General features: G+C 49.1%; 2 protein-coding genes across 2 annotated transcripts; one reads left to right on the top strand and one right to left on the bottom strand.

Moving 5' to 3' along the window:
- The first annotated feature begins 14,685 nt into the window (after positions 1-14,685).
- On the top strand, positions 14,686-35,580 carry LTF (lactotransferrin). Its single transcript, XM_055136088.1, has 17 exons — positions 14,686-14,783; positions 17,366-17,529; positions 19,170-19,278; positions 19,591-19,773; positions 20,105-20,252; positions 21,171-21,226; positions 22,588-22,766; positions 23,212-23,406; positions 24,218-24,352; positions 25,803-25,893; positions 27,073-27,117; positions 27,462-27,617; positions 28,766-28,907; positions 30,544-30,611; positions 31,992-32,176; positions 33,765-33,954; positions 35,451-35,580. Exons 1-17 carry the CDS (start codon positions 14,741-14,743, stop codon positions 35,483-35,485), a joined length of 2,124 nt encoding a protein of 707 aa, XP_054992063.1. The 5' UTR covers positions 14,686-14,740; the 3' UTR covers positions 35,486-35,580.
- A 10,493-nt stretch (positions 35,581-46,073) lies between these two features.
- CCRL2 (C-C motif chemokine receptor like 2) lies at positions 46,074-47,565 on the bottom strand. Its single transcript, XM_004614593.2, has 2 exons — positions 47,382-47,565; positions 46,074-47,129 (listed from the first exon to the last, which is right to left on the bottom strand). Exon 2 carries the CDS (start codon positions 47,115-47,117, stop codon positions 46,074-46,076), a length of 1,044 nt encoding a protein of 347 aa, XP_004614650.2. The 5' UTR covers positions 47,118-47,129; positions 47,382-47,565.
- Positions 47,566-70,740: the final 23,175 nt, after the last annotated feature.

Raw genomic sequence — 70,740 nt, 5'->3', positions numbered from 1 at the left:
GGAAAACCCTGTTTGAGTATAGAACACATAATAAATAAAAGTGGAGTGAAAGATTAAAATAAGTGGAAAGTACACACAGACCCTTTCTGAAGCTTGTGAGTGAGCCCATTGTTCCTTCTATTTGCAGGAGAGGTACTTCCTGCTCCTTCTAGCGGAACTCATGGTGTGGTCAACAAGCCATCGCAAGAAGTCTGAGCGGTGAAATGTGCAGAGCCAAGCTCTGTGCCCCTGGCTGCACTGTGCAGGGTAAAGTGTGGTTTCCCGGAAGTTCTCAAACAGGCAGGAGCAGTACAAAAGAGCCAAGGGGTGGAGTCTGGCTTCTCCACCACTGCAGCAAGGAGGATGCAGAAAGATTGAGTGGGGGCTTGAAAAACAGTTAGGAAAGTTGGAAAGTCCTAGATTCCTGAAATGTGAGAGTGATGTCTGGACCTGATTCGCAATGTCTCATGAGAAAAATGCACCATTTAGCTTGTCTCAAAATGGGAATGACCTGAAGATAAAAAAACAAACCATGCTCAAGGCCACTCTCCACGCATTCAGATGAGCCTCACGTGTGAAGGGACTGGCAAAGGAACCCAGGTGTGCAGGACCTGGGGCTGAGATCTCCAAGCCTGCTCGGACTGGGACTGGGCCTTCTCCACCCAGACCCCCCATTTTCCAGTAGTTTGGCAGCCACACCCACAAACTGCCCCCGGCGTCGTGTAATCCCACCAACAGTAAACATCCAGAGAATATAAGACCAAGTTTCCGGAAGCTAATAGCCTTGTTCTCCCTCTTGGAGAACCTGACAAGCTACCAAGAGTCTATTGCCTGCACTGGAGAGGCTTGCAAGCACCCGATGGCGTATTCATATTCCAAATATAGTAAAAGATATATACATACCTCTCGGAGAGCCCGGCAAGCTACTGAGAATATGCCGCATGCACGGCAGAGCCTGGCAAGCTACTCGTGGCGTATTTGATATGCCAAAAACAGTAATGATAGGTCTCATTCCCTTGACCCTGAAAGAGCCTTCAATTGTTGGGAAAAACGAGTACGGAGAGGCTGCTAAAATCTCAGGACTGAGTGTAATAGAGACGTTACTGGTGCCTGCTCGAGTAAATTGATGAACAACAGGATGACAGTGATACAGTGATGGTCTGAAAAACACATTTGAATAAAACTCCAGACCTCTGCCTTTGTTCTGTTTTGGTTTAGCTTTTAGGTCACAGCCAACAGTGTATGGGAGCTACTCTAGCTCAGTGCTCAGGGGGACATTTAGTGGAACTTAGGGCACCATGCAGTGCCAGGGGTTGAATGTGAGACATGAGCTCCAGCCCTGACAGCCATCAACCATCCCCATGCCTCTGCCTTTAACTCCCGTAGTGTTTCACCATCCTGAGTGGCTTGACACAGGGAGCTTCCTCCCTCACAACACACCTGGAGGCCAGAAGATCTGTCATGCTGATGTGTCCAGATTGGAACTTCTGGTCTACCCTTTCCCAATGGGTCCCCATCACAGTCTACCTACATTTCAATGAGTACGAATTTCATTCTAGCTTCTTAGATCAAGCATCTGAGAGTCTTCAATTTCTGACCTCCCCACCTTTAGGAATTGCCTCTCCCTAAAGTATAAGCAAATCCATAGTGTCCACCTTGAAATCACGAGTAGAATCTAACCCTTCTCACCACTTCCTCACCGCTGCGCCACAGCTTGAGCTGTTTTGTCTCTTCTCCTGAATCCCCTTACAATCTCTCTCTGCTCACTCGGTCCATTTTCAGACCCCCTCCAATGGGTCTCAGTGACCTCCTCCAGAGGAAAAGCAGAAATTCTTCCTGTTATCCACAAGGCTCCTAACTCCTGGTCCTCATAATATTTCTCTTAATCACTTAGCTCCAGTTAAACGCACCTGGTGGAGATGACTGGGTGGGAGAACCTGGAGCTAGCTCCCCTTGCATTCTCCAGAACTGACTCACGTGGGAGGGGGACCTCTGATGTCTGGGTATTAGACACAGATAAAGTGCTCCATGCCGTACGGCCATGAATTAACATCTCATACTCGACACCACTGATGCATCAAGAGGAGTACACCACATTTGATGGAGTGTAAGGTAGAAGGCAACCAATCTCATCCTGGTTAAAAAAAAAAATGAGCACACAAAGACTCAACCTGTAACGTGTTAGTAATCTCTTATAGAAGGGTTTAATGGTCCAGGGTGAGATACAAAAACCTTCACACACTTATTCTAAAGAAATGTTTTTGGGGGGCTGGAGTGATAACACAGCGGGTAGGGCATTTGCCTTGCACGCGGCCGACCCGGGTTCGATTCCCAGCATCCCATATGGTCCCCTGAGCACAGCCAGGGGTAATTCCTGAGTGCAGAGCCAGAGAGCCAGGAGTGACCCCTGAGCATTGCTGGGTATGACCCAAAAAGCAAAAAAAAATTTTTTTTTGGATTATTTTTGGCAGATTTTTCATAATAAACAATACAAAATAAATGACTTAGGACCTGCTTTGGGGGCCGGCTTGAGTGGCGGTGGGAAAATTCAAAATAATGGTGGTGGGATTGGTGTTGGAATGTTGAACGTAATAAATTATTGTGAACAACTTTAAATAAATAAAATTAACTTTAAAAATAAAATAAAATACAAAAAAGTACTCCATGTCTTTTCTTTTTTGCGGGGAGAACTCTCTGCATCTTTGTCTCTTGTCCCTGGGGAGCAGGGACCAAGGCTGATTCGTGGTGGTGGCCTCAGCCCAGACAAGGAACTGACTCAGAATAAAGGCTGTCTGAGGATAATTTAACCCGAGGAACCCCTCTGTGCAAGGAATCAGGAAGCCTGATCCAACTAGACCTACCAAGCAGGTCTGAGCAGGTCACAGCCCCCCTCACGGGGCTCAGTGACCCCATTTGTAAAATGGTGTCAATGGAAAGAGTTACCTCTGGGGTTGTCTGATTTTTCTGGTCAAATTGTTTCAGAAGAGCGACCTTGGACCAAAATGTTTCCAAATACCTTAGAAATAGCTCTCTCTCACACTTCCCTTAATTTCTTAATAGCCATCAGCTTCTGCTTCTTCTGTTGCACACCCAGCCTTTGCCTACCGGTTCTTCATTCTTTGAGTTACCTTTGTACTCAGAGCTTACTCCTGGTAGTGTTCAGAGGCTCAATGAGGTGCTGGAGAGCAAACTCAGGAGGGCCACATGCAAGGCAAGCACCTTAACTCTTGCCCTCTCTTCCCTGTCCCTCATGTATAGGACTTCTGTGCCCAACACCAAAGTCCTAGTGTTATCTTATTGTCAAAATGACCAGGGGCCCATTCTTTCCACTCCACACTTCCTGTTACCTATGGTTACCACTGTTTGGAAATTATTGGAAATTGCCAGTTGCTACCAACTCTAAGAGTTTTCTTGTTTTTGCCAGTTCATTTGCTTTAGTAATTCACGATGAATAGCTACAACTCAAATTTTGAAGCTAAGGGGTGACACAACTATATGCTTTGTTTTCAGGCATAAGCAGGATACTGGAAGCCAGCATGAGACCCACCAGAAGGTGAAAGCCATAAATCTCTCAGGCAACCACAATAGAAAATAAGCCCCCACCCCCGCCTTTGCTCCTCCAGAGCATTTCAGCAGATTTTTGTTCCTATAAAAAAAAGTCTCAGATCAAATTTATGAATTTATTGCCACTCAGCAAAATGCTTATCAGTAGGACACAGCTTGCGTCTGAGGACTAAGAGACTGTCCTGGGGCTGGAGAGTCAGTACAGTGGGTAAAGCACTTACTTTGTGGGTCTGGAGCGATAGCACAGTGGGTAGGGTGTTTGCTTTGCACGTGACCGACCCAGGTTCGATTCCCAGCATCCCAAATGTCCCCGGAGCACTGCCAGGGGTAATTCCTAGTGCAGAGTCAGGAGTAACCCCTGAATGTAACACAAAAAAAGCAAAAAAAAAAAAGAGCACTTATCTTGCAAATAGCCAAGTCTGGGTTCAGTCTCCAGTAGGAGACAGATAGGATGAGAACGGGACACTGGGACAATCATACCAGCGTGTGATTTACACAAGAAACACTATTGTGCTCAGAGGACCAGATGAAATGTGGAGTTTGAAACCCGGTGGCAGTGTGCAAGGCAAGCACCCTGCCCACTGAACCATTGCTCCAGTCCTTCTGTTGTTTTTATTCATTTTAGTTTATTTTTTTTTTGCCACACCCAGTGATGTTCAGGAGTTACTGATGTCTCTGTGCTCAGGAATTACTCTTGGACGTGCTCAGGGGACCATATAGGTTTCAAACCCGGGTCATCCGCATGCAAGGCAAATGTCCTACTCGTTGTACTATTGCTCCATCCTCTCCTCCCACGAATTGTTTTTAATAAAGAGTAGTGTTCATGGCACCTAAAACCAGACACCTTTTGGTGTATTGGTGGGCATTTCAGCTGGGTCTATGGTTGGACTACTGTGAATAGTCCCACTCTGAGCCTTCAGATAATGCCCAAGAATAATATTGCTGGATGGGATCATATTCTCATTTTTACTTTTAAAAGGAGTCGTTCTACCTTGTTTCATAGGGGTTGCAACAACTTACATTCCCACCAACAGTGTTACAGATTCCACTAAAAAAAAAAGTGTCTTCATTTGTTATCTCTAGGGTTTTAGACTTGCTTAGCTGGGATAAGAAGAGTTGTATTGAATTCATTTTGACTCAGAACTGAAAGTTGGAAAGCTATATTTTGAGAGGCTGATGAACTTCTGGGCTGAGTTCCCTTGTTTATGACGGAGAATACATCTTATAGAATTGATGTGAGACCTGTGTAGACAAGACCATTCTGGGAATTTTCAGCATAGAGAAGGAACTATGAGTCAAAAGAAGGAGGAAGACAAAGTTCCTCAGCGATGGGGTATAGGGAAAAGAGAGGAGGGGCAAGGAAAGAGAGTCTAGTTCCTTGAAACTTCTTCAGTTCTGGGGTTTTGGAGATGGACTGCAGTGGGGGAAGGTGGGAGGGCGGGAGAGTGGCCGGAATGGAGATTGGAGCCCAGGGGGTTCTCAAGACCCTGGGGTGGAAAGGATCCCCTGGGTACATGAGAATGTCACTTGTTACTTGTCACTTGTCATCCTGTTGATCTTCGATTTGCTCGAGCAGGCACCAGTAATGTCTCCATTCGTCCCTGTCGTGTGTTAGTGTAGCCCAATGATATCTGCTTGCTCCAGGAACAGGAGGAGCCTCAAACTATTCATTCAGGGTTTTGACGAAGAAGTCTGACCATCTCATAGGTGGGCGGCTACTCGGTCTTTTGACGTTCTGTGAAATGCAGTCGGTAACAGCTCTAGTCCAGTGGTCATCTCTGAATCGCATTATGTGTCCAGCCCATCTGATTTTTGATGCCTTGGCAAACGAGACAGTGTCCCTGATTCTTGACCGCTGAAGGAGGTTGGAACTCCCAATTTCTTCTCTCACTTGAGTGAAATATGATACTCCAAGCGTAGCTCTTTCGATTCCTCTTTGGGACACCTGAATAGCGTTCTCATCCTGTTTTCATAGGGCCCAGGTCTCTGAGGCATATGTTAGTGCAGGGAGAACTAACATGAGAATAATGGAAGGATTTCATATGCTTGGGCACACACCACACACAGCGAGGGAAAGAGATGCAGATGAGACACATAAGCACTGACCAAGAGAGACTTGGAGTGTTGGTCTAGATCAGCCAGACAGGTTTGAGGAGACAGAAGGAAGAAAGGTGCTAGACAGAGTGAAGGGCATGGAGAAAGGCAGGAAGGGCTGCTCCAAGCAGAAAGAAACTCTTTGATTGCTGAGTTTCCTTTTCATTGGGCAACCTTGGGCAACTTCATTATTAGTCCAGAGCCATTGCCTTCCTGTACCTCAGCCTCTACTCTGCAGCTGCTTCCTAATACCCTCGAATAGCACAGGATGCAGAGGCTCAACATTGGTTCAAGAAGTTCAACCCAGTCGCTAAATTCTTTAGATAGTGCCCCAATGGACTGTTCTGAAAATTAATGTGCTCTGTAGGAAGATTCTGCTCAAGATCAAGAAAAGGGTGGTGCTGTGCTCCTCCTCTCTGTTTCTCCTCCCACTCTGCAAGGAACACAGGGGAGCTTTCGGGTGTGGGCACAGAAGGAGTTTCGGGCCAGTGCTTCCATGCTGGGAGTATCTGCCATAATGCAAACTGCAGGGTCCGCGCCATAGCTCACAGCCAAGCGCTTTCTGAGGAACCCAGGAATCATGGCTTGTGCTCTTTTAACTACTATTTTCAGCTGATTGAGAGCATTGGGAGGAAAAGGAGGAAGGAACTTAGAGCTGGAATAGAGTGGGGGGCAATGGCCCTGGAGAAGACCTAGGGTTTGAACCTGCCAAGAACTTGTCTGGAAATTCCAATAAATTTTGGCTTACTCTAATCAATTAAGATGAAAAGGGGATGCTGGAATGTTCGGGGGTCTTCTGGCTCCATCATCCATGGTTCTTCCAGCTCATTACTACCATTCCTGAGATTATTCTTTTTTTTTTTCTTTTTGGGTCATACCCAGCAATGCACAGACATTACTCCTGACTCTGCACTCAGGAATTACCCCTGGTGGTTGGTGCTCAGGGGACCATATGGGATGCTGGGAATTGAACCCAGGTCAGCCACATGCAAAGCAAATGCCGTACTCACTGTGCTATTGCTGCAGCACCAAGATTATTCTTTTTATTGTGGGGAAAGTGCTATGGATTGAATCCAGGGATTACAAAAATGCAAGGCAGGAGCTCTATCACTAAGCCATGCTTTTGCCCTCCCCCCCTTTTTTTAACTTTAAACACCATGGCTTACAAAATTTTTCACAATACAGTTATTTCACAGCAGGTATGGTTTTTGCCTTTCACTCAGCCTACCCGGGTAAAATTCTTCCGTCCCTCTCAAAGAGCCTGGCAAACTACTGAGAGTATCTTGCCCGCACGGCAGAGACTGGCAAGCTACCCATGGTGTATTCGATATGCCAAAAACAGTAACAACAAGTCTCACAATGGAGATGTTACTGGTGCCTGCTCAAGCAAATTGATGAGCAATGGGATGACAGTGATACAATGATACAGTTATTTCAGGCATTCAATGTTCCAGTACCAATCCCACCACCAGTGTGGTCTTCCAGCATTGTTCTCAGTTTCCCATCCAACCTCAAGCCTGGCCTCTTAGCAGACACAAAATAATTTATTTTATATTAATTACTATAACAAAATGGCTAACGGAATTACTGAAAAATATTTAAGTAAAAGAAAATTTATGAAAATTGTTTTATCTCACAATGGGGTTATTTAAGTCCTTGTCTGAGAATTTACTAAACTGTTTGTTGCTAGCTATGCTTTCTGTTTTTGTTTTCGTTTACTGAGTTTAGCTGGCTTTGATACTACTTTCCTGTCTAATTCGCTGTGCTAGTCTTGGGCTGTGGGTATTTTGGGATTTTGAGGTGCCGTGCAGCCATACACGCAGTCACCCAATCCAGGAGCCCAGGATTTGTAGACCTGGACAGTTCTTGGCTGGACCTCTCCCAAGGGAGCCCCAGAGTTGTCAGGCATGTGTATCTGTGATTCTCAGGAGTGTGGCTGGCATCTCTTTCGAGATTAGTTGTGAAGCTGGGCTGCTGTGTGCATGGCCGAGGCTGTGTGATTTGGTCGCAGATGCCAGGGTTTCAGCAGACTGGAGACCCAGCCTCGCCCCTTCCTTAGAGCATCCTGATGGTCTCTCTCCATATCCTGAGAAGCTGAAGGACCTTTAGAGGGAGGAAAGAGGCCTCTTAGTTGAAAGGAGTTTGACTTCTGGAGGTTCTGGGGATGCTGAAAGCTTCTTTCCACCATTTCCCATTCCTCCACAGCTTTGTCTCCTTGTACCAACTGTCCTCAGGAGCCCAGAGAGGTGGGCCTGCCCAGGCTGGGCATCCTCTAAACCTTCCCTGTGCTTTCATATGAACTGTTCCATTCAAGGTGGACTTCAGTTCTGCTCAGCAAAGATGTTTCTGCCCAGGGTCAAGGGAGGGGACAGACACATCCATTGGGAGTTCTCTACAGAGAGCAGACTGGGGGAAGAAAATATGGGCCAAGCCACCACCTAGCCTACACTCTCTGCTGGGCCTGAGCATGGCATGGGGGTGGGAGATAGGCCAGTTGTTGCAAGTCTGTGATAGAAAGATGCTAGACTGGTTCAGAGCAAGCCCAGTGGAGGGAGATCCAGAACAAATGTGGTGAGGATGTAGGGAAGGAGAGAGAAATCTCCACCAGGAGAAAGAAGCCAAAGAGAGACATAAAGGGAAAAGGAGAACATATCCATAAGTAAATAAACCTTGGGCCAGAGCGATAGCTCAGCGGGTAGGGCGTTTGCCTTGCAAACAGCCGACCCATGTTCAATTCCTCTGCCCCTCATGGAGAGCCCGGCAAGCTACCGAGAGTATCGTGCCTGCATGGCAGAGCCTGGCAAGCTACCCATGGTGTATTCGATATGCCAAAAACAATAACAATAAGTCTCACAATGAGAGATGTTACTGATGTCCGCTCAAACAAATCGATGAGTAACGGGATGACAGTGACAGTGACAAATAAACCTTATTTCTCTTTTGTCTATATATATACATATATATGTATACATATATATGTATATATATATATATATTAAAGAGAAAAAAGGAGACTGGAGAAGGCAGAGACATGGAGAAAGATCTGGGAAACAGACAGGATAACTGTGTCCTCCCGAAAATGGGGGCTAGGAGAACAGCTGTGTGCCAAGGAAAAGGAGCAGGAGGACTAACCCTGTGGGTTGTCATGACCCCTGGGATGGACTGTTCTCTTCAGCAACGCTTCAGTGAGCCCAGACTGCCCCCCGCCAACACACACACATGACACTCCGCATGCAACCTCTCCATGAACCAGGTGCCTCCAGATGTCCCAGTTGCTTCCTGCTCCCCATGGTTTGGGCACTGGTGGGGGCTCCTGACTGTCTGCCCATATCCCCAACGTTTTTCTGTAGTGAGTGTCAGACATCAGCTCCCACTCCACTGGCTGCAAGGTGGGCTTTCTTTGTGATCAGTTGGTTCCTGGGGAAACTGAGGCTTCATCTGCTTTAGCAACGAGGCCCAATCCATCCAGGTGATTGTTTTGGGTAGCACAGAAATAAACTCCTGTGTCCTTCCATTTCTTGCACTTCTGATCCCCCTGCCCAGCCGTCCCAGCTTTCCAGACCACCAGGTAAGACAATGAATGGACAGATGAAGGTCTGGTCAGGGGTCCTGACCTGAAGCTGCTGGAATAGTGGTCAGATCCAGGAAAATGGAGGAAAATTGTTGGCCCCCCTTCCCCAGTCTTCACTTTCCCACAAGGGGAAGGCAGGCAGCAGACATGGAGCCCATTGAATGCTGAAAACCCAGAGCATCAACCTCTGAGCAGAACGTGTCCTTGGGGAAAGAAATCAAAAGGGATGCCAGGATCAGGCACTTCCTGCTGTGGCCTTAATCCTTCTGGGAAGAAATTTGCATGGGCCACCACTGCCCCCATCCAGACGGCCCTTGGCTGGCACCTGCCCAAACTCTTCTGGGAACGGCCAGTGTCACATTCTCAGTGAGTGACTTCTACCGGGGCAAGGGGCGTTCCCCTGGCTGCAGAGCTGACACCTGACACCCAGGGACACCTGGGAAGCCTTGGACCCTGGGGAGGGGTGTGGGGTCTCAAAGCTGGTCTGGAGGTGCTGGTCTCACTCTGGGAGGGTCTGGCCCAGTGAGGGGAGGATCCAGTGGTCCTGAGAGAAGGAGGAAGGGGAGGAGGAGGAAATGGAGGGGGGAGGAAGGGGACTTATCCAAGGAGACAGATGCTCTTTGTCTCTGTGGTTCTTTGTCAACTGGGCACATTTGGCAACAAGACCTATGGGTTAATAAAGCCGCAGTTTTCCTGCCGCTGCCCATGGGGGCAGAGCCCCCCTCCTGGTGGCAGCCCCATCACCCACAGACGCCAGTCAGGTGTCCTCAGACTGTGGGCTCTATGAAGCAAGCTAACTTGGGCCCACGGGAGCCCCTTTATCAGAAAGTCATTGTCGCTGTGATGGGCTCTTGTGAGGACTGGGTCGGGGGTGGTGAAACAGGGAGCACTTTGTCTATCTCGTCTTCATTCTTGCCCACTCTACACATTATTTAGGGGCTCAACGAGCTTTGCGGAAGAACCAACCATCCACACCCAGAGGGGCCCCTGGATGGGGCAGCAGGCAAGGTAGAAGTGTGGACTGGCCCTCGCCCTCTGTGTGACTCGGGACAGACTGGTTTGCCAGCGTCATCTCAGGAGGTGCTTCCAGGGGATACAAATATGGTGTGGGGGAGGGCTGCGCAGAGGGACCTGCAGAAGGGGTGTTTGGTACTTGCTGTCTCCCTCCTGATGAGATCTATGAGAGCTGGGACTGCCCTGGCCCCTGATTCCTGCCTCCTGAGTGTCCCGGGCCCCAGCTGTGAACCTAATGGGACCCTTAGGACTATGACAGGCAAGCTTCGGCTCACCTGATTAGAGACTGGGGATAGTGACGTTTTTTTTCTTTTTGGGTCACACTTGGCTATGCACAGGGCTTACTCCTGGCTCTGCACAGGGCTTACTCCTGGCTCTGCACTCAGGAATTACTACTGCAGTGCTTGGGGGACCATATGGGATGCTGGGAATCGAACCTGGGTTGTCCGCGTGCAAGGCAAACGCCCTACCCGCTGTGCTATTGCTCCAGCCCAGGTAGTGACTTCTTAACTCACAGAACCAGGGCTAGACAGCTCTGCTGGCGTTGCAAGTCCATACAAATGTTAAGGCTTCTGATCTCTTTTCTGAGACGGCTCAGCTCCCACACCAACACGGTGGGGCCCTCATTGCCCCTACGCAACGACAAACAGGCAGGGTGTACATTGGCATTTCCAAATTTCCATGGTGTCCCTGATCCCCCTGTAATTGATTTCAAGTCAGGTATGGTCTTAGAACTCAGCACAAAACCCCTATTTGACCAATGACTCTACCAGCCCAGTCACTACCTGCCACTGGCAGGAGGCAATAAGGCCTGGGGTTTCCTGCTGGCCTGGCTGGAGACCAACTGTGAGCGGGTGTCTTAGGACCCTCTTTTCCTTTTATTCTACCTAGATCTGGTGCCCAGATCTTATTTCCTTACCAACTCTCCCCTTAGGATTTGGAGCTAGAGGACTCTGCTAGGGAGCAGGCTGTGAGGTTTACTGCCTTGTAGGGAAAAGGCCAGTGTGAAAGGCCTGACATGTGAATTCCTGAGGTGGGAAGGGCACGGGGTTGGGGAACAGTTAACATCCCTCACCTGTGTGACATGCTAACACCAGTGGTTTGTACCGCAGCCACCTTCTTTATGCTGCTAACATTCAAACCATTGTGAGCATTTGAAAAGCTACATCCTACTTCCTACAACCGCTTTGAGTTCTGGCCCAGAGACGGCACATTGGAGGCATGCCGTTGGTCATGCTGAATTAATGGGTTAATGAATGATTTGCAGGCTCTAGGGTGGTGAGGCAGAGCCAGCCCTGGCCCTCACTCTCTTTCAGACCCGACACATTTCTGGCAGGATGCTTCATCCACTCCCAGCCTATTCTTCCTCTTCTTCCTCCTTCTCACTCCTTCATTTACTCAACAAATATGACGAGGTGACCATCACACGCACAGGGCTAGCAGGCCATAGGACAGGAGGCTGCCCTGCGGCTCTTTGCTTGATGAATTTGGTGATAAATAGGAGGGAATGGCTGGAGGGAGCAGACAAGTTCCTCAGTTGTACTGAATTTCGGAGGGTTCAGAGGTGCTGTGCCGAGGCAGTTGGAAAACTGATGTGGAGGTGGAGAGAGGAGGTGGTTTTGCTAATACTTTTATCGTGAGCTCCTGGCCAGAAAGCCCAGAGTGACCTCTGTCTTCCGTCCCACTCAGGTAATTGGTCTCTGACTAGGAAGAACAACAAAGGCTCTTTATTTAGCGTCCCTCTACTTGGAACACTCCACCTGTTGAAATCCTACCCTTCAGTTAGTTACCCAGATCAAATGCTCTTTCTCAAACTCCTAGAGATCCCTCCTGATGGGAACTAGGCAATCCTTCTTCCTCTGTCCCCCATGAGCACCTTCTCTTGCTCCCAGATGGCCCGAGAACCCTCCTGCTCACTGTGCCATGAGTTTCTGAAGGAAAGATTCCCTCCACCCTCTACCCCACTCGCATCCTGTCTCATGCACAGCATCCCTCATGGCGCCTCATGCACCAGCACTGGCATAAATGAATGAATGAATGAATGAATGAATGAATGAATGGATGAATGAATTTAACAAATATTGATTGAACTTTGTCTTTCGAAACAGACCTACTCCCCGATAAAAGTCTTTCTTCGTGGCAAGAGGACTGTTCTTTCTGTCTGAGAGCAGCTGAGCATATTCCTGTCTGGGACCAGGTTATTCTTAGCAGAGACAGGGAGAAAGCATCTGCTCTTATGCTTCCTGGGCACCCCTTAAGCTCAGTCTTCAGTTTGTGGCCTCAGATTCTCTGTGTTCCAGTGAATGCCATAATAAACAGGAGGTCCTAGAGGCCTCTGATCTTCTGACTTTATTTCTCCTCATCAGCATGCTGAGATAGAGATATGGTTGTATAGCATCTTCATTCTTTAATAATCAAGGAAAAGCCACACCAGATTGCTAGTTTGGGTACAAAGATGATTCAGGGCTCCTGGAAATTAGTCAATTTCATATTTCCTCACTTTTTTTTTTGAAAGAGCCTTTTGCAATTATTGATGAAAGCAAGTTTTAATATTGCGAGATTGTGTTTTCAAGCAACAAGAGACCCTGATTTCTGTCACTTCAGAGCCCACCTGGTTATTCTGATGCTGAACCCTGAAGCCCACCCTGATGCCCAGCAAGCAGAAGCCTTGCTCAGACCCCACTCCTGTGACACAGCAGCACATATCCTGGGATAGAGGGGGTTCCAAAGCCCCTCGGAGAGTATCAGACTTGAGCTGGGCCTTCTGTGTGATCAAGGACCTGGTGTATGCTCTCTTGGGTGTTAGACAGTGCCCAAGTACCCAATGATGCCTACTTGGGAGTTGCTTTAGGAAACACTTTTTGTTCCAAACAGTTAAAGCACAGTTGACCAACTTTCCAGGACAAGTAGACTTCTGAATAATGACTGGCCATTATTAGACTCTTGGCCTAGTAGACTCTTCTACTAGGAGGCAATGTTCAGTGATCTGCAATTTTCCTCTCTTTGGTTCCTGCTTTCCCACTGAGTATCTCTTGGAACCAAGACTGCCAGGATAGCCTGTCCTTTCTGAGGCCACTGGAGTAGCACTGCTATGCGTGCCTACCCTCAGCCCCAGTTGGAGGTTTCCTCTATGTGCATCTGGTTTGTGGCACACACCACTGCCCTGCAGAGCCTTGCATATCACCTGTGAGCATTGGCAAGATGTAGTCCTAGAAGCAGAAGACTAGTTTTTTAATTTTAAAACAGAGGGGCTGGAGCAATAGTACAGCGGGTAGGGCGTTTGCCTTGCATGCAGCCGACCTGGGTTCAATTCCCAGCATCCCATATGGTCTCCCAAGCACCGCCAGGAGTAATTCCTGAGTGCAGAGCCAGGAGTAACCCCTGTGCATTGTCAGGTGTGACCCAAAAAAAGCCAAAAAAAATTTTTTTAAAACAGCTTCCGTGCATGCAGAAGGCCTTAGTTCAACCCCCAGCATCACAAAGTCCCCAGAGCACCACCAGGAGCGACCCAGGCACAGAGCTGAAGAGCGGCCCCAGTACAATCTGGTGTGGCTCGCTCTCAATTAATATAATACAAAGAGCTTTCAGACCAGGGATGGTCAACCCTGATTAGACCCCCAGTACCACAGTCCGCCTCCTCCAGCCCCTCCAGTACCTCCAGGTGTAGCCCTGGAGGACAGGAGCTCAGCCAGAGTGACCTGGGTGGGCCCTCACTTCACAGGGCAGAACATGCTCTGGTCTCAGCATTGAGTTGAAGCACCCCTGGCGGACTGAGTACTACAGGGAGGTGACCCCGAGCATTACTTGGGAGAACTCCTCTCAAATCCCAGCTTTTGGAAATAGGTCAGAGTATGTATTGATCACAAACTATGATTATATCAAAATGAGGCTCCCATCTCCCAGTTCATACTGCTACAAAACAGCAACAAAACTAGCGGCAGGACTGTCTTGCCCACAGTGGACATCCTGGATGAGTCCAGGCAGATTCTGTTCCCCCTACCAGAGGCAGAGAGGGGTGGTGTCGGCTGTGGGGAGTCCCCTCTAGCACTCGGGTCTGGGTGCTGGGCCGGAGCAGCAGAGGACGCCATCTGTTCCAATTGTCCTTAGACACCATGCGCTCAAAGAAAGGGCAGCCAGGAGGTTAAGGTAGGGGTTCACCTCCGGACCCCAGGGAGAAGAATGCGAGGACAATTCTGGGGGCTGCGACTCCTCGGGGATCTAAGCCGACTTGTGTGTGTGGGAGGGGGGAGCGTGAAGAACGTCTCGAATCCTGGGCGGAACCTGGCGATTTTGAGGACTTGCAGGTAGATAGGGGCTGGTTTGCCCCTGGCTCGGAGCCCTGCCCAGGCTCAGTTCCTCCCCACACCACCTTCCCCGCCTTCTCAGCCGGTTCGAGGAGGGAGGAAGCGGGGGGAGAGGGCGGAGCAAAGCCCGTGAGGTCACCCAACCTGGATAAAGGGGTGCAGAGGGACGCAGGTGGCAGTCTTCATTCGCGGGAGTCGGCTCTGAACCCCAGAAATGAGGCTCTTCTTCCCCACCCTGCTATTCCTCAGCGCCCTCGGTGAGTGCAGGTACCTGGGACGCCCCCATCCCCCAAGCGGGGATCTGGTCCCTATGCCCGCCGCTTACAGGGGTGGTCGCGTACTTTCCGTCGGGTGGGCCCTCTTAACCTGCACCCCGTCAGGTTCCAGCGCTCAGCCGGGTGGTCGACCTGGCCCCCGTGCCCCGTGAGGTGGGCATTCAGTGCTCCAAGCGTGGAACACTGGGTGGGCGTGGGGCTTCCTTTGGCCGCGCCCCAGCCCACCCGGGCTGCGACCCACCCATCTAGGATTGGCCACGCCCACTTAAGCTATGTCCCTCCCACCCAGGCTTGGTACCGCCCACCGAGCTCGGTACCACCTACACGGCCTTGGCCCCGCCCACCCAGGCCTGGTCCCTCCCACATTGGTTTTACCCCGCCCACTAGCCCTCGGCCCCGCCCACCAGGATAAAGTCTTGCCCACCCGGGCTGGTTCTGCGCGCCCGCCTGCACTGCGGTTGCGGGAGCTGCAACTACTCTAAAACTTCCCTGCACAGTGGCGCAGAGTTTCCCAAAGGTCTTCAGGAATCCTCCTCCCTCTCAACGCCCCACTTTTCTCCTGTTAGGAAGATGGGTGCCCATAGTGCCGTTACCGAGTTTTGTGCGGGAGAATAATGAAGCTCCGAGGGAGTGAGCAGCTTGCCGCAAGACGTAGTATATAGGAGGCAGAGTTCCAATTCCTGCTCTCAAGGCACTGGAACTTGGGAGAGCGCCTTTCTGGGGGGTCTTCATCAAAAAGACAAAAAACCGGTCAGAGCTGTGAGGTGAGGGTTGTGTTCACAGGGCACTTCTGTCAGAGAGCTCGACATGGAGATGCTTTTTTTCTTGAAAGGACTAGGAGGAGCCCTAGAAGGAACTGCCAGGCTCTGAGTCCCCTACCCCTCAGACTTCGGAGGGGTCGCTCCTGTGATGGGCACGTGGGAGGGGGTCTTCTTGCACTGGGGGAGGAGTCCAGCCCCTAGGCAGTGGAGTGTCAAAGTAAATCCCAGGGATCATCCTGGCTCAGTTGCACCTCCACATTCAATTCGTACTTAAAACATTTTGTTGTTGGGGCTGGAGCGATAGCACAGCGGGTAGGGCGTTTGCCTTGCATGCGGCCGACCTGGGTTCGATCCCTGGCATCCCATATGGTCCCCCAAGCACTGCCAGGAGTAATTCCTGAGTGCAAAGCCAGGAGTAACCCCTGAGCATCGCTGGGTGTGACCCAAAAAGCAAAAAACAAAACAAAACATTTTGTTGTTTGTGTTGGGGTTACACCAGCTATGCTCAGGGGTTACTCTTGGCTCTGCGCTCAGGAATTATGCCTGGTAGTGTTTGGGTGTGGGGTGAGCATATAGGATTCTAGGGATCAACTGCATGCAAGGCAAGTGCCCTATCCACTGTACTGTGTCACTGGACCCATAAATCTTGGTTGATTTTTAAATTTAAATATTACAATTTGTGTCACACCAGCACCCAAGGTGTGACTAAATCCCTTATCCTGCTTTAGGGGTTTCTGGGGTAGGGGTTGAGGGTGGGGGGAAGGGTAGGTCATATTTCAGACCCTCCCTGCCTCCGAAGAGTTGTGCAGAAGGAAGCTGAGGGCACGTGCTCTCAGGAAGATTCCATAAAGGCTGGCATCTGAGTAAGGGGTGCAGTGCAGGTTTGGGTGACTGTGCAGGAGGAGCCAAACATGGACCTCTTCAGGGTCGGGAGATTTCTTTCCCTTCTGGATAGCTTTTATTTCTTTTTCTTGCCTTATTTTTGTGCTAAGATCTGTTGTACTATGTTGAGTAGAAGTGAGAATGACCACCCCTGCTTTGCTCCTGATCTTAGGGGGAAAACACTTCATCTTTCTCCATTTCAATATGCGATTTGGTGACTTTTTTCATAGATCCTTTTTGTCAGGCAGTCATGTGGTTTTTAGGGTGAGCAAAGCTGGTAGAGCTTCCTCTCTTACTACATAGATTATATCAACAAAAGCCAAGACAACAGAAGATCTAGGACCTAAGTGCAGGTAATAACTCAGAGACACAATCCACGTGTGTACCACTTATGGCAGTTACTGACATGGAGCCAAGTATATTTTTCTTGATTTCTTTGTTAACCTCTCTGGAGGCTCCTACATACACTGCAGTTTACAGTGCTCTATAGTCTGCCCTATAGTCTAGACTGAGATTTGCTACTTCTGAGCAGCCAATCATAAATCTTCCTTTAGATTCAATTGCCAGGTAACTCTTCCTTGTTTACCACCTAGGATCCAGTGGGCCAAAGAAGGGAAAAAGCCCTTCCAATGGGATACAAGGAATCCTTCACTCTTTGTGGGGGGAAAGGCAGGCAAGAAATGTGTCAGTATAAAGGGAAGAAAGTCCAAGGCTTGATGGGCCTTTCAAATGATTGAGAATCCCCCACTCTAGTTAGCATCAAGTGCCTATCAGGCCAAGCAGAAACCTCCAGTAAGGAGAATGAGCGGATGCAGTCCTAGATATGGGTGGAGAGACATGGAGGAAACACCGTCGGAGGATGAGGTACTCCCTTCTAGGGACTGTGCAGCTTGAGCCAACTCCTTGGCCTTTGTCTTCCAGGACTCTGTCTGGCCATTCCTAAGAAAAGTGTTCGATGGTGTACCACTTCATCTTTAGAAGGTGTCAAATGTGACAAATTCCAATCACAAATGAAAATAGTGAGTGGTCTCTTGCTCACCTGTGTAAAGAAAAACTCCTACCATCAGTGCATCCAGGCCATTGCGGTAAGTAAATGCCACACATAGGGAGGGACCAAATGGGATAGCAGGGGAAGGAAGGGAAGGGAGTAAAATAAAATAGGAAGCATGCTCTCCTCTGTGGTCTTACTGGGTGGTGGGTGTTTGTGAGTCAGCAGCTGAAATAAACATTCTAAAGTAGAGAGCTCATGTCTGGGGAATCTGGGAACTCCCCTTAAATTATTAGTGGGTATGACACAGCAGTAGCCATATTTGGTCAATAGATAATGCTGATAAAAAGTCAAGGTTGCCCTAAGGGGAAAATCTGGAGAAAGATCTTAGCCTCTAAACCCTGAGAATTGTTATCACCTCATACTGCAGGGACAGGGTCCACCAAGGCACTGGGTCTTGCAAAGGTAGAGGACCTTTCAGGTTCCTTTGGGGGCAGGGTGGTTCCATGTGGTGCCAAGGATTGAACCTAGGGCTTGTGCATTCAATGCATATACTCTAGCCCTTTGGACCCTTCTCCTTGGCCCTTCTTTTGTTATTTGAAGTGTCAAATCTGAAATAAATTATTATACAAACAATAAATTTAACCAAGGCTCCACAGAGTAAAGAAAATGTTTGGTGGTTTAGGTGAATAAAGCAATCTATAAACTATGAATTGTGAATGGAATAAGTGACCTTGTAAAGAATAAGCTCAAGAGGACAAATATGGTTGACTATGATAATTTTAATCACTGTCACTGTTACCCCGTTGTTCATTGATTTGCTTGAGTGGGCACCAGTAATGTTTCCATTGTGAGACTTGTTACTGTTTTTGGCATATCAGATATGCCACGCACGGTAGCTTGCCAGGCTCTGCCGTGTGGGTGGGATACTCTCGGTAGCTTGCCAGGCTCTCCGAGGGGGGCAGAGGAATCAAACCCAGGTTGGCTGCATGCAAGGCAAATGCTCTACCTGCTGTGCTATCGCTCCAGCCCGATAATTTTAATAAATCTTAATATTTGTATTTTCTGAGAGTTGCTTCAGGAGAAGCAAATGAAACTCCATTTTCTTGTTATATGTAGTTGATGTGTTTCCAACCTCTGGGAAACTCTTTATCCTGATTGGTTTCAGTCCACATTGTCTTACAGAGGAAGGGTTCCAATGGCCCTGGGCCTCAGGGTTGGTTTCCGACCCGGGTTCGATTCCTCTGTCACTCTCAGAGAGCCTGGCAAGCTACCGAGAGTAACTCGCCCACATGGCTCGTGGTGTATTCGATATGCCAAAAACAGTAACAACAAGTCTCACAATGGAGACGTTACTGGTGCCTGCTTGAGCAAATCAATGAGCAACGGGATGACAGTGATACAGTGATACAGTGATTTGTATTTTCTGTTTCATAAAAAAATACCTTAAACAGAACAGAGAGAAAACCAGGGGTGAGAATTGTCAAAACCACTTTCAGCAGGAATGTTGGGGAAGAGCACCTGGGAGTGTGGGTGGGCAGGCATGTAAAGGTGGGCAGCAGCCCACTTTAGGAGTGAAAGAAGTTGGCCAGTGACCCTTGTTCCCAAAGTTGGACCTTGGTGTGGGTCACTTGTCATGAGAGGACATGATGATCCTTTGTAAGATCTTCCTGAAATCCCAGTTGCCTGGGTTTGGGACAGATTTTCTCCTGAAGCTGGTCTGACCTCTGGTTTCAGGAAAACAAGGCAGATGCTGTGACCCTCGGTAGCAGTTTGATATATGAGGCAGGCCAGGAGCCCTACAATCTTCGACCTGTAGTGGCTGAGGTCTACGGAACTGAAGCAGGTGCGTCCAACCTGGGGACCAGGAAGTTGGGGTGACCTTGGCCTTGACTCCAAGCTCAGATATGTCAGGGTGGCTGAGTCTTGGAGGTGGGATCTCAGGCAGCCACTTGAGGAGCTGGAGTTGCTGGACTTTTTGGGTCAGATACTGGCCCCTAGGGTGGGGAGGAGGCCATGTGTCCCCAGGGGACAGAGCAGGCTCCCGGAGCACAGGGCAGTGAGCGTTTCCCTGTCTCACGGGGCTTGAAAGGGATGATGACTCCTTTCTCTCCTGGATCTGGGCTAAAGGCTCTCCATCCTCGCTGCCCCTTTGCAGAACCCCAGACCCACTACTACGCCGTGGCTGTGGCGAAGAAAGGCAGCAACGTCCAACTGAACAACCTGCAAGGCGTGAAGTCCTGTCACCCGGGCCTCAACTGGACGGCGGGGTGGACTGTCCCTGTGGGCGTGCTGCGCCCCGTCTTGAACTGGAACGGGTCACCGAAGTCCCTTCAGGATGGTCAGATGGGGTTGGGCAAAGGGGGATGACCTTAGGGCAAGCATTTCCTCTCTGGGTGCATAACCAAGGCACTTGGGGATCCCCAGGCGAGGGGCGGGAGTGAACCCGAGGCCAGGTTGCGCGGGGTGGGGGTGGGTGTTCAGCCAGCACGAAGGCAGTGCCAGCAGCCTTTGCAGATGTCACTGGGGGCTGCTCAGGGGCTTCTCTCTGAGCTCCCAGCTTCACACAGGCTGGGTGGCAGGGCTGGAAGAAGGGGCTCTCTGCCTGGATGGCTGGGGTAGCCACCCGGGGCCGAGCTGCCTCACACAGTTTTCTTTCTTTATGTTTACAGCTGTGGCTGGGTTCTTCTCTGCCAGCTGTGTTCCCTGTGTCAACAGGAAGCAGCACCCCAAACTGTGTCAACTGTGTGCAGGGACCAGGGCCAATAAGTGTGCCTGCTCCTCCAAGGAACCATACTTTGGCTACACTGGGGCCTTCCGGTGAGTGTAGCGGTCCTCTTCTCCGCTGCGGCTGATGTGTCCTGTGTACTCAGGCCCGGAGGACTTTCCTTGGCCCTAGACAGATCACAGCCTGCTCACGGGGCCCATGGAGGAGGCAGACGTCTGCTGCTGCCGTGGAGAAACTGAGGCCAGCGAGGGTGCTCACTTGGCCCCATCCGGCTCCCCTCTAGCCTTCTGGACTCCCTTCCCTCTACACCAGCCTGAGAAACAGTGACTTTGCCTGTGGTCCTGCTGCTTCCCGAAGGACCCTGGATCTCACTTTGCCCCTGTGTTTTCCCAGATTCCTCCTGCCTTTGTCTGGCCCCTCTAGCACGGAGGAACAGAAGGAGCAACTAGTCCCAGGCCACCCTGGCTGGTGCTGGCCTTTCCCAGGGGTAGAATTTTCTCCTACCTGGGCTCCTGCCCTACGCGGGCCTGGCCTCTCCCATTCACAGCCTTCTCCCTGTGCCTCAGAGCCACTCGCCTTCCCTGACTGACCTCACCTCTCTGCCCCTGATGCTGAGGAATCTACTGCTCCTCTCACATCTCCCTCCTGGGCACAGGCGGTTTTGTAGTGAGGCCTTCAGTTTCTTGCCCGGGCAATCCTGTGAGAAGGAAACACACGGATAGGAAACCATAGGAGGCCTTTACCCTCATGACATTCAGGGACTTTTCACTTTAACATAGAAAGAAAAAAAATTGCCCTCTCAGTCCTGAAAGGTTGTGTGTGTGTGTAGGTGCTTCTGGTCTGTCTCTGAGCCTGGCTTCCTCAGGATCTACCTGGAGGGAGGAGCCCCTGCCACCTGCCTTGCGTGACGCCCTGAAGGCCCTGGCCCCAGGAGAGCAGCACCAAGGGAGGTAGCGGGAGGAAGTCTCAGGGGATTGTGGTGCTGACCTTCTGGGGTGTCTGTTTCACAGGTGTCTGAAGGACGGGGCCGGACAGGTGGCTTTCCTCAGGGATACTGCAGTGCTCGGTAAGAGTGGGGAGAAGACTAGAACTGTCGCACCTCTTAGTGGAGCCTGACTGGCTCCTGAGCTCGTTGGATTCCTCAGTTGTCGCATTCCCTTGTATCAAGATTCCCTGCAGGACGCAACTCTTCTCTGATGATATTTCCTAGTTTAGATGATCAGTTTTCTTGAATTCTCCCCCTACTTTTCTCATCCTCTCCAGGACACCTGTTTCAAGGTACCTGACATGTGTCCTCTGAGATATACGCGGTCTTCCACCATTGTCTGTGGTGATGTGTATTTCACACTTTCATTGTTAGAGATTAGCCTCTATTGTTCAGTGGTTCTGACCACTGAGGAATGCTCCAGGGAACATGTCTGTGAGCTTTTACTTATGTACCTCTCCAATAATAGATTAGGTCACCCCATCCTTACCTCTATCACCAGTTGTGCGATTCATGCCCTTATGTACAACCACAGAGTGTCTTGTGGGAGAATGCCCCTGAAGGACCACACATTGAAACATGTGTAGACTGAACACAGTTTACTCAGGCCCACAGGAGACACAGGCCACTATACCCACCCTGGATTATTATGTCACTCTGAGGAATTGACACACCCACCAGCACCCTGTATTCCTCCTTTCTCCATGACTTCAATTTAAGGGATTTTAGATTTAGTTTTTTGTGCGAATGATATAATCAATTTGCACATCCTTAATTAGGATGATGTACATCTGACACCTATAAAGCTGAATTTATAAATTCTCTCAATGCATTTGCTAGAAATTTGAGTTTTTTTCTCTCATGTTAGAGTCTTCTACTATTTTTTGTTGTTTTCCCATCCCCACCTGGTGGTGCTCAGGGTTTGCTTTTGGCTCCGAGCTTAGGGAAGCTTTCTGTTACTTTACACACTCTGAAGCAATTTGTAGATGATACAGATGAATAATTCCAAGTTGGTTTGAGTTCACTTATAACACAGACATTTCTATTTTTTAATGTATCAGTATTGAGAAATCACTCAACTATATTTTCTACCTTAAAACTTTTCCTTTTTCTTTCCAGAGACCTGGGTCAGGTGGGTAGGCCTCTTACCTAGGCCTTTTCTCCATGAGTGACCCTTTTCTAGGTGGGCTTGTTGTAGAAACAGATGACTTGTCAGGTGCAGCTGCCAGAGCCCCAGGACCTTTTGATACTGTCACCGAATACTACATTGACCTCCAAGGCTTCTCCTACACTGTCTTTACCTTTGGAAGAGTCTGGAGCGTCTCCCTGCCTTCCTGATGCCCAATCTTGCCTACTCTAAGCAAGGTCTCTTATTCTGTGGTGCAGGTGCAGGTCAGGGTCACTGCCTGCAGTCGGCTCACCTGGTCTCCCCCTTCCCTCAGACAACCTGCCAGATAAGGCTGAGCGGGACCAGTATGAGTTGCTGTGTCCTGACAACACCCGAAAGCCAGTGGATGCCTTCAGAGAGTGTCACCTGGCCCGCGTCCCTTCGAATGCAGTGGTGGCCCGGAGTGTGAATGGCAAAGAGGACTTGATCTGGAATCTTCTTCAGCAGGCACAGGTACCCTCACCCCTGGTTCTCCTCACCTGCTCTCATTTGAGCGAGTGTGGTTCCTTTTCTCCTGAACTTCCTGTCCCACCTAAAGTCCTTCTGGAGCCTCTCTGGGCTTCTGGGTATTTTTAGATACAGCGGCCTGCAGCCTCGGATATATCCAGGACACTCTCAAAGACAGCAAAGCCTTCTGGCAGGGCCCACGGGCAGTGTCTCACTGGCTGGGGCAGGAGCAGGGAAGGGGGTATATGGAATATGCTCTTGGCTCCAGGGTTCCGGGGCCCTAGCAACTTGGCAGAGGATCAGCTCCTGCTCCGGGGTCCAGGAATGGCATGAACTGCCCTGTGGAAGGACGTTGGCTCTGACTCATCACAAGGCTCCAGGTTTTCTGTTCAACACTGGTCTTCCTTGGTTGCCTCCCTACTTAACTCTAAGCCTGCTTTTCCTTAATTAGGAAAAATTTGGAAAAAACAAGTCGCCAGCATTCCAGCTCTTTGGCCCTTTCCGTGGGAGGAAGAACCTGCTCTTTAAAGACATCACTGTTGGCTTTTCGAGGGTCCCCGTGAAGGTAGATGCTAAGCTGTACATTGGTTCCAGCCTCCTCAGATTCATCCAGAACCTGAATGAAAGTGAGTGGGGACCTGCCTGTGTCCAGAGGGCAGGCTGGTGTGATGTGTGTGTGGGGGCGAGGGGCAGGCAAGTGGGGTTGGGGGTGAGTGAGGGGAGGGGCCTCCCAGAGAGCACTTCATTCCCCCTCAATGGGCAGCAAGATTCTGCTCTGTCTCGGCCACTTTATGTCCAGGCCACAGGAGGTCTGACACAGGTGCAAGAGTCATCTGTGGACCCAGTCAGGGTCTTGCAGACCGTGTAACATGGGATTCGGGGGGCTGTCTCCAAGCTGACCGCCACCTGGCCAGTGCTGCCATATGGCCCTGTCCTCAGGCTCCCCTGCCCCATGAGAAAAACCCACATCAATCGAGAGTCAGGAGGGGTGGGAGTGGAACTGGGGTGGGGGGCATTGCTCCATGCCTGACTTGGGAGACTCAGAGGTCCAGCCTCGCCATTGCTGCGTTTCTGTCTGGGGTCTTACGGGAAGCTGCAGTGAATGGTGTTGATGACTGGGCCGGGGAGGTCAGGGCAGTGCTCAAGGTCCCTTAGGCCATCTCTGGAGGCTGCCACTGTCCTGGAACTTTATCCCCGTGGCACAGCCACATTAGGTGAGTCATTCCCTTAAGGATGGAAGGGTGGACTTGAAGCCAAGAGGAACCCGAGTGAGAAACCAAGGGGGCTCTGTGGACATGCTGAGAGTGGAGGGGGAAGGCCAGGCACCCCTGCCCCAAGCGGGAGGAAGTTCCCTCTGGAGCAGGAAGGGCTCTCTGGGGGGAGCAGGGTCCCGGGGGGGCCGGGGTGGCGCCCCCACCAGCTGTGTCCCTCCGGCAGAGTTCGAGCGGCTGTTGGAGCAGAGGAAGCACCTGGTGTGGTGCGCTGTGGGCAGTGACGAGGAGCGCAAGTGCAAGCAGTGGAGCACCCACAGCCAGAACACAGTGACCTGCACCGTGGCTGCCACCTCTGAGGACTGCATCGCCGCCGTGTTGGTGGGTGCCACCTGCATGCCCGCCTGCCATGCGGCACCACACCTTCCCCTACTGGGGAGTGAGCAGGAGCGAGGAGGCGTGGCTGGCAGGGCCAGTCAGGGTGGCCTGAGCACACTGACACGGCCGGTGCGCTCGGAAGTTGTTCTTGAGCCTAAGAAAACCCCCCACTCCCCACCTCTGCAGGAAATGGGGGAAACAAAACTAGGAAATCAAAATGAAACAAAAGGCAAACCACTGATCTCTCGCAAAAATACACAGTGGGGAGAATCTCCCACCCAGGCATTTCACAGCCCAGCTAGGCAGCTGCGTTATACAATCTTGGACTGACCAATGGGGTTTTTGAGTTCTTTATTGGGTTATCATGGCCAACTTCACCTGTGAATATTCTTTTTTCACTCTTTTGTTTTTTTTTAAAAAATTGGTGTATTGGGGCTAGAGCAATAGTACAGTGGATAAGGCACTTGCCTTGCGCATGACTTACCTGGGTTCAACCCCTGGCTTCCTGTGAAGTCCCTGAGGACAGCCAAGAGTAATTCCTGAGTGCAGAGCCAGGAGTAACCCCAGAGCATCGCCAGGTGTGTCCCTCAAAACAAAAACAAATCAAAGATAAATTTGGTTTATTTAAAAGATTTGAATATAAGTTTTGTTTTGGGCCACACCTGGTGATGCTCAGGGGTTACTCCTGGCTCTGCACTCAGGAATCACTCCTGGTGGTGCTTGGGGGACCAAATAGGACGAGTCAGGATAGAACCTGGGTCAGTCACATACTAGGCAAATGCCCTACATGCTGTACTAGCTCACCGACCCCTTACCCTGTGACTATTCTTTAAAAACATGATTTTAGGCTGTCTGTACATGACCGGGGCTCTGTTTAGCTCTTCCTCTGTTCTGCACAGCTCCCATTTATGAGCCTGGCCTGGCACATCCTTAATCCATAGCTCCAGTTACAGGGTACAGGGTTGGGGTATGCACAAATGATTACTTGGCTGAGGGGGGAAGCTTTGCAGCCTGGCTGAACGCATGCTCTGGTGTTGGAATCAGGCTGTGTCCTAACGGTGAGCCAATGAATCGTTTCTGCTCATTTCTTGACCAACCTATGTGGCACTTGGAACGTCATGTCAATGAACTGAGATCTGAGGAGAACCTGGGCCCCATCTTCCTTCTCATTGAATCAGATTGACGAAGGAGGCACCCCGAGAATGCAGGGAGCACACACAGGGGTTTGCTCAAAGCACAGAACGAGCACCACATGTGGTTGGTCCTCTCAGTGACAGGCCATGGCACGTGCGGCGCGTGGGGTGGGCAGGGAATTAATACAGCGAAGGTATTTCCTTAGAGGACTCAGTTCAAACACTGCCCCTCTCTGGGCCCCCGACAGGTGTTCTCTTCCAGAGGTGTAGGAGCGGGGTGACTGGACAGCTTTCCCCAGAGCTCTGCCATGTCTTTGCAGAAAGGAAACGCGGATGCCCTGAGCTTGGATGGAGGTTATATCTACATGGCGGGCAAGTGTGGGCTGGTGCCTGCCCTGGTGGAGAAGCGACGTAAGTGGGCCAGTGTCCCCCCTTGGTTTATTTCCTTCGTGTCATGGGGTGGAGGCTGGGGGTGGAGAGAGAGCAGTAACCCTACTCAGTGAGTGGGTCCAGCTTAGGGTGGATACATTCAGATGAGAGAGAGGAGAAGGCACAACTCAAAGGGCAGAGTTACCCCAGAACCTCTGGTGTTGAGAACTGATGAACCATAGAGTAGTCATCCATTCTTTTTTATTTTTCATTTTTTTCAATTTTGTGGTTGCGTGGGGATTTGGACCACACTTCGTGGTGCTCAGGGCTTGCTTCTAGTTCTGTGCTCAGAGATCACTCCTGGCAGTGCTTGGAAGACCATATGCAGTGCTGGGGTTTTGAACCATTCTGGGTCGCTTGCCAGGCAAGCACCTTACCTGCTGTAATCTTACGAGCCCTGGTCTCTTATTCTTAATTAAGATTTTGTTTTTCCACTAAAGTATGATACGCATGCAGAAAGGGGAGTATAATGTACACTTCCATGACAATTCTGCTGGTCCATTTCGAAGCACAGTACCCAGGTTAGGACACAGTGAGCCTCACAAATGCCCTCATGCCCTTGGTCATCAGCCTCTTACTGGAGACTCCTGGCTTTAAGCCACACAGATCAATTCTGCTCGTTCTGGAGCTTGTATGAAAGGCATCATCATAGCTTTTTATTTTCTCTCTCATCCAGTGTTATATTTGTGCTGTTTATTCCTGTGAATGGATAGCTCTGTTCTCTCATATTCTACTGGGGGACTCTGCCACAGTAATTGATTTGTCCACTAGTGGCTGGGCATTGCTTTAGTTCCAGTTGGTGACTATTGTGAACAGTGTGGTATGAACAGCTGTGCCCATGACTCTGGGTGAGCCTATGCCTGCATTTCTGCTGGGGCAGCCTCTTTGGATCTTACTCTGCATCATTGTTCAGCCTTGAAAGTCTGTGACATCTCAATAAAACCTAGTGCTTGGGCTGGAGTGATTCCATAGTAGGTAGGACATTTGCCTTGCATGTGGCTGACCCGGGTTTGATCCCCAGCATCTCATATGGTCCTCGAGCCCACCAGGAATTATCTCTGAGTGAAGAGCCAAGGGCAAGCTTTGGCACCATTGGCTGTGACCCAAGCAAACTCAAAATACAAAGTAAAAGACATTTTCTTTTGTTTTTAATTCCTTCAGAATCCTCCGAGACGGACTCAGATTGTGTCAATACCCCTGCAGAAGGTGAGTCAGTCTTGTTGGTGATTCACACTTGGTTGGGCTCACACTTGCTCTTCATCAAGTTTGTGGCCCACAGTCATTGCTTTAGTAGCTCACACATAAAGGGAAATTGTTGGTTTGTAATTCAGGGGGGTGGGGACACTGTGTGGTCGATTCAAAGACAGTCCCTGGTAATCATTTAAAGGCTCGACTCTACTTACCGTCTTATTTCATAGCCCAATTCAATCTCACCTTAACACAGAGCAGTTTTTGTCTCACCCATTCGCTGATGCTCTGTGACCTATTTTGGCCCTGGAGTCCACACGCCAGCGCCTCCGGAGGAGTAAGACTTGCTCTTTGTCATCCAGGCTATTTCGGTGTGGCAGTGGTCAGGAAGGCAAACGCTGACCTCACCTGGAATTCTCTGAGAGGCAGGAAGTCCTGCCACACTGCGGTGGGCAGGACTGCAGGCTGGAACATTCCCATGGGTCTGCTCTTCAACCGCATCGGCTCCTGCAAATTTGGTGAGGAACCGAGAGGGAGGTTGGGCTGGTGCTCTGGGGGGCTGGATACGTCCTGCTGTGGAGCTGCAGGGGAGGGGACCAGAAGGCTGATGGGGGCCACGTTTGCCCTGGGGCAAGCACCGTCTCCTGGAGTCATGGAGGGGTTCTTGGCATACCACTTCCCAGGTGCCTCCCCAACCCACCCCCAGGGAAAAAGCCCTCCTACATCTTGTCTGTTCCTCTGCATCCTAAGAATGGAAGCAGGTGTGGTGAAATCAATGATATTTATTTATTTATTTATTTATTTATTTATTTATTTATTTATTTATTTTTGCTTTTTGGTCACACTGCAATGCACAGGGATTACTCCTGGCTCATGCACTCAGGAATTACTCCTGGCGGTGCTCAGGGGACCATATGGGATGCTGGGAATCAAACCCGGGTCGGCCACGTGCAAGGTGAACGCCCTACCTGCTGTGCTATCACTCCAGTCCCCCAAATCAATGATATTTAATTTTTTTATTTAATTATTTTGTGGCTCCTGCGAAGTTCAGATCTGGATTCCTCTTGTCACTGGCGTCCTAGTCTGCGGAAAGGGACCAACCTGTCCCATGATGGGAGAATTATGTGACTAGGCAGATTGGCTTTTCCCTCCACACTGTGAAGGGGCTGAGTCTGACCTCAGGGATTCACATCCATCTTACTTCTGGGGCCGGTCACCACCCTCCCCATACCCCGCCCCACGCACACTCCCTCAACTCATCTCACCTGGATCAGATTAGCCCTGTCTACCTGCTGGCCACTCCCACTCCTCTTTCACTGCCCAGTCCTGTCTCATGGCTCTACTAGCCACCTGGGCACTGAGGCTTGATGCACAAAGAGCGCCCAGGTCAAAGGCTGGAATCTCTGGCAGAGCAAAAGGAGCACACGTGTTTCGGGGAGAAGCAGGTGGCCGGGAGGTGTCTGACATCACCTCCAGTCTGGTGCTGAATGGGGGGAGGCGTGGGCCTGGGTGGTGCTCAAGGCTGGGGGATGTGTCCATAGTGGTAGTGGATCTGTGTTTCTGTGTATCCTGGTCGGTGGTAAACTGAAGCAAGTCCCCCGGCCCGGCAGTAAGGCCATGCAGAGGACTTGGGAAGTAGAACACTTCCCACATTCCTTCTTTGCAGCTGAATACTTTAATCAAAGCTGTGCCCCTGGGGCTGAGCCCAGTTCCCGCCTCTGTGCGCTGTGCATTGGTGATGAGCAAGGCCAGAACAAGTGCGCAGCCAACAGCAAGGAGAGATACCACGGCTACACGGGCGCGTTCAGGTGAGCATCCACCCAGCTGCCCGTCCTTTAGCAGCTTGTCACCCAAGGGGCCGGTCAGGGCAGGAGCAGGGCTCACCCTGGCGGTCCCCCAGTGGGCAGCCAGCCAGCAGCCTCGGGGCCGTGCGACCTCCTTTCTGGCCACTCCACCTCAGGCCTGGAGCCGCAGTAACATCTGTTGGCCTCCAACTCTGCTAGTTAGAGGATGTGGTGTCTAAAGATCTTTCTGCACTTCCCATAACCCCTGCCCACTGCCCCAGTCCAGGTCCTGGTTTTAGATTAGGTTTCGCTTTAAGTTTGGCCTTCGAAATGACAGCAAAGGGTGTACTGCCACATTATTCTCTGAAGTGAAAAAGAAACCAAAACATACACTTTCAGAAACCAAAACATGAGCTTTCAGAATCCACTGGTAACCTTGCAGTGCTTCGTGGGCACTCTGCATCTCCTGTATTTTACAGTCCTGTTCCTTTGGGTGCTGCTTCTCAGGGACACTGTTAGGGTTTGCCTGGCACAGTCTCCATTTGCTGCTGGTCCACATCCCTAGTCTCCAACCGCCAGCTCTAAATCTCCCCAGAAGATGGCACTGTGCATCTGCTCTGGACTATGGCCAAAGTGGCCCCTGGAACTTCCTGTTATCAGCTGAGGAGCCTGGGCCCCTCCCAGGGGAAGCTTGGAACTACCCCCTGAGTGTCTCGTAAAAAGTATTTTGTGAATGTGCAAAAGTATTGTTAAGGGACTAAGAACTTGCAAACAGAAAAGTTGTGATGTGCTTCCTCTCAGAAATATCATAGTCTTGTGTCTGATGAGGAATTAAAAATCAGTAGTTTCTTTATTTTACAGACCAACATCAAGGTCTTATTTTGCTGGAAACATCAAGACTTTAGTATTGGTATTTATACTTAAGAAAGCACCTCCAGGGGCTGGAGCGATAGCACAGCGGGTAGGGCATTTGCCTTGCACGCGGCCGACCCGGGTTCTATTCCCAGCATCCCATATGGTCCCCTGAGCACCGCCAGGGGTAATTCCTGAGTGAAGAGCCAGGAGTAACCCCTGTGCGTCGTCGGGTGTGACCCAAAAATCAAAAAAAAAAAAGAAAGAAAGCACCTCCAAATTTCATTCAAAGGGAAAGCTGGCACCAGCAGTCTTACCTCTATATTTCTTTTTCTTGTTTTTAATTAAAAATTAATTAAAGAACTGTGATTGACAAAGTTATTGATAGTGGCATTCAAGCAACAATCCCACCACCAATGTCAACTTTTCTCCACCACCAGTGTTAGCTCTATCTGTCCAGCATATTGCTGATTCTGAATTTTGAAGTCAGCTATTTTCTGCTGCCTTTCTAATACAGAAGAGTTAGCCCCACAACTCTCCCTGGGTCCCTCCCACCCTTTGCCCCAAACTGCATCTCCACTGACTGTCCATCAGGAGGACATCTTAATCCATGATTGCATGGTTATGAAAATGAAAATATCACTCTCACATTAAATGAGGTATAATAACATGATATTTCCCTAGAAATCATGGTCTTTGTCTTTTCCATGTTTCTATGTTTTAGGGCCTGGAATGTATGTTGCAAATATTTATGTAAGCTTGAGTGAGTTCTCTCCTCTGGTGATGTTTATTTTCTGAACCATTTCAGGTGCCTGGCTGAGGGGGCAGGAGAAGTTGCCTTTGTGAAAGACACCACCGTCGGGCAGAACACGGATGGTAGGTGAAGATGTCTCTCTTCTCCCTCGCCAGCAGAGCCAAGGGCCTCAGCCAGCCTGGTACTCGGATTGGCATTCTGAGGCATAGAAACGTCTCTAGACTTTGGCTCAATTTCATTCAGAGATTATTACCTCAGTGTACAACATGGTGTCAACTATCAGTATCACATTGATTTTGAAATTAAATATTCTCTCCTCCTTCTCCTGCACTTTCTCCTCTTCTTCCTCCTCCTTCTTTCCTCCTTCTTCTCCTCATTCTCCTCTTCCTTCTCCTTCTCTTCCTCCTCTGCTTATTCTCCTCCACCTTTCTCCTCCTCCTCCTCCTCCTCCTCCTCCTCCTCCTCCTCCTCCTCCTCCTCCTTCTTCTTCTTCTTCTTCTTCTTCTTCTTCTTCTTCTTCTTCTTCTTCTTCTTCTTCTTCTTCTTCTTCTTCTTCTTCTTCTTCTTCTTCTTCCCTCCTCTCCCCCTTCTCTCTCACTCACTTACTCACACACACACTTCCTCTTGTCTATCCTCCAAGCTTTCATAAGGAGAATTAAAGCCATTTATGTGAATTTGGAATTATTTCAACATCAAACACACAAAGCCAAGATCTGAATTAAGTGGGGAGGTCAGAGGGACAGAATGGCTTGGCCTGACAATGAATATTTACCCGCACACACACAAAGACATGCACATAATCATATTTCAAAGTATGAACCCTTAATCTAAGTGGTCTCCAGGGAGCAGACTGCTATCAAATTTAATTTTAAGCTTCACTGGTATTTTATTGGAACTGACTAAACATAATAGGCTTGACTAAACACAGAAGTTCCTATCCTTTCTCTGGTGCTCAAAGGACATTTGAATATGGAAGGACACAATTTCTCTTTGAATACCAACCAGCTATTTTTTTCTTTTGAACTTGCTGGAAAATAATATACAATGGGACAATTTTCTTTTTGAAACAAATGAGCTTTTTTGTTTAATGTGGGTTGGATTCGCAGCCTATCAAACCCACCGTCCCCGAGTGTGCACCTCAGTGGCCTCAGCACCTCTGTGGACTGTGCAACCATGCACACAATCGGTTCTCGAGCTGGACAGCCCCATAACCCCCCACACGGATTAGCATTCGTGTCCACAGCTCTGTCCACACTCATTTCCATTTTCTGGAACATTGCATATGTGGAGCCCACATTATGATCTTTGGTGACTGGCTTCTACTTGAGCACCATGTGGTCCAGGTTCAGACATGTGGTAGAGGTACCACTCGGTGCCTCACTGCTTTTTGTGTTTGTGTGGCGGGGAGGTGGGAAGGTGTCCACTCCTGGCAATACTCATTCTGTCTGTGCAGGTCTGATGGCAGGACCATTTCATATAGCCTGGCTTCTTTCTCTCCTCAGGAAAGAACCCTGAAGCATGGGCCAAAAATCTGAAGCAGACGGACTTTGAACTGTTGTGTGTCGATGGCAGCCGGAAGCCTGTGAGTGAGGTGCAGAGCTGCTACCTGGCCAAGGCCCCTGGTCATGCAGTGATGTCTCGTAAAGACAGGGTAGAATTTGTACGGAAAGTGCTGCTCCAGCAGCAGGTAAGAAGCGCCAATCCCACCTGGCCTTTCTGAACTCAAGGTGCCTGTTTGGTGGCTGTGGCATGAGGCACGGGCTCAGTTCCCTGCCAAGACTTCTTCTCTGACTCGCTCTTCTGGGAGTGAATGGACGACAGCATTTGCTTCCTGCTAGGGGGCTCTCCAGGCCTCCTGGAGGAAAGGGGGGTTTCCTGACCAATGCCAGGCTTGGGGGAGTGTACCTGCCACCTGCCCTGGGTCTTGTGTCCCGTGAGTTGGGCTCACTGCCCCGTCTGGGTGCAGTTACACTTCCTGTCCCTCCTATTGCTCTTGAGATGAGGGAGACACTGAGCCTCCTCCCACAATGCTGAGTGTGGTTTGCTCAGATGATATGAGGTCTGAGCCTGAGCAATGTTCTAGACACGGTCTCTGCATCTGAAATCTCTACCGAAGGGTCTACAGGGTGAAGAAAGTTATCCCGGGGAAGTGATTTGGAGGAAATACTACAATTTCCTTGAAGTGTGTGATTCCTATTGGTGCTTTTGTTGGACCTGCAGGCACCATCCTTCTAGGTCACCTGGGATGGGGAAGAATTGGTGCAAACGCTGCCATCCTGCAGAGCCCTTATCTGGGTATCAGCCCGGGCCGGTTGGAGTTCTGCCGTCCATATGGTGTTTGGTTCCACTCAGCCCTCCTGGGCATGGAGGGGGCACTCTGGCCATGGAAGACCCAGGGAACGACCGAGGGCCACGAGCAGGGAGCGATAGGCTTTCCACTGTGGACCCCTCCGTGGGTAATCTGGTTAATCCCAATGCTGGAGGTTATCAGCTTTGGGGGGCGATCTTGAAACTCCTCACTTAGCATTGAGCTGCCGTAAAGTCTGTGGGATGAAGTCGCAGATGCTTTAGAGAGGACCCAAGGCCAAGATGGAGACTAAAGTTAATGCTGCTGTAATAGAACAGAGAGTAAATTTAAGAGGGTAAATCCTAATAGTTTTCACCACAGGAAAATTCACTTTTTCCTTTTGCTGTTTTGGGGCCACTGTATCCGACTGGGGGGCCACTCATGGTTTGGTGCTTGGGGGGTAACTCTCAGTGGCTCTCAGGTGACCATATGGTGCAGAGATTAAACCCGGGGTTCTGACATGCAAAGCAAGTGCTCTAGTCTTTTGAGAAGCGACTTCCCAGCCCCACAGGAGGAAAATCTTTTCCTTTCCTGTTCTTTTCATTGATCTATGTGAGAAGAATGCTAGTGAAAAATGGCCACCGTTTCACAATACATGCAAATCCAACCATTGTGCCCTATGCCTTAGTTGTATATGCAGTGTTGGATGGCAACGATCTCTCAGTAAAATGGGGGAGAAAGAAAAGGGGAAGTGGGGAAGGTGAACTCAGCAGTGGGGCGGGGCCTGAGTGCTCGCTGCACAGGGTGGGTCAGCCACCAGGGGTGTGGGCACAGGAGGGCTCGGGTCAGGGGGGACTCAGCTAAGGTGGCTGCGCTACTCCAGAACTCAACTGCTTTGGCTCCAGCTGATCCTGAATGGGAGCAGTGTCCGTGTGTGGTCCCTCCTCATCCCTCACCTCACCTGTTTCCCTCTGCCCCTGTGCTACAGGCTCTGTTTGGAAAAAATGGGAAAGACTGCCCAGGCACCTTTTGCTTGTTCCGGTCTGAAACCAAAAATCTTCTGTTCAATGACAACACTGACTGTCTGGCCAAGCTCAAGGTCAATGCAACCTACGAGACGCATTTGGGAGCTGAGTACATCACAGTTGCTGCTAACCTGTGGCAGTGTTCCAGCTCTGGTAAGTGGAGGACTGCACCCCTGGGAAGGCTCTAGGGGTGAAGCTCGAGGGGAGAGGGGCCGCAGCATTTTCTAGGCATGAAGATGTGTATAATGATGAGGCAAAGTGATGCCTTGTTATGTCAGGCAATTGCAATCTTATTGGTGAAGGGAAAGAATTAGAGAATAAAACTAAGCAGTCTGTAATCACCAGGCTCCATTTTTATAATGTGGAGAACAACTATCATGAGGGCATAAAAACTAATTTTATACAGTAAAATGAAGTGTTTTTCTTGATGTGTATGTATATATACATATAAAGACATGTATAGACATGTTTTGTAAGTGATAGTCTATCATAAATACCAATCATAGACAAAGTCTCAAAACAGTTTAGCCAGAAAAAGCATTTTGGTAGTCATTGCTCTTTTAAAAACACGTAGAAGGACTTGCTGAGTGTTCTAAGACTCCAGGGAAACTGCCCCTGTTTTTAGGATGCAACACCCCCCACCCCTTAACATGCACTGGGACATCCAGATTTCTCTTCTTGGCTGGCCACCAAGAAGACATGAGGCTTTGGTGGAGCTGAGGAAAAGGGCACTGTCACTGTCATCCCGTTGCTCATTGATTTGTTCGAGCGGGCACCAGTAACGTCTCTCATTGAGAGACTTATGGTTACTGTTTTAGGCATATCCAATATACACGGGTAGCTTGCCAGGCTCTGCTGGGCGGGCTCCATACTCTCGGCAGCTTGCCGGGCTCTCCGAGAAGGGCGGAGGAATCGAACACGAGTCGACCTCTTGAAAGGCGAAAGCCCAACTTCTGGAAAAGGGCAAAAGTCTCTATATCAGTGCTTCTCAACCAGGCACAATTTTCCCCCCAGAGGAATATTTGGTGATGCCCGGGTGGGGCTGGCATCTAGTGGTAGAAGCTGAAAAGAAGCCCCTAGACACAGCACAGCAGAGCGCTCTAGACTAGAGGCACCCAGCGCAACATGGCCATAGCACTGAGACAGAGAAACTCTGCTTTATGCCAACTGATATCTTAGGGACAAGTGGTTTGAGGACTCCACTGTAAGAAATGTGGCAGTCGGGCTACTCCTATGATAAACACAGTCCTCTGTGTCCCTCCCGGGCAGGGTCTCTGTTCATCTGAGCCCCCAGTCCTTATCACAGCAATTCACGCAAAGCAGAGCTCAGCGAGTATTTGCAGATGAGTAGCAATGAATGGGTGAGTTCTTGTCTGAAGCACAGTTAAATAGAGACTTGTATGAAGGTGATATTGTGAATTATTCACCTTCTCTCCTTCAAAAAGTTAGAGGACGATCCATGCCTTTGAACTGAGTGTGTGACTCGCCTGGTGGCCAGTGGGGTGAGGTGGGTCTCTGTGCTGGGCTGCTTTGTTGCCTGGGGTTCCAGTCCTGGGGCGGAGTGAGTGAGGGTGCCCTGGGAGAGTCTGTCTAAGTATGCTCCCGGGTTGGCTCAGTGTTCTGAATCTCTGCTTTGTTGTGTTCCCCAGAGCTTCTGGATACCTGCGCCTTCCTGGGCAACTAAGACCCGAGAAGATGCCTCAGCCTCCCCAGAGGACCCTTGATCCTTGGTCTTTGGTGTCCTCCCAAGAGTGCTGGGACTCCTTCTCTGGAGGGCAGAAGCATGCCACTTTCGGCTGTTTTCATAATTCTCTGCTGTCTCTTTACAAAACATAAAACAAATAAACATCATTGGTTTTCATTCATAATAATGCATCACTCACTTTTTTTTAAATTTAATCACCCCGAGATACAGTTACAAGCTTTCATGATTGCGTTTCAATCATACAATGATCAAACACCCATCCCTCCACCAGTGCACATTCTCCACTACAAATGTCCCCAGTATACACACCTTTTCAGCCCTTCCCCCGCCTCCATGGCAGACGATTTTCTCCATACTCTCTCTTTCCTTTTGGGCATTATGGTTTGCAATACAGATACTGAGAGGCCATCATGTTTGGTCCTTTACCTACTTTCAGCACACATCTTCCATCTCGAACTATTCTCCAACCATCATTGTCTTAGTGATCCCTTCTCTATTCCAGCTGCCTTCTTCCTCAGCTCATGATCATCACTCACTTTTAAAGAATTTATTCTGAAATCCTCTGTTGGACCAAATACCCGCCCAGTGGGTCTTTCCACCCAAGTTTTCCAGGTCTCAACTCCTCTTTCCTGCAGCTGCAGTGATAATGCCCTGAGGTCTGGAGCATAAGGACACGCTGACCACTATGTACCCTAGAGGACTGGTTGCTTGTTGACAACCTTTTTTCAGTGTGTGTTTGTGGGTGGGTCTGTGCATGTATGTGTGTGTGTGCGCGCACTCGCAAAAGTGTTGGATCCCCTCTTGGTACTGCCCTTTGTCATATCTGGAGCAATGCCTCCAAAGCTTTCTTGCCTCAAGGAGAATTCCCCCCTCCATGTTTAATCAACAGGGTGGCATCTTTCAGATGGCTCGGAAGCAGTGCCAGCAAGGATCCAACATGAGAGGGTGAAGTGTGTGCATGCAGCATGTGGTACATGTGAATGTGCACATGTTGGTGTATGTGCACATGGAGTGAGTGTGTGTGTATGTGACTCTGTGAGTGTTTCTAGGGTGGGGGAAGTATGTGCACATGGAGTGCATATGTGTGTGTGTGTATGTGACTCTGTGAGTGTTTCTAGGATGGGGGAGATAGAGAATAAGAAGTGATGGATCAGGCAGAAATGGTATCAAGAAGACGTATATTTGATAATTGAATGAAGAAGCCTCTGGAGTAATAAATCTCCACATAGAGACATTTAGGAAAATGTGAGCTGCTGCTTGCCCTTGACCTCTAACCTTGAATCACTATTTTTGGGCCCTCTTTTATTAGCCAGTCTCTTCAAAGCATATTTCTAGTGAACTGTCCTCCCCTCCTTCAGCCCGTGGGAGGTGGTGGGAGCGCTCTCTCCCTCAAAACTCCTGTATTTCAGTTCTAACCTGCCCTCTCTCCAGTGACTATCACAGGACAATCTGCTCTTCCAAGTCTCCCTCAGGTTTTTCAAAGTCGCTGCAATCTTGCCCCCCACTCTCTGACCCCTGCCCTGTGTTGCTCTTTCCAGTGCTGTGAAGCATACACTCCTTGAACTTTAAGCTTTGTATAGCTTCTCTTCCTGCTTCCCTCTTTCCCTTTTAATGCGTTTTGAGGGTCAAATGTGGTCCCGTGAATGCATCCCTCAAGACTTTCTTCTCTGGAACTTCGTTTTGGACCCATTGACTCAGTGCTGAGAAGGGACATGAGAAGAAACTCTGATTTTTGCACAAAGGGTGAACATCACACTCCAGAATCAGTGACTTTTCTCAGGAAGGAATTATTTATCTGCTTTTTGTATCGTCCGTAGACTCCTTGATCCCCAACTGACAAAGTTTGAGATGACAGTTCTTTTTAGCTCAACAGGGATGTAACACAGCTAAAACTCGAAGGCAGTGCTGGTGGAAACGGAGGAACAGTTGTGGGCCTGACACCCACAACAGTGAGGTGGGAAAAATGACAGTAAAGAAGCTTAGTGAATAAGGAAACAGTTGACACTTCACTTCCACTCTCCAAATATCTCTCAAGAATCTCTTCTGGGATCCATCTTAACAAGAAACATGCAGAATTCTAGGATTCGGCCTAGTCAAGTTGACTCATTACAAAGCCACCACATTCTACAAGGAGTTGATACTGGGAAAACAATTCATCATTAGTGAAAAGTCCTTAAGGATGATGTTTCTTATACCTTAAAGTTTGAAGTAATAAAATGTTGTATTAGGGCAAAAACCTTAAAAAGCTTAAATATATCAAAGTGATTAATTTTTATAATCTTGAGAAAATAGGCACTTGGGACACTGTGTAGAGGAGAGGTATTTATAGAATAAAATGAGTCAAGCAGACTGTAAAGCCCTTTGCAGCATTGAGGTTCAGCTATGAATACATAAGCTTGCAAAAACGAAAACATCTGCAAAAGGGCAGTAAAACATCAGGTGACACATGAACTTCTATTTTAAAACTCCAATATTGGTATGTGGTCGCTAATTATTGCTTTAGTCTTTTCCATGCTCCCTAGACCTTTCATTCTTACAAGTCTATCCTCACTCTTCAAGCAGCTGCCACCACAGGACCCAGATGTAGTTATTTATTTCTGAATAGGCCAGATCTAATGAATGCTTCTAATTGGTGATTTCAAAAGCAGTTAGAACTCTTATTCTAATAATAAAATGGCCATTTACTTTTTTCTTTGATATTCCAATGAAGGTCTAAACCATGTGTAGGAAGTGCTCCCTGCTCCCCAGGTCACCTCCTCTCTCTTGGTTTCCTTCAGAACCATGAATGAATGTCACCTCTTTCTGGGGGACTAATGGCACCTGTGTTTACTGAAGTCTCCTTTGGCCACTCCCTATCCATCCTGCATCCAGACTTGTCTAGTTTATTCATAGGTGCATTAGCAAAGCCTGTGCCCTCCAGTCCTTCAGAAATAGGTGTGGGCACAGAATGGGCATATGCATGATTGTCTTCAGGTGGATTTAGCATAAGTTTGCATTCACAAATTATGGATGGAGGCTCTGTCGTTTGGGGATCCTGGGGCAAATCCTGAGGCCTGGGATGCTAGCTATATCTGCACCCCCAGGAAATTTGAAGCAAATTTCTTCAAAGGGGTTGTGGGCAGGGCCTTTGCTGAGGAAGCCACCTGTAGATTCACAGAACAAAACCGTTGAGCAGATCAGTGATCGCAAACAGAGAAAAGCAGGTTCTGTCTTAGGTGAGCTAATCCATGCTCCCTAACTCCCCTGTGAACAAGCAAGAAGGGGCAGGGCTCAAATCCTTAAAACACGGGTATTAGTCTTGGACCTGGAGAGAGTGGGGAGGCCCCCGAGGGGAGGAGGAGACCCGTTACAACTCCATAACAAGCACCATCAGGCTGGCTGCCCCGAGGGGGCGTTCTCTCTGGGTCCCCAGCTGTGGGAAGCAGAGGAACCAGATGGCTTATGCTAGATCCCACGGGAAGTGACAGGCACCCCTTTTCCACCCATGCACTGAGTAGGAATGGTAGAGTCGTCCCAGGCGACTCACACCCCCCCACACTCAAAGCTAAAGGCCGTGCACAGGGAAAGATCAAGAGATTTCGAGTCTTGAAGCTCAGATCAAAGCTTTTCTTGTTAGATGTGCCAGAGATGCTCTTGGGAGAAGAACTATGCTTCTCTCTGGGGCTATAAATGGGATGCTAAGGGGAGCAGTGAATACAGGACTCCCCTCCATCCCATAAGCCTTTGGACTGTTACCAAAAATCTAGTGCACAAAAAGAAGGGGACTGGGTGTAGGCAGAGCCCTGTGGTTGCACAGGGCACTGGTTGGTGGCGATAATGTGGGAGAGAAGGAAGAGCACAGGACTCTGTGGCAGAGTCTGAGTGCCTGCACCCGGACATGAGCACTGTGTGACTACAGCCTGTTTCCACACTTCTGAAACAAAGTCCATTGGTTCCATTTCCTTTGAAGAACTTAAAAGAACTTTGCTACACTGCTCACATGGATGTATGGGAAAGCATTCTGTAGGGGAGAAAGTCCATTGGAATCGGACAGGGATCAGGAGTGTGTCTTAGTGTCTTAGGTGGAGAATAACATGGGTTCACATGATCACAGCACATTTATTTTTCTTTTTGGATCACACCCGGTGATGCACAAGGGTTACTCCTGGCTCATGCACTCAGGAATTACTCCTGGTGGTGCTCGGAGGACCATATGGAATGCTGGGAATTGAACCCAGATCAGCCGCACGCAAGGCAAACGCCCTCCCTGCTGTGCTATTGCTCCAGCCCCAATGGTCACAGCACATTTAAGAAAAGGAACCAGATAATTTTTTTGCTTAATGGAAATGCCAGGTTATCTCACTTCCTGGGTTTGATTCTTTTTTCCAACTTCAAATGTTGTAGCTTTCTCATTCACTGCATCCACTATGCTTCCCATTTCCAAAGTTATTCCCCTAAGTATAGAAAATTGACATCAAAAGAAGATTGTTCATGAGATTTGAGTCTTTTCCTCTGATGATCCAAATCAGGATGATTTTGACCTGATAGCACTTTTTTCATGTTAGAAAACAATTTACAGGGCCAGAATGATCATTCAACAGGCTGGAGCATGTGCTTTGCATGCAGGATGCATGGATTTGATGCCAGCATCTCATGATGCCTTGAGCACCATCAAAAGTGACCTCCTAAGCATCCAGCCAGGAGTAGATCTTTCGCAGCATCAGGTGTGGCCCCAAAAGCAATACAAAATAATAAAACCAAAGCCAATCTACAGTTTAAACCAGAAATTCTTGAAGTTTTCCTTGAATGCACTCTAACCACTCTCTTCTTAGATTTTAGTTAAGTTTTCTCATGCAATAATGGTAAAGCATGTCCTTCTTTTCTCTTTAGAATAATTACCCTGTTCTGACAGAGAAGGAAAACCCTGTTTGACTATGAATTATTAATGTTCCAAATACACTCTTTATGTGTGTGGGCAACTATAGCTGACTCATTCATCACAAATCTTTATTTTTCATAACTTTCATTTTTCACTTCCAGTCACAGTAGAAGTTTGCAGATCTTTTTTTTTTTAAAGTTTTTATTTTATTGAATCACCGTGGAAAAAAAACAAAGATTTCAGGTTTAAGTGTCAGTCATATAATGATTGAACCCCCATCCCTTCACCAGTGCACATGTTCCACCACCAAGAACCCCAAAATACCCCCCTCCCACCCAGCCCCCCCCTAAGTAGCTAATGATCTTCACTTTATTCTCTCTATACTTTGAATACATTCAATATTTCAATAGAGAACTCACTACTATTGTTTGGAATTTCCCCCAACAATCAGGCCTGCTGAAAAAGCATCATTTAATAATTTCTTTTCATTGCTGAGAATGAAGACTCTATGAACTTCATAGTTCATAGCTTGGCTGTCGCGGCTGCACGGTTTTGGATTTCTGATATTTTAGCTCAGTTCACAGTCTAGATGCATTTCTGTAAGAAGCCGCTCTGGGTGCCAAAATGGGTTAGAAGACCTCTGGGATCATAGTCTTTAGGAGCAGAGGGTTCGTTTTGTGTTCAGCAACTCCAGATCTTATCTGGGCCGAGGGTGTGCCGGTAATGCCTGCTTCCCATGATCGCCTATGAGCCACAAAACTGCAAAATTCTGGGTTCGGAGTCTTAGAGGGTGACTCTCGTCATGTGGGTGTTGCTGCCGCCGCCATTTTCTGCGCAGAAAAACAGAGTGGAGAGGAAAAATCCATCCCCGGGCAGCACGGAGTTGTAGCACAGCTCACAGTCTAGATGCATTTCTGTAAGAAGCCACTCTGGGTGCCACAATGGGTTAGAAGACCTCTGGGATCATAGTCTTTAGGAGCAGAGGATTCGTTTTGCGTTTGGCAGCTCTGGATCTTATCTGGGCCGAGCAGATCTTTAGCTTCTATACATTCTATAAATTCAACCTGTAAATGCTGATAAAATCATTCTTTGTCATCATGGTGTTTATAAACATCTGCAAGCACCATTTTCTCAGAGATTTCTCCTCCACATGTGGTGGAACTGGGTGTGGGGGGAATCCAGACCTTTTGGTATATATATTTTTTCTTTTTGGGTCATATCTGGTGATGCTCAGGGATTACTCCTGGTTCTGCATTCAGGAATTACTCCTGGCAGTGCTCGGGGGACCATATGGGATGCTGGGGATTGAACCTGGGTTGGCTGCCTGCAAAGCAAACACCCTCTCTGCTGTGCTATTGCCCTCATCACTGTGGTATAATTATTTGGAGAGAATTTCTGTCTCTTTTCCTTCACTTCTGAAAACTCTTGACCCTCTTTCCATATATTCTGGGGTACATTCTTCCAAGGTCTTGCTCTTGACTTCTCATGCTGTTTTCATTTGCTACTTGATGTCAATCTAGATCAACCCCATCTGCATTGGCTCAGGCTGTCATAATAAAAATACCACAGACTCAGAGGCTTGAACTGGAACAACAGACTTTTCTTTCTCAGCAGTCTGGGTGCTGACAAGTCCAAAATCAGGCTCCCGTGCGGTTTGCTTGTAGCTCTGGCTCAGAGATGCTTCTTATCTTGATCTTGCTGTGTGCTCAGGTGGCCCAGAAGGAGCCAGCTCCCTGGAGTCTCCTCTTGTCAGCACACTAATCTCATCACAAAAGCTATATTCTCATGACCCCAGGGGACCCTCATTAGCTCCCCAAAGTGCTCTCTCCCAATCCACATGGGGGTTAAAATTTCAACACGCGAGAGTCTTGGGGGCTGGGAGACATAGGTTATCTTTAGTGCCCACCAAAATGGGTGATCCAGAGCTGGCTATATAGACAGTGCTCCCCACGGGGCCTCCCCAGTGGTTTCCTCTTTGTGCTCCCAGCTCAGTTGTGAACACGAGAGAATACAGAGCACTCTTATTTTATTGTTGACTCTACTTGGGATGTATAGCAGAATTACAGTGCTGGATATCTCCAAGCAAATACCTACTGTATGTCCACGACAAGTCAAGCTATATACCATAATGGTGGATCTTAGGTTTTACATAGTCTTACTGAGGCTCAGTGGGCCTGTGATGAGCCATATATATAAGTCACACAGTTTTATCAGCTTTGGAATACATGTATGCCAGTGAAACCATCCCCATGACCAAAACTGCAAACATAACCACACTCTCAAAATTTCCTTGTGTGCCTTGACAACACTCCTTTCTCTTTCCCACTCAGCACAGCTTCAACAACCATTGATTTGAATTGTCCCTGTGCAGTTTTTTCCAGAAATTTCTAGAAACAGGATCAAGTAGTAAAAATCCCTTTAAAAAAGGTATTCTTCTTCTTCTTCTTCTTTCGCTTTTTGGGTCACACCCGGAAGTGCACAGGGATCACTCCTGGCTCTGCACTCAGGAATTATCCCTGGCGGTGCTCAGGAGACCATATGGGATGCTGGGAATCGAACTGGGTCGGCGCATGCAAGGCAATTGCCCTGCTCGCTGTGCTATCACTCCAGCTTCAGAAGTACTCTTCATTTTATCAAAATTACTGGCATATAATTTTCCATAATAGATTTTTTATAAGTCTATAGTACTTCTATGCAATCCATTGTAATTTATGACTTGTATTTCTGTGATTTTGGGGTTCTTCCTGGTGGTACTTGAAGGCTACTCTTGCTCCATATTGTAGTGGGGGCATGGGGACTGAGCCTGGTGCTCCCACATGCAGAGCGGTTGTTCCAGTCCCTGGAGCCATCTTCTTTGTCTGGTTTTCTTCATCTTTGATTTCCTTCATTCAGAATTGTCATAGTCACGCACGTTGTTTTGCATAGCAGTAGTTTCTTCCTAATAATGAGTCAATTACCATTATGTAGAGATTCCACTCCTTACTAATCCATTCAATAGATATTCAGGCTGTTCCAATTTGGAGCCCATTAATAACACAAAGCTGCTATGAACATACAAGTCTTACATTGGACTGTGTGTGTGTGTGTGTGTGTGTGTGTGTGTGTGTGTGTGTGCACTAGACTTGGCTGTGCTCAGAGTTTCCTCCTGGATCCACACTTAGGAATCACTCCTGGCAGGTCTCGGGAAATTATATGTGGTGCTGGGAATCAAACTCAAGTTGGTTGTGTGTAAGACAAGTGCTCAAATTGCTGTATTATTTCTCTGGTCCTTGACCCTTGTTTTTATTGCTCTGTAAATACTAAAGAACGGAATGGCTAATAGGTACACACTTAACCAGTAGTTTTCTAAATCTGGAAACACCAGATTTTCCCCAAGTGTCTGTCACAATTTACATTCCCATCAGTAGTGTGTTTCAGCAATTCTGAATCCTTTTGAACTAAAAAAAAATATGCCACTTCAAACTTTACCATTAGTTGCCTCCCCTGCACCCTCTGCCCCCCGCCTGGGCCTTTCATGGTGATTCCAAGCAGTCTCCTCTGTTTAGGAAAAAGTCCTGAGTGATTCATTTGAGTCATCCCACCACCACTGTGACCCCTGCAGCTCCCCTGGAGTCAGACCCACAGCTTTTCCATACCCAAAGAAGTCCCCAAAGAAGGGGCAACACAATGAGCAGCCCAGCAGAGCTGAAGTCATTGTACAAATCCTTTCAATCCTTCCTCCCAAACTCACGGCTGCCTCATTGTCCTCTGCCACAAGGACACCCCCACTTTTCTGAACAAATTCATCCTGACGCCAAAATCCATTTCTCTTCAGCACAAAACAATCCCCCCTCCCACCAACCACCCACCCTCCCCTTAGCCAGACGCCTTCTCCCTAGAAAATCGCTGCCCGGGCCGGGGGCCGACAGTATGACTAGCTCCTGAGGAATTTGCTAAGGACGAGATTCTTGGCTCCCTCCCCAGACTTACCAGTTAGGACCTCTGAGAGAGGCCCTGGCAATCTGCACATTGTGGTATGTGCAACCTCCCAGGCCCACTGCCCTGGGACACCGGCCATGGTTATCTGCCGTGACCTCCGCATGTCTCAGAACGGTCCCCTCTGCTATCCTGCCAGGCTTTCTGTGTGATTCATCCAGCACAAATGAAGGTCTTCAGGTTAGGGTGGCATACAGAGGCTTTTAATGTTCAGAAAAAGTTTTCCTCAGTTCATCAATAAAAAAGCAATTGCCAACAACTTTTCTTGAAGGAAGGAAGAAAAGGCCCCCTGTGTGTTTGGCCCAAACGCAAACTCTGGGTAGGTTCTGTGTCACGGAGTATCTGTTTATAGGCATCCACTTGAGGCGGGAGGGAAGGAACCTCCTTCAGGCGAGGGGGAAGCCCACGGCATCCTTGAAGGTGTTGCAGAAGAGAACAGCAAAGTCCTGTGTGCGTGGGTGCAGTGGGGTAGTGACTGGGTGCGCTCGGCAGGCATCACACCGGGCCTCCAGGTCTCTTCTGTGCAGGGAGGTAGCAGCAGCCGGGTGTGCGTCTGAGGACTCAGCCGTGAGCAATGACTGCAGCCCATGGCAACAAGGCAGAGGTGCTCTCCAGGCCTTTGGGACAGGGGCCAGATCATCAAGGGTTCAGTGAGTACGGGGTTCAGCACTGGACCAGTGACAAGGCTGAGCTGGCTTCACACAGCTTGGCCGTAAGGAGGTCACCATGCATGAGAAGTTGGTCTCCTGCTGATGTGGGAGCTGCCACCAATGCAACCACAGAAGGAAATGAGCATCATCTCATAGGCCCAAGACACATGCCACACCCCAAAGGACAAAATAAGCATCATGGTCAACACTTCTAAACATGGATCATCTCTACCTAGAAGAAGTGCGAGAAAGAGCCAGCTTGGGGTAGCTAGGGGCCTCAAGGTTGCGGTGAGTATTTCCTCTGAGCAAGGGACAGATCAAGTCACTTACCTCTTTATCCCGAGCCTCCAGTTCTTTCAATGACTATAGGAAAAAGTGCCTCGATAAAAACTTTTCTTTTTTGGTTTGTTTTTGGTTTGGGGGCCACACTCAACTGCACTCAGGATTATTCCTCGTGGGCTTGGGGGACTCTATGGGATGCTGGAGATTGAACCTGGGTTGGCTATGTGCAAGGCAAGTGTTTTACCCACTATACTACCTCTCTAATCTGGAAAACAACTATGTGAATGATTCCCTCTAATCAAAATGTGGCTCAGTTGTGCTCTTCAGCACCTTTTGTTGAACATCTTTTCTTGCCCATTTGTTGAGAGTGTGGTATGAAGAGTGAAGCAGAGACTCAGGAGCAAATGACTCCTGTGTCCATGCTCTGTACTTTCTAGCCAGATGGTTGAGCCTGTTCCCCCCTGAGAGAAATAGTAAAATAGTTCTCACTCTGATCTCCATCTCTGTGGTCAAGCACTGAGAGAGGGAGAGGCCTGTGTTTGAGAATAGCGTGGTGTCTCCAAGTCAATTCTCGGTAAATGTTTGCCCCACTGTTCTCGTTTCCCTTTCGACTTCTTATTTTACACGCAAATATCTAAAAAGAACTGATACAAAGATAATGAAATGAGACAAAAATTAATTTATTGTTTCTTAGTAGGAGCCATACCCAGCAGAGCTCTGAGGTCCTGCAGGTACTCAGAAGACCCTAGTCCCACATATGTTCCACGGCTTGTGTCCCCTCCCTGGTTCATAGAGAGCTAATTTAGACACGAGAGGAACAGTTGGATTCTTCCTGGGAGGTGTCTTGTGCAGATTCCGGGCAGCCCTGTTGTGGAGTGGCTTTACACAGATGGCAGAAGTGTGTCCTAAAGGCCTTGTCCAGAAATACGTAGAGGAACGGGTTGATGCAGCAGTGGGTGGCGGCCACAAGTTTTGTTACCTGAACCCCCTTGTCCAGGTTGAAGGTGCTCTGGCAGTCACCCAGAGAGAAGTACTCTCGGAACGTAGATAGAAAAAGTGCAATATTATAGGGCCCCCACATCAGGAGGAAAACCACCATTATGGCAAAGACAAGCTTGAAGAGGTCAGACCTTCTCTTGCTGTCCCATAATGTTTTTCTCATGCGTGCGTAGCAAAACACGAAAGTAAACAGTGGGAAAAGAAACCCCAAGATATTCATCTTCAAGGTCAGAAAATGCTTCCAGAATGGCTCCTCAGCAGGCAGGAAGGGAGGCTTGCGAAAGGAGCACACATCTCCCTGGCCTTCCTTGGGAGGCCTGTAAAATAGGAATTCAGGCAAAGTGACCAGAATGACAGTGACCCAGGCTACAGCACTGGTGACGAGACCGCAGGGCACCGTCCTGGCAGCTGGGGAGCATCTCATGTTGAAAGCCACCAGGTACCTCTGCACAGTCAGAAGGATGTTGCCAAGAGCCTGGCTGTACAACCCCAAGGAGTACAAGCCCACGACAGCGGCGCACATGGAGTTGCCAAGAAGCCCCCCGTGGCCGGCTGTGTGAGCCCAGAATGGCAGAGCCAGCAAGAAACACACATTAGAGATGGCCACGTTGAGGAAGTAGATGTTTTCCACGTGTCGGAGTCCTTTGTATCTCATCAGGACGAGCACCACCAACATGTTGCCCAGGAGGCCCACCATGAACACCGACAGGTAGAGCTGCGGGACCAGCTGGGCTGAGAGGATGCTGGCGTCGTACTGCTGGCAGGTAGCAGGTGCTGGGTTGTCAGTCAGATCATCCTCGATGAACACCTCATAGTCGTCCTCTGGTGCCTCTGTGGAGTTAGCCATAGGCCAGCTGCCCTGTGGAGACACGCACGATTATTCTCTCTATCCAACCGCTTGGCCCGGGAAGAAACAAAAAGGGCATGTGCCCTGGCTGTCTCGCTTTCTTTGCTCCGAGTTTAAACTTTGGCCCGAGCAGGGCTCCAGTAAACATCCCTCACATGCCCCTCCCGGCCCCGGAGCAGCTGCTTTCGTCCATCTGTGGTGCTGACACCTCACAGGAGAGAGAGCAACTGTCCACTTTTTTCAGAGAACTTGCATTTGACCTACCTGAAGACAACGTGTCAGGAGAAGACGCACGCGCTGAGAAAGAAGCCAGGGCCGTGGTACGGTTCAAGAAATTAGAGTCGGTCACAGGAGCGGCGCCGTGTTTAGAAAGCTAGCTCACCCAGACGCAGCTTCTGTGACAGGCTGAGCGGTCCGACTTCCCACGAAGGACGTAAACAAATGTTTGCAAAAGTGAAACTACCCCAGCAGCCACTTGGGCCTAAGGGGTTAAATACATCGAAGACTTACCACTGGCCCTCGGGCAGGGGGGAGGGTGCAGCCTCCTGACCCACCATCCAAGTGGCTGTGGGAATGTCCCGGGCGGGCGGCGGCGGTACCACAGCTCCCTTCTGAGTGGCCTGCTCTGACCCCGCGGGACAGCAGAAGCCACTGTTTTCCCAACTAGCAGCTCTACCCACCCGTCAAGGCCTCAGGGACTCCCCAAATTCAAGCAACTTGAGAGCTGCCCCAGGCCCTCTGGGTTTTTTTGACAGCCTCTGAGGGAAACAGGGAAGTTGTTTTCTCCTCCAGCTTCCCCTGGACCCCGCCTTTGATTTCCCCACTGGCCTTTTCACAGTCGTGCTCCTGGCGGGGCAGATAAGGGAAGTAAGTCAGTGCTGTGGCCCAGTGATACCAGTGAGGTGGTGGTGGGGTGGGTAGTGGGGGCAGGGGTGCTATGTGCTTCTATCACAGGCTCAGCCCAGGTGACAGCTAGAAGCCAGAGACAAGTCTCACGCCCAGTCCCGCCACCCCTACCCCGGCTCATCTGCCTAGACCCCCCCAGAGATGGCAACATCTCAATCTGCCTGAGCTGGACCCCGATCCCCTTGTGGCCAGAACATACCACAGAGACTCCAGGGAGCAAGCAGTACATGTCTGGTGGTTTATAGTCTGGTGGAGAGATGTTGTGTGCTTTGGATAAGGGGTGGGGCCCCAAGGAGGATGGGGGGAGAGGGGTGTCCAATGGGAGTCACAGAGCCATGTCAGCTGGGCAGGGGCTTGCAGAGACGAGGGCTGTGGTGAGAGTATGAGGCTGTGAGGGTTATGGGGGAAGTGGGGAAGTGAACAATCAGAAACCGAGGAGCCAGGCGGGCTGCGAGGCATGGACCCTACTTCCAGAGGAGGTCCCAGGCAGGAAAACTTCATGGCGAGATCACTGAGGTGTCCTCCCATCTTGACTGAAAGAACGTGAGGGGAACAAGCTCAACCTCAGAAGGTGGGGGAGGGGGCGGGCAGGGGTGAGGTAAGTGAGAGGAAGCAGAAAAGCTGTATTTGGAGGTAGCGACAAGGGAGGAGGGAGAAGGCGACAAGGGAGGAGGGAGAAGGCGGCTTTGGGAAGGAGGAAAGGAGAACTGAGAAATATGTCTGAGCATCTCCTGATGCACCGTGTCTGTGACGGACCTGGGAGATCGCTGAGTATTCAGAGTGCTGGACGAAGGGCGCTGGGTTAACCCCACAGAGGAGTCTGAGGCAGCGTTCAATCTATTCAATCCACAACATGGCCCTGTTGGAATAGAAATAGAAATGAGGAAACTATTCAGGGAAAAGAAGAATAAATAAATAACCAGAGCCCAGCCGAATATGCGATAAAGCATTAAATTTAACTCAAAGGAAACGCCAGGGTGCCCCCTGCATGGAGGGGCTGGTGCTGATGGGAACCGGGGCTGAGACTGTTTCCCAGCTGCCCCGCAGCCCCTTCCCTGTGTGCAGCTCTGTGACATGGGAGGGTCACCGTGCCCTGGGAAGTTCTGCTCGTGGTTGTGGCCCCCCGCCCTGGGATTAGCAGTGGTCCTTCCTCCCGAGGATCCATCTTGGATGTCTGAGCTATTTGAGGTTCTACCAGGGCCCTCCTATAACCTTGAGTGAGGAACTGAGTATGGCCGGTGAGGTCTGGTGGCCTGAGGTTCAGAAGGGAGACCCAGGCCAGGGAGGGAAGGTCAAGTCAGACTTTGAATCTTGGAAAACCGAATGAATATACATATCACATCTCATGTGGTATGTGGGAACCCAGAAAAAGCAGGCGACAGGCACCGCATCCGTCACAAGAATCATGTGAGATGCAATTTCCCAGAGGAAACGTGAACTTCCTGATATTAGTTTGGCCTTCACTTTCAGTATGATTTTATGTTGGCTTCATTCCCAGCGTCTTATTCCCCACATTCAGGTCAAAATCCTAGGCTAGGGTAAGGTCTTATAGGGCTAGGATTTAGGTTTGGCTCTGTTTTAAGCTGGATATTGAAGTTAGGTGTAGTTTGGTAGTAAAATCTAAGCAAAATATTTGGTTTAGTCTTAGGGTAGCGTAAGGTTACTGTTAGGGTTAAGGTTAGGATTGGGGTCGGGGTCCTGTTTGGATCAGAGTATAGGCTTGGCAATGCTCAAAGTTGAAAAAGAAAGTTCAGTATAGGGTGGTTGTTAATTTTAGGCTATTCATAAGTTTTAGGGATAGAGTATGGTTCAGCGGGGTTAGGGATAGGATTAGGGTTAAGAATATTGTGAGGTTTCGGGCTAGGAATAGGGTTTAGGTACAGTTGTGCTCAATGTTGACAATGAAAGTTAGGTATAGGGTAAATGCTAAATTGAATATAATTGGTAAGTTTTGGCATAGGCTGGGTTAAGGTTTAGTATAAGAGTTTGAGTTAGAATTTGGGTCAATGTCCTCTCAGTATCTGTGTTGCAAGCCATAATGTCCAAAAGTAGAGAGAGAGTATGGGAATATCATCTGCCATGGAGGCAGAGGGAGGGTGGGAAAGGGGGGTTATACCCGGGATATTGGTGGTGGGAAATATGCACTGGTGGAGGGATGGGTGTTTGATCATTGTGAGATTGTAACCCAAACATGAAAGCTTCTATCTCACGGGGATTCAATAAAATAAAAATAAATAAATAAATAAATAAATAAAATTTTTATCACTGACCAAAAAAAAAAAAAAAGAATTTGGGTCAATGTTAGGGTTAGCATTTAGTTTTGTCTATGTTCAAAGTTGTAAATGAATATTCGTTATAGGGTGACTGTTCAGTTTAGGCTAATAGTAGAATGAGGCCTATGCTGGGTACTGTAATACAGGATCAGGGTTAGGTTTGGGGTTTGGGTTGGGGTTAGGCAGCATGTTAGGATTAAAGTTTCAGTTAGGCTCTGTTCAAAGTAGAAATTGAAAGTTAGTTTTAGGTTGATTGTTACATTTAAGCTAATTGTTAGATTTAATTCTAGACTAGGGCAGGTCATTATAGGATTAGGGTTTTGGGTAGGGTTCCTATTAGGATTAGGGTTTAGGCTTAGCTCTGGAGAGAATTGAAAATTTATCTTCTAAATTGAATAATCTTCTTATATTAAGAAGATTATATTAGACTAAATGTTAGTTTGGTCTTAGGCAAGGGTAAGGTTATTACAACGTTTCTGTGCTGTTAGGTTGGTGTTTTGGAAAGGGTTGGGTTCCTGATAGGGTTAGAGTTTAGATTTGACTCTGTAGAAAGTTGAAGATGAAAGTTAGATATAGGGCAATTGTTAAATTTAGGCCTATTGTTTGGTTTAGTCCTAGGCCAGGGTAAGGTTATCATAAGGTTAGGGTTAGGGTTAGAATTAGGATTAGAGTTTAGGTTTGACTATGGTCAAAATTTAAAATGAAAGCTTGGCATAGGGCTATTGGAAGGTTATCCATTGGATTGGAATATCCAATTAGCAATGTTAGGTTAATTGGAAGATTCAGGCCTAGGCTAAGATTAGTATAGGATTGGTGATAGGATTAGGAAGTCCTAATGGGTTAGTTTAAGGATGAGGTTTTGGGTTAGGCCAAATACTAATTTTAGCCATAGGCTAGGATAAGGCAATTAGTAGGACAGGGTTGTAGTTAGGGCTATTGATAGAGTGTTTTGGTTTGTCTATATTCAAAGATGCAGATCAATATTAAGAATAGGGTAATTGTTAAATTTAGGCTAATGCTTGATTAAGGCCTATGCCAGGGTACATTTAGTATCAGGTTAGGGTTAGATTTCTGGTTTGGGTTAGAGTTAAGATTTGGCTCCATGCACGTTAGGTTAGAATCAGATGTGATCATTAATCTGAACTTCTGTACCTGGCTGGGAATCAGCCATCTTCTCTGGACAAAGTTACTTAGACCCTCCAGTTAAGAGTAGAATGTTTCAGGCTCACTGATGTGGACAAAAGAAAAAAACTAGGAGCCAGAGATACAGTACAAGGGGTAAAGTAGACTCCATTTCAATCCTCAACACCACATATGGTCCCTAAAGCATCACCAAAAATTATTCCTCAGTACTCTACAAGAAGAAAACATCCAACCCCATCAGAAAATGGGCCGAAGAAATGAACAGAAACTTTTCCAAGAAAGAGATACGAATGGCTAAAAGGTACATGAAAAAATGCTCTGCATCACTAATCATCAGAGAGATGCAGATCAAAACAACCATGAGATACCTCCTCACACCACAGAGAATGGCACATATCCAAAAGAACAAAAGCAACTGCTGTTGGAGAGGATGTGGAGAAAAAGGGACCCTTCTGCACTGCTGGTGGGAATGCCGACTGGTCCAGCCCCTTTGGAAAACACTACTCAAAAAATTAGAAATTGAGCTTCCATTTGATCCAGCAATACCACTTCTGGGAATATATCCTGGAGAAGCAAAAAAGTATAGTTGAAATGACATCTGCACTTATATGTTCATCGTGGCACTGTTTACAATAGCCAGAATCTGGAAAAAACTCAAGTGTCCGAGAACAGATGACTGGTTAAAGAAACTTTGGTACATCTATACAGTGGAATACTATACAGCTTTTAGAAAAGATGAAGTCATGAACTTTGCATATAAGTGCATCAACATGGAAAGTATCATGCTAAGTGAAATGAATCAGAAAGAGAGGGACAGACATAGAAAGATTGCATCATCTGTGGAATATAAAATGGCAGAATAGGAGACTAATACCCAAGAATAGTAGTATATAATACCAGGAGGTTGGCTCCATGGCATGGAAGCTAGCCACACACGCTGGGGGAAAGAAATCCCAGATAGAGAAGGGAGCACCAAGTAAAATGTGATTGGAAATCCTGAGCGGGGAGGGAGATGCACGCTGAAAGTAGACTAGAGACTGAACATGATGGCCACTCAATACCCCTATTGCAAACCTCAACATCCAAAAGGAGAGAGAGAACAAATTGGAATGCTCTGCCACAGAGGCGGAGCGGGGTGGGGGGATGGGACTCAGGGGGTGGGAGGGATACTGGATTCATAAGTGGTGGAGAATGGACACTGGTGGAGGGATGGGCTCTTGAACATTGCATGAGGGAAAAACAAGCACGAAAATGTGTGAATCTGTACCTGTACCCTCACTGTGACTCACCAATTAAAAAATAAATAAATTATATAAAAATTATTCCTCAGTATAGATCCAGTAGTAATCCCCACACACCATCAGATTATGACCCCCACCACCCCCAGTAAAGGAAAAATCAGGGCCTGAGAGCTAGTGAAGAAGGTTAAGGCACTTGTTTTACATGTGCTACTTCTGCTGACCTGGCCCAGCCCCGCAGCGCTGCTTATAGACCTCTCAGCATTTCTAGCCACTGAACACTTTCAGGGGAGACCCAGTCCCGCCTAATTAATTAAAAAAAAAGAGAGAGAGAGAAAGCTGCCCCTGGCATCCAGGAGCCGACTGGACACTCGCAGCGAGGTCTTCACCAAGCTGACCAGTCTGCTGAATATAATTTCACAAAATACCCGCATCAGACTGTGACGCAGCAGGACAGAACCAGGCCACCCTGAGGATGCTGAACACCAAGCACACGGGGCGCTCTCGGCTCCCCCCCGCGGCGTCTGCACCTGGGTCTCCTCCTGGGAACATCAGGCGCGCTCGGCCCCCCGCCCTCCCGCGCACCCTTCGCTCGGCTTCGCGGGTCTCCACCCCTGCAGGCACCGGCCGGGCCCGGCCCCAGCCTCACTCCGCACGCCGGTGTAGCTGCCCTCCGCGTCCCTGGCCTTGCAGCCTCCCAGCTGCTCAGTCCTCTCCTCCCGCCTCCACCCTCCGGGACAAAGAGACACTACAACCCAGTTTTAAAAGCGAGTCCGCAGGACTCGACGCTTCTGGGAGAAGAACCGAAGAAAAGCGGGAAGCAGTTTTGGGGCGACCCCGTGTGCGCCCGGCAGGGGGCGGCCAAGACCAACCCGCGCCGCGGACGCCAAACTCCCTGCCTCTGCCTGACTCCCGTCGGTCCTGGCTGGCAGCGCCCCACGCAGCCTCCCCTCCCCACTCGGCAGCCCCCGGCCACCCCAGCCCCCTTCTCTGGACGCCCGGCACGGACTCCCCGGGAGCCCCAGGGGTGACGCCTCCCTGGCCCGGGGCTGGAGCCCGCCGCGGGTCCAGAGCTGCTGCTGCTCAGCCTCGCGGGCCTCCTGGCGGCTCCTCAGGGCCCGGGACGCGGCCACACCCGGGGCTTCCCCCCTCGCGAGGCCTCCCCCGCGCCTCTCCCCGTGAGGGACGTGGGGGTACCAACTCCCGCCGCCTTCCAGAAGGATCTGCGGGAAGAGCAACTCCCCACGCCGGCCTCCCGCGCTCAGTCCCGCGGGGCCAGCGCGGAGGCGGAGAGGCTGCTCGGGCCGGGCTCTTCTCCGGAACCCGCGTCCCGAAACGCCTGAAGCCTGGTGGCCTCGGGCCATGCGCCCTCCGGCGGGCCGCCACAGCGCTCCGGAACTTCCCTGCGAGGCTGCGCGCGGGCTCCTCCCTGGTTTTCTCCCTGTCCCGCACACCCCGGGATCTTGCCTTTTCCTCTGCGTGAACTCACCCTGGGTCCAGGTGACTGTCTGCTCCCCTCTCCTCCTGCTCGCTCATCAGCTAAGCGCTGCTGTCCCGAAGTGAGGTCACACCCCCACCCGCCACGGGCAGCCTGAGGACCGACCTGGGGAAGAAACTCACTTGCTGAGGAGCCTTTGCCATGAGCCGTGAGCCCATCAGTGTCCAGTTGAAAGGATGTTTCCCAGCACAGAAGGTGGCTTCCCTGCTGACACTGGGCCCTGCCCCTACCGGGTGAGGGTCCCGACTCCAGGCCAACCGGGGTCCCCTCCCCACCCAATTCAGATTCCACTAAGACCCCCAGTCAGGGTTGTTCCCCTCACCCGGGCACAAAGGCCCCCTCCCCACCCAATTCAGGGTCCCACCCAACCAGGTCAGGGTCCCTTCTCCAACCAGGTCAAGGTCCCATGGCCTGGGCAGCTGTTCCCCCTCCGCATGCCCCCGTTTCGGCTTCACCCCCAGTGTCATCCTCCGATCACTGGCCTCTAACGATCGAGGAGGCCACTCTTCCTTCACAACTATTCTGCTGAGAAGTATCGGGGCCCCCACCCTGCACCTCTCGTGGTGAGAAAGTGTCCAAGAGGGGGGTTGGGCTGTTGGGCTTTTCGAGGAAGATGTCCAGTGGCTCCTCCCAGGGGAGCAGCTGGGACAGGCGGCTCGTGATGCTTCCTGATGCCCATGAGCTCCGGGAAGGGCTTTCTGAGAGCTGAGCAAACTCCTTCCTTTCCCTGACACCCGCCCCCCAGTAGCTCCGACCCCAACCCCCAACACAGCAGACAGAACACTCCTCAGGATTTAAGGTTATTTAATGGGGGAGAGTTGGGATCAGGGTGGTGTCAGCCCATTACCTGTGCCTGTATGGGGACAGTGGTGCCCAACAGGCCTTCTTAAGGTTGGGCATAAGTCCCCGTGGGGGCAGGGGTGGGAGAGCCCCCATGTAGAGGGAGTTTTAGTCCTCTAGGGATTCATCCTGCCATAGAAGCAGGGCAGGCAGCACCTCAGGGCTCTACTGAGAAGTCGTGCACGGGGTGCCTGTCCCCTCGTGGCTGGGGCCCGGGACCTCCTGATCCTGCGCCAGAACTTTAAAAAGCGATTCCCCCGGTGGGAACGGTTTGCCGGCGGTGCCATTAGTGGGCTACAGCTGTTACACCGGGTCTGAGGCTCTGGGAGATCCTCCCTGCTTAGATCCCTCACGGCTGTATAGCGGGGAACAGAGAGAGACGGGGTGGTGTTTGTATTCGTGCCGGGGACCGTGGTCAGTGACGTCTCATCAACGGGCTGGGCAGAACCAGAGGCCAGGGGTGTGGGTCTGTCTTGGTCTCTCCATATTTCCTCCTCCCCAGGGTGCTGCTGGTTTAGGGTGGTGTTGCACCGGGTCCCGCCTCGACTCCTGGGGGGTTTCGGGGGGCACACCTTAAATTTCATTGGTGGTGGAGGACCGGAGTGGTGTGTGCCGCCCAGAGGACAGAGATCTGGGGAGTGGACGGGAGGCTCAGAGGGAGGGAGGGGTAGTGGTCCGGATGGCCCTGGAAGGTCTGGCCCCAGGAAGTTGCTCCTTGTGTATGCTCTTAGGATGGTGGAGGTGAGAGGGCGGAGGAAAGTGCCGCGGAGCAGGTGGAAAGCCGAGGAGCCGAAAGTTGTTACAACAGGCACTGGCGAGACGGACACACCAAGTAGGGAACCATAGACCAGGCCCCACACGGGGGTGAGTGTGGAGAGGAAGCGGCGGGCTGGCGGGCGAGGCTGGGCCAGAGGAATGGGAACGGGATCTCGGGGGGAGGCTGTAGAGGGAACAGGCAGAGGTGAGGAAAAACAATCAAGTTTCAGGGCCAAAAACGACCCATTAGACAGTGCATGGTCCGGGGCTGCTGGGCCCTGCTGAAACGTGGCTTCTGTTTGGCTCTTTAAGGCATTGCACCGGTTGTCATTGGATGTAAGGTTATCCTCGTCCTGGGTCCGGGTTCTGCAGAAAACAGGAAGGACAGAGATGGAGAGGAGCAGACAGGGACTACGGGGTGGGGAGGGCTAGGGAGGGAGGGCCCCGGAAGCCTGTCCCCTTTCCCACTGTCTCCAGCCCTGACTTCCCAATCTGCCCCCAGCCTCGCCCCCAGGCCTGACCCCCCATCCCTGTCCCTGTGCCTCCCCCCACCCCCACCAGGCCAGCTGCACTCCTCCTTAGAAGGGGGCGGAAAGAGACGCAGAGACAGTCACCTGTCCAGGTTCAGGCTCATCCGCCGCTTCTTCAGTTTTGCCGCGGTGAGGTCGCACCTGGCACCTAGGAATCCAAGAGAGTGGTGGCTGTTCACGAAGGTCACGCCTGTTCCCTGGGAGAGATGCGGGAGATCCAGGGGGATCTGATCCCCGCCAACAGCCCGTATTCTGACCAACTCAGAGCAGAGTCTTCTCTCGTCTCCCACGGCAACCAAGGGGAGGCACCCATGGCCTCATCCCTCCCTGCCTCAGTGCCCAGGGTGGGCACAGCAGGGTCTGACAAGGGCTTGTGCCCACCTTCCCCTCAGCAGCTCCTCTGAGGGTCCTGCTCTCAGGGAAGGTCTGTGGAAGCAACGGCCACCCTCAGAGACCAGGGCCCTGGGACTGTGGGAATGGGGTGAGGGTGAGGTGGGGGGTCACCCCGGGAGGGCGCAGGTGGGAAAGGCAGTAACTCACCCCTGAGGGACGAATTCCTTTTCCTTTTTCTCTCTTTTTTCTGGCACCAAGAAGACAAAAATCAATGAGCATTGGGGCCAGTTTTTCCCTCTCTCAAACTCAGACACCGTGACCCCAAACCAAAGAAGTCCTGCCACAAACAGGTGGGTTTGTATCTCGTAGTCATCAATAGATGTGACCAAACGCTTCACTTTGGTTCTGCTTTTTTGGTTTCCTTCTATGAACAACGATGGCCCCTGTCCAGGAGCTGCCTGGCAGGGCAGGCCCTGTGTGTCCGGTCTCCCTGTCTCAGGACACGAGTTCTGGTCCAGGGCCCGGATCCCTGCTCTGCTCTCCTCAGAGCTGACACGGAGGAAGGCTTGATGCCACCTCCCAACTCCGGAGGTCTCTCTGGGAGATTTCTTTTCTCTGGAGAACTTGAAGTCTCCAGAAAGGGAAGCCGACTCTGGGTCATGGGGGAGTTGGGGGTTCTGAGTTGGGAACCTGCCACCCCTTCCCACTAGCCTGTGAAATACAGGGGAGCCCTGTCTTGCCTGAATCCCCGCCCCACAGTCTGCCTTCCGAGGAGAGTGAGGTGCTGCCTTCTCCTCAGACTAAGGCGTTCTTCTGAAGCGAGCAAGCCCACTCTGTGGTGTGCGAGCAGAACCAGACCTCGCCACCACCGCCCTACCTCGCTCAAGTGCTGGTATCGGCTCCTACCTTTTTGTCCGATTTCTTTTTGCAGAAGGTGCAATAGGATGTTGTTGCTACATAGAAAAACAAAAAAAGACCCACTCCAACCACTTCGAGGTAAAGGGTAGGGGTGTCAGTACTGAGAAGTTCTGAGACTACGCTCAACATTTTCTCAATTTGCAAACCGAACAAAACGATCAGCATCCATATAAGGACTCTCATCGTGCCGGCGAGCTGCCCGAGGCAACTGAAGTTTGAGCCAGCGGCTCTGCCTTATATAGCGTTGCCTGCATCACAAAGGATGGGAGAACCTCACAGGGTTCCACGGGGCCTGGTGCCCACTGCCCCTCCCCCACCGTGTCACCCAACTGATTCTCCCCTCTCTGGGCCCTTGACTTAGGTTCCTCTGCTCCGACGGCCATCTTGTTTTCCAACCCCCCTTTCCTCCTGTCATGGTCTCTATCCCTAAGTAGGGTCCTGCTGCCTCTGTCCAGAACTCGGCTCTCCCCCTAGTTCTCTTGACTCTCTGAAGCCTTGACTCGATTCTCACCAACTCATTTTTTGTTGATACACTGCCTGGAATTTGGGCAGACTTGACACTCAGGGATGTGCCTGTCTTCACACCTTCTTTCCTAGAATATGCTTCCTGGCAACATGAACCCACACCTGATTTAATGTTCTTCTATAAGACTTGATTGTGTGAGCGGGAAAGAATCCATTTTAGTTTTGGTTTGATCTGTCTTAATCATCGGTGCTGAGTCTGTTAAAATGGCTGTCTTTTTTCAGCATTCACAAGTTCAAATGAGAAGGGCTGGAGTGATAGGACAGCGGGTAGGACATTTACTTGCATGTGCCTGACCAGGGTTCAATCCCTGCCACCCTGTACGAAGGCCTACCCCTGAGAGAAGTCGGTTATATTTTTAACAATCATGTATTTGTACTGTCACTGTCACTGTCATCCCATTGCTCATCGATTTGTTCGAGTGGGCACCAGTAATGTCTCTCATTGTGAGACTTACTTGTTCTATTGTTTGTAATTATTAGAACTGAAACAAATGCCGAGAAGAGCAAAGCAACTTCGAATATGACACTGTAAAATGCTGGTCATTGAAGATACGAAACTTCATATGAATATTTACACCCTAGTGAAGAAATATAATCAAATTCATGCCAAGTAAATTATGTTTGATGGCACCTCCAAAACTGCATCTCAGGTTTGGAGAGGTAGTAGAGTGCTTGCCTTGCACACAGCCAACCTGGGTTAGATCTCAGGCTTCCCAAATGATACCTCAAGTTTCACCAGGAGTGATTCCTGAGAGCAGAGCCAGGAGGAAGCTCTGAGCACAGCCAGGTGTGGCCCCCAAATAAACAAAGGAAAAAACGTGCAGGTCTTATGAAGTTCATATGCAGCTCATTAAACATTGGAGAATAAAGAAAGATGCACTAGGAGAGAGAGAGAGAGAGAGAGAGAGAGAGAGAGAGAGAGAGAGAGAGATAAATAGAGAGAGAGGGAGAGAGAGGGAGAGAGAGGGAGAGAGAGGGAGAGAGAGGGAGAGAGAGGGAGAGAGAGACAGAGAGAGAGACAGAGAGAGAGACAGAGAGAGAGACAGAGAGAGAGAGAGAGAGAGAGAGCTCCAGGCTACCCTGTAATTTCCTTTCAGGCATGAAGGGCTGGCGTTTCATCCAGAGACCTGGGCTCATTCCTTGGCATCTCAAGGTCCCCCAACCACTGCTACATAAGCCAGTGAAAGAGCAAAAGGACACACAAGATTCTTTATTAAACCCTTTCTCTTCTACACTCACAATTTTCGAATTTTCATAGAGGTCTGTAACATATCGAGAACGAGACCAGCTTGTCTTGGTTACTCCACTCTTCCTGGACGGTAACAAACATGACAGTATGCCTTGAGGAAAATGAATAATTAACTGTTCCCTTTAACCAATATTTCAAGTTGTAAAAACTTAAACATGAAACTTCCATAGTCACTGCAAACGAGTCACTTTTTCATTCTATTTTTCAAATCAGACTCATGGAGCTTTAAAGGACACTCTTGTCTTAGATCCGTAAGGCCGAGGGTCTGTCCTCAGCACCGCACACACCGGCTCACCTTCAAGGGTAGAGGCCCTGCCCCTTGCCTGCGCCCCACCTGCCTGGCAGAAAGAACAGTCCCTCCAGTCACTTTCTGGGGCCTTGTGGGACCTCCGTCGGGTGCCTGGCCCCGATGGCTCAGTCGTCATGAGCATATGGGGGGCCAGGCCCCCTAGACAGTAGAGAAGTCAGAGCTGTGAACTGGGTCAGAGGCTTTCTCCAAGACAGCCAGTCTCCGGGTGCAGGCACGTGTCAGGCCTGGGTGACAGTCTACTCTCTCGCCTTTGCATGCTTCCCATCGCGCTCCATCCCCTTCCTCACTGGATGGAAGGGAAAGGCCTTATACAGCTTAAGGCTGAAAAGTAAGGGAGACAATGCGAGGGAGGTCACGTGGTTCCTTCTCTGCAAGTGGCCATCATCCTCTGTCTTGTCACTGGGGATGCGGGCCAGGTGATGTTCCTTCAGACTGCAGTCACACCCACTCTGGCTCTGAGAAGTAGTTATTAAAGATAACTGGGCCAAGGGCTGGCAGGATCCTTTTCACAGGGCTCGACATGCAGTGTTGAATCTCAGCAGGGCCAGGACAGAAGATCAGAAGATCCCTAGCGGTGTTTTCTGAGCAGGACTTGGGGAACAAAGGCACCATTTCCGGCTTATTCTGAGCAGCCAGCCCCTCCTGACTCCCCACGTCTACATCCACTCCTACGTGGTTGATTATAATTAAAAAAAATTTTTTTTTGACTTTTTGGGCCACACCTGGCGATGCACAGGGTTTATTCTGACTTTGCACTCAGGAATTACTCCCAGTGGTACTCAGGGGACCATATGGGATGCTGGGAATAGAACCCGGATTGGTCGTGTGCAAGGCAAATGCCCTACCCGCTGTACTATGGCTCCAGCCCCTTGATTGATTATCATTAATCTTTGAAAACAGACCGTCCAGGGCAGTTTCAGCAGCCCCTAAGAAAGCAGCAACAGGGAACATGCCTTTGGCAAAAATGGACATGCTCTTGTCCTGCATCTTGTACTGGTGAGTGAGTCTCTGATCCCGCTGGGCTGTGCCTGTGGTGGTCTCCACGACAGGATCCTCAGCTAGAGTGACAGAGAGAAGAATGAGAGATCCACCCCACATTCCTCCCGCCACACCCCTCTCCCCCTCCAACCCCTCAGAAACCTGCTCCATGTTAACACCACATGGCCCATCTGCGACCTTCCCTGAGACCTCCTCTATGAACTCAAGTCACACACGCCACACAGGAATGGGACCAACGTCCCAAACAGAGCTGACTGCCAAAAGGAGTCAGCTGTGGCACACCGTCTCGAGCCAGGCTCGGGTTTAAACCACAGCACCACAGGGTCCCCAGTGCAGTGCGGTGTGGCCCCCACAGGAATGAAAGGAAACAAAAGACTCCCCTGCACCCTCACAGTGGCACTGACTGGACAGAAGATGTGCAGGAAGGAAAGGAGACCTGGAAACTCAGTATCTGGGGATGACTTTTTCTTCCTTTTCAAAATCTCACTTGCTTGGGGGACTTTGGCTAAGCATGTTTTGTTCTTGTGGACTAGACTCATTTTGAAAATTGACATACTAGGAAACATCCCTTCAGTACCTAGGGGCATCAGGGAGACTGATGTTCTTTATGATGATGGGTGAAATGTTCGCAGGGAAGTGGCTCCAGGGCCAGGCCACACACTATCCGGTGAGACTTCTCGGGCTGTGTCCAGGGGCACCACCACCTTGGCTTGCAGATGTGCTTGACCAGACCCTCGACTCTGAACAGCTCTGGGCTAGGCACTCATCCACCTTGATGGGTCCAGAGTGTAGGTTAGGAAGCTGATCGGGGAGCCGCGGGGAGGCCTTGGGGAGGATTTCAGGAGGAGTGTCCAAAGGCAGAGCGCCACGGCAGGCCTGGGAAGGTGAGAACCTGACCTCACTCCCAGGCAGGATCTCAGCTTCTGCCCGAGGCCCCGAGCCTTCTCAGCAGAGGTGCTCGCAGCCCTCATTCTGGGTATAGCTTTCCTTAAGTTTACTCGGGGGCCTGGTGGGCCACACCGCAGGTGTGCAGAGCTCCCTCCTGGACACTTCTCAGAATTCCCACTTTTGTCTACCTGTCCTGTGGAATGGGCAGATTCTTACACTCCGGTGTATGGCGGATGCAGCAGAGTCTGGAGAATTCCAGGCCGCTCTGGTGTGATGAACATGCATGCGGAGTGGGAGCGGAGGGGAGACTTCATCCATCTACCTCCTTCACGGCTCTGCATGCAGGTGAGGTGGGCACTGCATGTGATCGAAAACACTCTGATCACGGCCCACCTTAGACTTCTAACAGTGGAATATCTAGACAGAGTGTGCGTACTGCTCTTTCCTAAAGCAAGGGATCCGACAGACGAGCCTTGGCAGCCTTTCCTGTTTCACATTCTGTGATGCCCTGAGTGATTAAATGGTGTTGCAGAGGGAGGGTACAGATAAAAGAAAAAAAACATACTCATCATACTTGAGCCTTCAATTGTGGGACACTTGGCGAGGCCTCGAGTGCTGCTTTAGTGACTACAAAAACTTCTGTGCTGTGAGACATTTCCTGATCTTGTTGCAAGGTGGTGCGTTCAGAATGCAGCTGACCCAGGTTCAATCCCAAATTCCCATATGGTCCCCTGAACACTACCAGGAGTGATTCTCCCCTCTTCCCCCCGCCCCCGCCACAATAAACCAACTCTCAAATAGCAACAAACAAAACTAAAAACAATAGTAAAAAACACCCCCCCCCCAAACAAAACCAAGATAACTGTTAAAATAGGACCCTGGGCAGCTGGAAGCGTCATTTCACCAAAGATACCTATCTTTTTTTTTTTTTTGAAGTAAACAGATTTTATTTAGAGATTTTTGAGGGAAGGAGGAAGGGATAAGTGGGAGAGAATAGTAAGAATAACGCGCTCAAGAGTGAACGCGGGCTTCTCCAAGGGTGGAGAGAGCTCTACACACATCCTAGCACTAGGCATGAAAGTACACATCTCAAGAGGGAAGATGCGGGCGACACATGTGCTTGGCCATGTGGGCACAAGCAGCACATGGGTTCAGGCAGTGTATGAGCCAAAGATACCTATCTTTCTTGTCATGGAGCATCTCTAGCTTTTAGATGCAACAAGAATGAGCTATTTGGGCTGGAGTGATAGCACAGTGGGTAGGGTATTTGCCTTGCAAGCGGCCAACACGGGTTCGGTTCCCAGCATCCCATATGGTCCCCCGAGAACCAACCGGGAGTAATTCCTGAGTGCATGAGCCAGGAGTAACCCCTGTGCATTGCTGGGTGTGACCCAAAAAAGAAAAAAAAATGAGCTATTCGTCTCTACTTGGAGAGAACAGGGACATATGGACATATTTCTTGTCCCCAATGGGAACAGTGCTAGCAGACAAGTCTTAAAAAGCAGAATCAAAAGAGGCCTCTTTGGCCTTTGTTATTTTTTAAAATTAAGTTAATTTTTTAAAAATTGAATCACCACAACTCATTGCAGCACTGTTTACAATAGCCAGAATCTGGAAAAAATCCAAGTGCCCGAGAACAGATGACTGGTTAAAGAAACTTTGGTACATCTACACAATGGAATACTATACAGCTGTTAGAAAAGATGAAGTCATGAAATTTGCATATAAGTGGATCAACATGGAGAGTAGCATGTGAAGTGAAATAAGACAAAAAGAGAGGGACAGACATAGAAAGACTGTACTCATTTGTGCAATATAAAGGAACAGAATAGGAGACAAACACACAAGGATAGTAGAGATAAGTACCAGGAAGTTTGCTTCATGGCGTGGAAGCTGGCCTCACATGCTGGGGGAAAAGGCAGTTCAGATAGAAAAGGGACCACTGAGTAAAGGGTGTTTAGAAGGCCTGCTCCAGATGGGAGATGCCAAAAGTAGACTATAGACTGAACATGATGGCCATTGAATAGTTGCAATGCAGGTCACAACACCCTAAAGTAGAAAGAGTAAAAGGGAATGTGCCTGCCACAGAGGAGGAGTGGGGGGAGGGCAGGGGGAATGGGTGAAGGATGGGAGGGATACTGGGAACATTGGTGGTGGAGAATGGGCACTAGTGGAGGGATGGGCACTTGATCCCTGTATGACTGAAACGTAAGCACAAAAGTTTGTAGTCTGTAACTGTACCTCACGGTGATTCATTAAAAAAAAATTGAATCACCATGAGATACACAGTTACAAAGAATTTTTTATTTGCTTCTTCACACCCAGCGATGCACAGCAGTTACTTGTGGCTCTATACTCAGGAATTACTCCTGGCGGTGCTCAGGGGGATCATAGGTGATGCTGGGAATTGAACCTGAGTCAGCTGTGTGCAAGGCAAATGCCCTACCTACTGTGCTATCACTCCAGCTCCATAGCTCTTATGATTTGGTTTCAGTCATATAATGTTCCAACACCCGTCCCTTCACTAGTATACATTTCCCACTACCTATGTCTCCAGTTTCCCTCCTGCCAGCCCTCTATGGCAGGCACTACTCTCTCTCTCTGTCTCTGTCTCTGTTTCTCCTTTTGGGCATTATGGTTTGCAATACAGGTATTGAAAGGTTATCATGTTTGTCCTTTTACCTACTTTCAGCACTCAGTTCTTGTTCAGAGTGATCATTTCCAACTATCAGTGTCATATCATAGTGGTATATCCTAACCCACCACCTCCACTTGTGACAAGCTTCCAGTTATGTGATCCTCCTGGCTCTTGTCTCTACTGACTTTGGGTATTAGTCTCATACCATGTTTTTAAAATATCCCACCAATGAGTACAATAATTCTATGTCTGTCCCTCTCCCTCGGACTCATTTCTCTTGGCATGATAATCTCCATGTCCATCCATTTATAAGTGAATTTCATGACTTCATTTTTCCTAACCGCTGCATAGTATTTCATTGTGTAGTTTCTTTATCCAGTCATTTGTTTTCTGGCACCCAGATTGTTTGCAGATTATGGCTATTGTGTGAATAGTGCTTCAATGAACATAGAAGTGAAATGTCATTTCTGCAGTGTATTTTTGGGACTCCTGGGGTATATTCCCAGAAGTAATATTGCTGGGTCGTATGGAAGCTCTAGTTTTCATCAGGGAGATGCAAATCAAAACAACAATGATATATCATCTCACTCCACAGACACTGGCACACAGAAAAAGAACAAGAACACCCAGTGCTGGTGTGGATGCCTGGAGAAAGGAACTATTCTTCATTGGTGGTGGGAATATTGACCGGTCCAGCCTTTTTGGAAAACATTATGGACATTCTTCATAAACCTTTGTATGATATCAGATGCTTTGCTGGTTATCTTAAAGTGGCCACAGGATGGCAGTATAGCCTAAGCCTCTAAGGCCTTCTAATGATTGTGTGGCGACTAGTTTGAATTCCTTTAAAATTGTTTTCTTGAGAGCCTGCTATGGGGGCAAGCTTAAGGGGTGATTGGGAAAATTGGAGACAATGGTGGAGGGAAGGTGTAATGGTGGTGGGATTTGTGTTGGAATACTGAATGTCTGTAACAAATTATCATGAACAACTTTGTAAGCCACAGTGTTCATAGAAAATATAAGGGGAAAATTAAAACAAAACAAAACACTTGTTTTCAGGGTTCAAAAAAGAGTACAGAGGAAGATAGTCTATAAAACAGGAAAGATTATTAGCCTAATACCCTTCTGATAAGGGTTAATATTAAAGGTATACAAAGCATTGTTTGAACACTATAAGAAGAAAACATCCAACCCCATCAGGAAATGGGGAGAAAAAATCAACAGAAACTTTCTCAAAGAAGAAATTTGAATGGCTAGATGACACATGAAAAAATGCTCTTCATCACTAATCATCAAGGAGCTGTAAATCAAAACAGCTGTGAGATATCATCTCGTATCACAGAGATTGAGACACATCCAAAAGAACAAGAACATGGTATAGATGCAGGGAGAAAGGGACTCTCATTCACTGTTGGTGGGATGCGACTGGTCCAGTCTTTTTGGAAAACAATATGGACGTGTCTCAAAAAACTAGGAATTGAGCACTCATTTGACCAAGCAATACCATTTCTGGGAATATACCCTAGGGACCCCAAAACACAGCAGAAACAACATCTACACTCCTATGTTCATTGTAGCGCTATTCACAATAGCCAGAATCTGGAAACAACCTGAGTGCCTGAGAACAGATAAATGGATAGATACACGATGGCACATCTACTCAATGGGATACTAAGCAGCTGTTAGGAAAAATGAAGTCATGAAATTTGCTTATAAATGGATGGGCATTGAGAGTATCATGCTGAGTGAAATGAGTCAGAAGGAGAGGGGCAGATATTAAATGACTGCATTCATTTTTGGTATTGTGTGTGTGTGTGTGTATGAAGACTAATATCCTTGGCCAGGGAAAAGAAGAGCTAGGTCTGGTCAATGATTGGAATCAACCACAAATGTGTGATTAGCAGAGGGTAAGTAAGATAGAGAAGGGACCAGTATGACAATAATAGCTGGAAATTATCACGCTGGACAAGAACTGTTAAAAGTAGGTAAAGGGATATACCTGATAAACTTTCAGTGTCTTTATTATAAATCACAATATCCAAAAAGGGGGGCGGAGGGAGGAGAGAGAGAGAGAGAGAGAGAGAGAGAGAGAGAGAGAGAGAGAGAGAAGGAGGGAAGGAGAGAGAGAGGGAGGGAGGGAGGGAGAGAGAGAGAAGAAAGTGATATAAAGGTAGGCTGGGGGGGAGGGATGGGGGAGGATGGGAGGGAACCTGGGGTCACTGGTGCTAGGAAATGTACACTGGTGGAGGGATCGGTGTTGGAACCCTGTTTGCCTGTATGACTAAAACCTAATCATGAACAGCGTTGTAAGAGTCTATCTCACAGTGATTCAATTGAAAACAAAAGATAGTACAGTGGACAGTGGGTAGGGTACTGCTTCACAACCAGCTGAACCAGGTTTGATACCTGTAATCCCATATGCTTCCCAGGAGTGATTTGAATGAAGAGTGGAGTACCCCTGAGTATCACTGGGTGTGACCCCGCAAGCCAGAAAATCCAAAAACAACACCCGAGGAAAATAAATCAAAACCAAATAAAAAAACATGTTCACAAGCTCCTGGACATGATATAATCACAAAAATACAGAATTTATAATCAGAATTTATAAACAGAATTTACAATCAGAAATTATAATCAGACTAAAGTAACAACAACATAGAATCAAAGATATGTAAGATTTGTAAAACATTTATGAAATAATGCAAGTCACTGTCACTGTCATCCCATTTTTCACTGATTTGCTCTAGCGGGCACCAGTAACATCTCCATGTGAGACTTGTCGTTACTGTTTTTGGCATATCAAATATGCCACAGGTAGCTTGCCAGGCTCTGCCGTGCGGGCAAGATACTCTCGGTAGCTTGCCAGGCTCTCCGAGAGGAATGGAGGAATCGAACACAAGTCAGCCACATGCAAGGCAAATGCCCTATCCGCTGTGCTATCACTCCAGTCCAGTGAAACAGTAAGTGGGAAATTTGTTACAATTGTGACATATATAATAAAATGTAAAATATTAGTCTTAGTGGGTTTTGGGGGAAATTATAAACAATACTTTTGTTTTATCAATTATTTTTTTTTATTTTTGGCAGGGCTGAGACTCAGTGCTTCTAAATAGTGCTCTCACCCAGAAGACACTCCCTGTGATACTTGGCCAGCTAGGCCAGATGACTTAATGATTGGACCTGGCCACACCTGGGGGGGCCCTGTAGTGCAGGAAATGAAATACACGGCTTCATGCATGCAAGGCAAGTTCTAGTCCTTTGGGCTAGCTCCTCGGTCCCACAAGCAGCACTTTTACAGTGGGTTTTGTTTAAAAGCAAAGGTGAGGGCCCAGAGAGATGGCGCAGGGGGTAGATGCATGTCTTGTATGCGGGTGATCCAAGTTCAATCCCCAGCACCCCGTATGGTCTCCAAGGCCCTCCATGATCTAACTCCAGAGAGCAGATCCAGGACCATTGAGCCTAGGTGGGTGTGACTCCAAAACAACAACAAGAAGTGAACCCCCCAATCAAAGGGGGGGTCAGGATATAGCTCAGTTAACTCAGTGGTAGTGTGCAAACCTTGCTTGCTTTAGGGCTGGGTTCCATTCCCCGGTCCCTGGCACTGATGTCAGTCTTGGTCATCTCTTAAGTAATGCCACTGGACCCCAAGGTGTCTTTTTTTTCATAATTTGATCATTTTATTTTATTTATTTATTTTTAAATTTATTTATTTTTTAATTAGTGAATCACTGTGAGGGTACAGTTACAGATTTATACATTTTTGTGCTCATGTTTCCCTCATACAAAGTTTGAGAACCCATCCCTTCACCAGTGCCCATTCTCCACCACCAATAAACCCAGCATCCCTCACACCCCCCAATTCCATCTCCCCCCACCCAACCCTGCCACTGTGGCAGGCTATTCCCTTTTGTTCTCTCTCTCTAATTAGGTGTTGTGGTTTGCAATAGGGGTGTTGAGTGGCCATTGCGTTCAGTATCTAGTCTACATTCAGCACGCATTACCCTTCCCCCACATGGCCTCCAACCACATTTTTCTTGATGTTCCCTTCTATATCTGAGCTGCCCTTTCCCCAGAATGTGAGACCAGCTTCCAAGCCATGGAGTCAACCTCCTGATACTTATTTCTGCTATTCTTGGGTGTTAGTCTCTTACTCTGTTATTTTATATTCCACAGATGAGTACAATCTTTCTATGTCTGTCTCTCTCTCTCTGACTCATTTCACTTAGCATGATACTTTCCATGCTGATCCACTTATATGCAAAGTTCATGACCTCGTTTTTTCTAACAGCTGCATAGTATTCCATTATATAGATGTACCAAAGTTTCTACAACCAGTCATCTGTTCCAGGGCCCTTGGGTTTTATCCAGATTCTGGTTATTGTAAATAGTGCTGCAATGAACATATAAGTGCAGATGTCATTTTGACTATACTTTTTTGCTTCTCCAGGATATATTCCCAGCAGTGGTATTGCTGGGTCAAATGGGAGCTCAATTTATAAGTTTTTGAGAATCGTCCATATTGTTTTCCAAAAGGACTGAACAAGTCGGCATTCCCACTGACAATGTAGAAGGGTCCCTTTCTCCCCACATCCTCTCCAACAGTCCCCCAGGTATCTTATGTGAAACCAAGAGGGGAGAGAGAGACAGTCACTTTCTTCCCATCCACTTCTGCTCCCCCCTTTCCCCAGGGGAACAGCTGAAAAGAATAGGACTGATAAAGCATGCAATAAGTCATTCCAAGGCACAGACCTTGAGTTCCGCCAGCCCCTCTAGGTGAAGCTACACCTGATGTCTACTTGTCCTGCATAGCATGGGAGTGAATCCTCACCAGCCCATTTCTTGGGAAGCTGTGGACTTAGACTGGGGTGAGGAATTGCTCTTTTCAGGGAAGGAAAGCCAATCTCAGTCCTTACCCAGGCCTACTTGGTGTTCATCTTTCTCACAGAAAAGAATATCAGGAGGAAATGAACAGTGAAGTAAAAAACAGATTTTATTTGGAGGGTTTAAAAAATTTTTTTGAGGAAGGGGAAGGAGGGAGAGAAAGAAAGAAAGAGTAATGTGCTCAAGAGAGAATGCAGGCTTCTCCAATGCCAGAAGGCTCCCCTGCACATATCCCAGCAGTAGATATGAAAGGATGAAAGGACATATTTCAAGAAGGGCGATGTGGGAGACTCATGTACTTGGGCACCACATGATCTTGACCATGACATATGGACACAAGCAACACTTGGGCTCGGGCAGCATATGTGTGCTCTTCCTTTGTTCAAGTTGGCTGTAAGAGGGTTTCTCCCAAACTGCCCCACATGAGGCTTCTACCTAGTTAAGAGTCCGTTGCCAGGATGGTTGCCAAGGGGGTAGAGTTGGGATTAATTCATGGTCTTCTTTGAAATTCCTTTCTTGCTGCAGCTTCTCTCACTGGAGGGTCCAGCATTCTCTGGGTCTGTGCTGGTGCCCGGTGAAGGTCTTATCAGGCCTTAGTTCCTGTGTCCATGAGGTGAGTTCCTGAAAGTCTTAGGGGTTAAGTTGGTTTTATTACTTCCTAGGAATTCCATTGTCATGGAAACCCTTCCTTATCTACCTGCCTACCTCAGCACCGTGCACAAGGGCATGCTCACACACACACACACACACACACACACACAAATAATAATTCCACTAACTCTTCCCTCCTCCAGCCCCTGGTTTCAAAAACAATGTGCTATGGAAATGCCTTCCTGATTTTGCTTCTCCTTTCTCCTTTCGCCTTGAAGAAAGGCAGCTGTTCTCACACTGACTGGAGGTAAGTGGCAATTCTAAGGGCTGAGAGGGAACAGTCAGAAAGTTTATATCTGTTCTTTCACCCATGTCTGCCTCAAGCTAGGTTCTACACTTTCTTTTAGGGGCTTTGCATTAGAATTTTATGATCTTTATGTTCATCTTTGGAGTCTGTCTTCTCCATAGGAAGGGCTCACTTATTGGGCCCGTTGACTCAGAGGTACCTGTTGGGCAAACCTGAGGCTGGGGGGATGCTGCTGCTGCTTCCAGGGCAACCCCATTTGCCCCAGTGCCATCCAAGTGGCTCTGCGTCTCAATTCCGATGCCACAGCCAAGTGTGTGCAGGCACCAACACTAGGTGTCCTACTTCCGGTGAGCACCATGGCCAACCGTGTGGGAAATCCCAGACACTGCAGAAACCACAACAAAGGGAAGGGAAGGAGAGAGATAAAACAAGGAAAAAATCAGTTTAATTCTCCCAGAGGAAAATGCCAGTGTGATGAACAATTTCCCTTTATGGTTATCTTTATTTGGTTTTCCAGCTCATAAGAGGACAATGGCGACTTGTATTTTGACCAGGGACCCCAGCACCTCTCTGATGGGCAGCGGCTTCTCTCCAGCTGCCCCCTGCTTACACAAGACCTTCTCCAACCAGTGTCTTTCTCTTCCAAGGCTGAGTCACCAGCAACACATGATCTGTGCTTATATACTTTATGAATCCCCTCTCTCTGTTGTCTGATTGGTTATATTAACCAGGATGTAAAAATCAATCTGATTGGTCATTCAAAACACCTGACAAATCACCTAGATAAAGAACAATTTACT

Source organism: Sorex araneus, chromosome 4 (genome assembly GCF_027595985.1).
Source record: "Sorex araneus isolate mSorAra2 chromosome 4, mSorAra2.pri, whole genome shotgun sequence".
Classification (NCBI taxonomy): domain Eukaryota; kingdom Metazoa; phylum Chordata; class Mammalia; order Eulipotyphla; family Soricidae; genus Sorex; species Sorex araneus.
Note: the sequence above shows the minus strand (reverse complement) of the source record. Positions and strands in the feature narration are given on the sequence as shown.

Coding starts and splice junctions, on each gene's coding strand:
- CCRL2 (XM_004614593.2), bottom strand. CDS start 47,117: ATGGCTAACTCCACAGAGGCACCAGAGGACGACTATGAGGTGTTCATC.
- LTF (XM_055136088.1), top strand. CDS start 14,741: ATGAGGCTCTTCTTCCCCACCCTGCTATTCCTCAGCGCCCTCG. Junction 28,908..30,543: donor GGCTACACGGGCGCGTTCAG/GTGAGCATCCAC, acceptor GAACCATTTCAG/GTGCCTGGCTGAGGGGGCAG. Junction 30,612..31,991: donor CGTCGGGCAGAACACGGATG/GTAGGTGAAGAT, acceptor TTCTCTCCTCAG/GAAAGAACCCTGAAGCATGG.